The following is a 72,089-nucleotide window of genomic DNA, read 5'->3' on the forward strand; positions in this document are numbered from 1 at the left end:
ACCTGACCTCCTGCTGAGCGGCTGAGCCTACGCTGTCAAATTGTATGGCAGCCAGGCAGTGAGCGGTGTCTGACTCTGCCCCTGAGCTGAGACGGAGCTGGACTGAGACTCCGCCTTCTATATACTCACAGCCCAGCCACTCACGGACTGTGGCTACCTGACACCGACGACTGTGCTGGGCACAGCACCAGTCCTTCCCCTCCCACTAATCCGGGCCGCATGCATCGCACCGCCAGGGAAAGGCAACCATGGACACGCTCCCAGATGACAGCAGCAGCAGCTGGAACTGAAGGGCTGCTCAGGAGGCTGCAGCAAGTGTGCAGGGCCAGGCAGATATGGGACAGCAGCAGGTTAGTGCTTCTGAACACAAGTGTTTGCCCATTCTCCAGCCAAGTGTTCCCCACCATTACTGTTCCCCCATCCCAGTGTCTCCAATACTGCAAGCCCAGTATCTCCCTCCTTCCCTCCTCAAACAGTCCACTGCCGCTACCTAGAACCCCCAGCCAGTTACCCCCGTCATTCAGTCTAGTGTTTCCACCTCCCACCCCTATATCACTGCCCCTCCCCATCCTACCCAGTCTCCCTATCCTCATAGTGACCCCCACTCAGCCCAGTGTTCCCCACTATCTGACTGACCCCTCACCACAGTGACTCCCACCCTGCCAGCCTAGTGTCTCCTCCCTTCACCCCCCAATCAACCCACTGTCCCATCTAACTGCCCCTCAGCAAGAACACCCAGACAGTCTTTTCGGTGTCCCCTCATTCAGCGCAGTGTACCCCCTTTTCCAGCCTAGTGTTCCCCTGGTGTCGCCCACTGCCTCTCCCTGGTGTCACCCACTGCCTCTACCCATCACTCTCTCCTGACACCCTCTGCATCTTCCTGTCACCCACTACCTCACTGCCTCCCATTATCTTTTCCTATCATCCACTGCCTCACCCTCGGTCTCTCCTTGGAGCCACTATCTCCCCATCACACTGCCCACTGCCTTTCACCTTCTACTGACATCACCCACTGCCTCTCTGTCACTCCCTCTCACCCACTGCCTGTCACCCTCTGCGTTACCCACTACCTGTCACCCTCTCTCTCTCACTGCCTCTCCCCATCATCCTGTCACCCAATGCCTCTCCCAGTCTGCCACTTCCTGTCCCCAGCATTGACCACTGCCTCTCCGCAGTGTCACCCACTGCCTGTCACCTATTTACTGTCACCCACTGCCTCTCCCCAGTGTCACCCATTGCCACTCCTCAGCATCACCCACTGCCTCTCCATAGTGGTATCCACTGACTGTCCCCAGTGTCAACCACTGCCACTCCTCAGCATCACCCACTGCCTATCCGTAGTGTCACCCGCTTCGTATCCCCTACTGCCTCTGCCCAGTGTCACCCACTGCCTCTCCGATTTGAAGGAGGGCGCACATTTATAGTTTGCAGGGGGTGCCAAACACACTAGCATCGGCCCTGATGTCATGTTTTCAGAAGAGTTCTGTGAGTATGTATTTGTGGAGCATATCAGTGGGGGGATCTGGTGCACATGTGGGGCTGGGGTGAGCCTTTGTGCGGCAAATTATTATTTGGGGGGGTCTTGGCATGCCTGTCACCTTTTCAGAACAGTGCTGTCAGTCTGTCTTTGTGAGGTATATCAGTGGGGTTGGGGGAAAGGGTCTGGTGCACATGATGGGCCTGGGGGGGAGCCTTTGTAATTAATAGAGAAGGGAGGAGTCGGTATTAATTCTTAAACCGCCACCCCCCCCTAAAAGTAAAGTCTAGATCCGCCACTGCTTGGCACACTGTCTGCATATTCTGCCTACTCTCTCCCATGCTGCTGCTAGCATGGACTGGCGGCACACAGTGCTCTGTAGCCCTACCCCCTCCTTGGTCTCCACCTTCTCTGTCCTTTTCAATTTCTACATCTTGGGGTGCACTTTTGCACTGGAGCTGTAATCAAAGCTGGGGAGTCTCCAGAGAGAGGGGAGCCTGGGGAAACTTGCCCAGCTCCTTAATCTGGCTCTGCATGCACACTCTGTACTATAATTTCTCATGAACGCTCTTTTATATACTTGCTTATGCACTCACAACACACACTTGAGAGTTTATTTACTAGCTTTTCAAAGTCACCAATTATTTGCATTTTGAATTTGAATTTAAAAACAACAAAACTAATAACTGTAAAAGACACCTGATTTTATACTTAATAGTATTACTATTGATAAACTGTAGTTTTGAAAATCTGCCATTTAGACACGTATATGGATAAGAAAAATTTATCAAGATTACACAAGTACATACACCAGAGAACCCCTGGTGTTATATACACAAGAAATAATTGATCGAGTCGGCACTAGGGTTAGCTTGGCAACAGAATTAGGCAACACATTACTGGGAAACTCAATTATGAGAATGGCAAAACTGTATTTTGCCTGGTGAACTATACTTGGATTTGTTTGTTTTTTTTTCATATAGTATTATTAACATCAATAACATTTATTTCCAGTCAATTTTGGCCCCCTCACAGCACCTGAAATCACGAGGAAGAGACTTAAATGCAATCCAAAATACACAAGATCGGGTTTTTAGCTCAGAGTTCGGGACTCAGGGCCTCATTCAGAGGCGGTCGTAGGATGCAAGTGGTCGTTCTGAAACAGGGCAGCCGCTTGCATCCTGAACGGCCGCCTCCATGTCGGTCGTTAGGCTGTGGGTTAACACCCACAGCTCTAACGACCACTAAGGGTGATGGTCGCGATGGTCAAGACCATCGCAACCATCGGGGCTAACAACGAGACCCTAAGGTAGGGTCTCGTCAACCTTAAGCCCCAGGGGAGCTTCCTGCTCTGTTTGAGCAGGAAGCTCCCCACTGACATCACTGATCATGTCAGTGGGGCCGCCCCCAAACGGCAAGCGTTCCGACAGGAACGCCTCCGTTTGGCCGGGCACGCCCCCGGGCCCGCCCAGCAAACGGAGCGAGCTGTCACTCAACATCGACAGCTCGCCCCGTCTGCTACGAGACCCCTAACGACGGATCACCCGTCGTTAGTCAGGTCTCGCGCATGTGCACTGGAGCAACATCGACCCGGTTGCGAGCTCTTAGAGCTAACGACCGGGTCTGAATAAGCTCCTCTGTTCTATTCGGAATCCCAGATCTGAGCTGGGACTTGGTTCGACTTGGAATCTCAAAGTTTTTGTGTTTTTGTTTTTCAGCAAAACTGAACCACTCATCTCTAGTAAAGATATACAGATATAAAAAAGGTTATTGTCATACTCACTGCAATAAACTGAGCATAAACTTTTACTACAAAAATACAGTTCTAAATTCAAGTCATTGGGTCTGTGAATGAAATATAAGCTTATGTGTTGCACACAATAATTACGCTATAGGTGCTTTATGACCATATAGATAATAAGACAGGTCTCTGGATAGCAGTACATTAAATATATTTAGAGTATATGAAATCCTCACAACTGTGAACCAGTAAAAAAATAAATAAATAAATTACTATTTTATTTGTACATAAAAAGTCTGTCACACACATCTACAAATGTATTATAATCCACCTGCCATGCATTCCTGCTAATAGAGTGGACCTAACTGTAGACAATGATAGTCACCATATTGTGTCACACATTCATATGTTACTCCAGAGGAATCGGTATGGAATCCCGGCTGCCGCACGGCCGGCGGTTCGATTCCCAGCAGCGCCTGGCCGACAGATGAGCAGAACTCGGCAGCGGAATCCCAACAGCGCTGGAAATCCCGATCGTCGCTAAGGTAAGTATAAACTAACCTAACAACCTACCTTTCCTTAGGGGTGCCTAACCCTGACCTCCCCCCCCCCCCCCAAGTGCCTAACCCTAACCCCCCCCTTCCCCGCTGCCTCAACCTAAGTCCCCCGGGGGGGTGCCTAACCCTAAGTCCCCCCCGGGGGTGCGTAACCCTAACCCTCCCTCCCCCTAACCTAACCCTCCCGGGGCGTTGCCTAACCCTAAGTCCCCCCCGGACATCTAGACGACCGGCATTTCACCCTCGCTGGGATATGACAGAAGGGGAGCCGGCTGTCGGCTGTCCAGATGCCTCCAAAATAGCAATTGAAGGATCAGCACTCTCAATTTAAAAACACATGGATATGTGACCTATTATAGGGACTCTCATTGTTTACAATTAAGAGTACCTTGAAGGGAATCAGTATGTAATGCCGGTGGCTGGATCAAATACCAACAGCAGAACCCCGACGGACCTAATTCACAACTGGGGCTGGTAACTTAACTCTCCCCTCTCCCCCCCCAACCCTCCCTTAATGGTGCCTAACCCTAACCTCCCCTCCTAGTGCCTAACCCTAACCTCCCCCCTAAGTTCCTAAACCTAACCCTCCCAGGGGGGAAATCTAACCCCAACTCCCCTAGTGGTGCCTAACCCTCCCTTTCCCTAACTCTCCCGGGGGGAGGGGGGGCCTAACCACAAGTCCCCCCAGGGGTCCCTAAGCCTAACCCTCCCCCCACGGCTAGACGCCCGGCTTACCTATGTTCGGCATACCGTGGTGTCTGTATTTTGTAGTGGGGTTAATGATAAGTGTCAGGATTTCGATCTATAGTCCCGTCGGGCTGCCAGTGTCAGGATATTGGCAGGCAGGATAGCGCCTGTCGGTATCTAGACTGTATCCCCCTTGAAGTGGTGGGTGGCTTATCTTATATTTGCAAATGTATGCAACAGAGATTCCAGAACAAACAGATTTTGTTTTACGGTTTCCAGCAGAGCCCCATCCTGTCACGCACCTGCTCTGAACGTATAAATTGATTGAGCAATTTCCATTTATGTAATATATAGATTAGGTGCCCAATAAATATATTAATTACGTGCCAGATAAATAAGATGCTCTGAAAAAATCCCCCCGCTCTTTATTTTATTTTTTTAAGAACTACATCTAAATCACCAACTAGATGAGAGTATTAGGGTTTAGACTAAATGAGAACAAATGTGTGTTATAATTTAAATGTTCAATTCTATAAAAGTTACATGACTAGTCCATATTTACAGAAGAGCAAAACTGAACATATTCACGCGAGAGTTAAGGCTTATTTGTTTAATTCAATTTGTATTCCATCACAAAATCAGAACAAAACGTCCAGCCCTCAAATCTCACACTTTACCACAAAACATTAATGAATCTATACATTAAAAAGGGGAGGATTGTTATATACCTCCACCATACACTACAAAGATTTGTCACTCTACAGTACTCACAAGGCAGTAAGTAGCACAGTTTTGTTAATAAACCAATGCACATGTTTACCCAAGTCTTCCTTTATTAAAGGGGGTTGTACACTTTTGGACAACGTCTCAAAAAAGAAAATAAATGCCCCAAGTTTATGAATAGTCAGGGTACATATCACCAGAAATCCACTATTACCTGGATTATCTCCCCCATCCCTATTCGTTTTACTGTATGGGTTATGTTTTTTTATTTTTTTAAAGAAATAATCCAAAAGTGGACAGCCTGTTTAAGACATGCAACACTAAATATCATAACAGTGCCTACGTTCCAAGAGGTAGTGGGTTATTTTATTTGTTCTTTAAAACCGGTATGAATTAGTAACCTAATGAGCAAATCAGGAGCATTCAGTAGATTTCACATCAGATAAAACCATTACAGGTCACAAAAAAAAAAAAAAAAAGCGTTTACACATTGCATGATCACAGTTGTCTGTTCCTGTCATTAATCACATGACAGCGAGATATAGGCCAGTTGGAGTCGCAGTGTAAAATTGTTTTAACATGAGAACCGTCCAAAGAGCTTTGATAGATGTATAAGAAAGTATAAATATTACACAGATGAAAAAAGGTGAAAGATTAAAAGTGGCAATTCTCCAAAGTAGCAGAACAAAAAGAGTTTGTATAAATGACAATAATGCTAATAAAAGTTTGATAGATACTTATATTTTTATACAGTAAAAGACTGTGGAAGAATGGGTACAACCAGATACATATATGAAATCTATTGTCTGAAGTTCTGAATAGCAGAATGAAAACAGGAAACATTTGCTGCTACTCTGATAATTTCATACATGATCACCAAGGTGCTTTTTAATCAGTAATTTAATGATTATGGAACATTGAGGACAACATAAAAGGTGTTCATTATGAAATGTAATTTTCTGTACTTCAGACAGAATGTGGTCAGAATGCCTTCTGCTGGGATTCCGGCGGTCAGAATCCCGACACTTGTAAAAATATAGGCGCCGGCATCACGACCGCCTGAATCCAGAAGCTGCAGGCCCGATTCAGACCCGCTCGCTAGATGCGTTCACCAAAGTATGCAAATCCTGCGATCGCACAGCAAGGCATTAGCACGCCCACTATGTCTTGATCGTGGTGTGCAATTAGACGCCCACTAGCCTGTCTTAAGATGCCCACTTTCCCTTGATGTTACCGATTTGTTGCATACACTTCCAGGAGATGACATTTAACACTGAGTACCATCGAAAGCGTGCGCAGCACTTGTGGCTGACCATACCCTACCGCAAGCACTGCGAGTGCTTCAGTGTGTAATTCAACCATGTGACGTGTACTATGATGCGGTGTCTTAATTATGCACGCCTCTGAAACGGCGTTAAGACGCTCAGACACGCCTGCGTTCGCACCACCACTCCCCCGTTTCCATCAACCAACCCGTCACCACCCACAAACGGCTCGTCTTGTCACTCAATCTAGCGAAGCGTCTATGTACAAGGGGCGATCGCTTCGCGATCACATAGACTGGTCCACGCACGCGAACTGCAATGCATACGCATGCGCACTTTGCAAATATAGCAGGCTACTTGCGAACACAGCCTAGCGAACGGGTCTGAATCAGGCCCTAAGTACTGGGATTAGGGGGAGAGTTAGGCACTAGGGGGAGGGGAGGTTAGGGGCAAGGGTAGGAGGTAGGTTAGGCTTACTTACCTAGGGGCGGTGGCATTCTAACCTGGTTGGGATTCTGACCCCAACCCATTTCAGACATGGTGCTTCAAATTATAGGGAAAACCCTTTTACAGAAAACACCAAATCTTAAAGGATAATAGATCTCATATCTGAGAATGACTAACAATTAAATAATTTTATGCATAGATTAGACTTCAATATAAAGAATGTTATTTTTAAGTATTTGTAGAGTGTACATGTACTTTGCAGATTTGGTTGGTTATATATTTTATGTTTAAAAATATGAGTCTATTAGTTTGTAAATTCATTGACTAATATCCAATCAACAAATAAATTACAACCAGCTATTCATAAATAAGTAATTTCTTCATATCATGTTTGTTTCTTATTTTTTTTTTCTACATGACTCAAATAAGTATTTGACACAAAAAAAAAAATTAAACGTTACATTTTTTGTTTTATCACTTTGGAGAATACCCCTCAGTTTGTGCAGTTATGTTGGCTGCAGCTTCATAGACTAAGGGGAATATTTACTAAGGGTCGATTTTACGTTTCAAGGTCTAAATCATACATTTACTAACAGATGATTTTTGACATAATTTTTTTTAAACAATGTAAAAAATCATCTGTTAGTAAATGTGTGATTTAGGGGTAAATTTACTGAAATCCATTTTTTTGTTCGATGTTGGGACGATTTTTGGTTGATTTTGTGTTTCAGGGTCTAAAATCACACACTCACTTAGAGATGATTTTTTGACATTGTTTAAAAAAAATAAATAAAAAAAAAGATGTAAAAAATCATGTTAGTGTCTGATTTAGACCCTGAAACACAAAATCGAAAAAAAATATCAACCCAAAAAAATGGACCCAACATCGACTTTTAGTAAATATACTCCTAGGTATCTGTTTATTAGTAAAAATTAACATTCAGTATAAGTAATAGATGGAAATGAAGACAGCATGGCTATGTGCAAAAGGTATTAGGGAGGCAAAACATTTCTGTGATACCACATTAGAGGATCTGAAGGAAATGGACTGGAAACTAAGTAGAGGAAGTCATGGCACAGATACCGGTATATGGGAAAAATTAAGGTGCAGCAAACATCTAACTGAATGTGTCCAGGTCATCATGAAAAATCACAACATGCACAATCCATCTCTGTACAACACATCAGAGGCCCAATTGAGTTCAGCACTTTGATTGTGGCTCTGTCTGCTGGAATTTGCTTCTCTATATAGAAGAAAGGAGAGAAAGGGCAAGTATGGAGTCCATAGGGTGAGTAGGTCATCTGACATCAGGTAGTGCACTTTGGCTGGGCAGTGGGATGGCTCCATTGTTAGGGTGGCAGGTCTGCTTCAGACTTTGGAAATAGGATGCCTGCACTGGTTTGTAACCTTGCAAAGCACGGACCGCTTCCTCAATGCTGAACCAGCGCCGCTTCCGTCCTATGAAGGAGTGACTGGAATTATGTCACATTACAGCTACAGTTTTCTGTATACCAAGCTACTCTGAAACAATCATACACTATTCATTCTTATTGCATACTTCAAGTGTTGTAAAGTTAGAATTTTCAAAACATACACACTAATGATGGGCATACACTGCCAGACAAAATGTCTGTCAGACCGACAGACATTTTATCTGGCCGGCTGCCAGCCGCAGATGTCCGCGGCATACACGGTGAGAGAAATCTCACAGTGTATAGCCCGACATCCGCGCTCCGTAGGAAGGAACACAGGAAATGTCTGTCTGTCGGCTGCGCTGGGCATACACTGTCCGATGCGGCCGACAGTTTACCGGGTAATATCGCATCGGACGGGCATGCTGGACAATCCAGCATGCCCGACCGAGCATTATTTAACCCTCGGTCGCCCCCCCCACGCTACAATTATCGCGGCGATCCGCCGATATCGGGCGGATCGTCCCGATAATTGCAGCGTGTATGGCCAGCATTAGTAGCATGATTTTTACACGAGTGATGGTCATACCAATATTGACTGAATCCTCCCAATCTTCCAGGATCTCCGTTACAGTCAAAACATAAACAAAGGTTCTGTGCTTGCGTTCAAAATTCTGCAGAAGAGAGATTGTGAAAAAAGCAATAACTGAATAAACAACACATTGCCCACACACATTTACCGCTTTACATTTTCACCACAAAAACAGGGACTTTAAACAAGTGATTTACTGTCATATATAGCTTGTACTCTCTTTAGATCTAGAGATAGTCTGCCGCCTACCTCACTCACCTTTCAGGTAACAGGCTCCAGCATAAAAAAGGTGGCCTTCAAAGCCACATAGCCAAAATCAACTCCATGATGGCAAACATGAAACAGAAAGGCACTGATTTGTAAAAGACTTGTTCTTGCTGCCAAGAACCTGAACAGACCTGGAATATGGGGTGTCTTTTTACAGTAACCAGACCCCTGGCTGATCAAAGCTGGACTCCCAGACCATTAAAGTACTCTTCATAGTAAATCTAATACATGATGATAAAACAACAGATGCCGACCCACAAACTGTGAGGGGTATTCTACACTATTCCTAGATTAGTTTTATTTACAAAAAGAGGTCCATTAGACCCCTTTGACTTCTACACAGTAGACACAGTACCAGTCAAACTGGTGTTTCTACCATCATTTTTGGGCAAACCACCATATTACGTTCCTTTAACTACAGCCCCCAGCAACTGCAGTAAAACAAATTCATACTGTTGTTAGTAACAGAGCAATTGACAATATTGGGGCAAAGGTGCACACATTTGCAGATGGATCTTACGATTTTAGCACTGTTACCAGTCACCAGTGTACAGATCTATGGGGGATTCTGAGCGTATGAATCTCATTTGCAACTCCACTTTCGGCTGCTTAGGCGTAGCTGGCCAGTAATGGAACATTCGCACATGGGCTAGGTTGAGCGAGAGAGGGCTATGCAGAATTGCGTGCTATGCTGAGTTGTGCAAATGCAAAGGTGTCTGATTTCAGACAGATTTTCTCCTTACCTGTAGGAAATGTATTTGGATTGGTACTGTGGGCCTGATTCAGACCAGCTCGCGAGCGCTGAGCGCTCGCAAGCGGGTCGCTGGTGCCCAAGTGCGCATGTGCACGACGGAGGTGGCTCCATCGTGCGCATGCACGAGACCCGAATAACGAAGGCCAAGCCGTCGTTATGGGTCTCGCACCAAAGGGGGCGTGCTATCGATGGTGATTGACAGCACGCCCCCTTTGGTGGGAGTGCCGGGGGCGTGGCTGCCCAGACTGAGGCGTTCCCATGGGAACGCCTGCCGTCTGGGGCCGGCCCCACTGACATCACTAGTGATGTCAGTGGGAGTGCTTTTGGCTCTGATAGAGCCAAAAGCACTCCAGGGCTTGTGGCAGCGAGACCCTACCGCAGGGTCTCGTCGCAAACCCGATGGTCACCTACAGCTATGCGAGCGGCCAGGAGGCCGCTCCACAAAGGAGAATGGACGGCCCTGATTCAGAGCGAGCGCTCTGTCAGAGCGTCCGGCTCTGAATCAGGGCCTGTATTTTCACAACCAACAATAAAAGTTATGTTCATCAAGTCAAATGTGCAAGAGGTTGTCACCTCCTTGCTATTATGTGTCACTACATGGAACGGGATGGGTACAGGATGCCGTCGCTCGGGAACCTGGCGGTCAGAATCCCGATGCAGGCATCCCGACAGGGTTAGACACCTGTTGGTAGGTATCCTAACCCTCCCTCCTCGGTGTCTGAACCTAACCTCCCCCTCTCCACATCTTAAAAACGTAATCCTCCCCCTAGTGCCTAACCCTAATGCTAACCCTCCCCCTAACCCCACTACTTAATCTTCGGGATGCCGGCGTTCAGGGTGCCAGCGCCAGGATTCTGATAGGTGTCGGGATTCCAATGCGGTATTCTGACCGTTGGAATGCCCGTGGTCGGGATATTGACCGCATCCCCAGAAAATACAAATTATACCAGAAAATACTCCTACCCCCTTCAAATACATAAAATATCTAAAAATATATTCTTTATTTAAAAAAACAAAAAAAACTACTGTTAAAACTAACTGAACAGAATGGATTCCCCTGAAAAAATTTCCATTTGTTTTGCTTATCACTCATTATTTAACAGTTACTAACACTTATCTAGTTCAACTTGCCTCTACTGATGGCTGCTGTCATTATTTTTCTTTTGTTTTTTGTAAAGAATTAACACTTTAAATACTGCAATCTAAAATTAAATTTAGCAGTAAACTAAGATTACTTACCTCAAACACACCAAGATGACGACCTAACGTCCCTTTAACTCCAGCCTATTAGAGAGAACATAGGTTAATATACAACTGTCATTATTATCTATAAAGCATAACATGCATAGTAACATACAATACGGATTAAAGCAAACAAATGAAAACATAAATAAAAGAGAAATATAGTAATCTGAGAAGTAAAATATAAAGGAAATGTGGAAAACAAAACAAGAGGAACACAGAAGGAGCGCTCCTCTAAAGTAGATGTTGGAAAAAGGAATTACAGGATACGGCTAATAATGTTAAAAGAAATTAGAGCTGGGTCACACGAGCACTTTGAGCTCTAGTCCTTTTACAACTAGAACAGCTACAATCTTCATACTGCTCAGTCACTCCGATGCAGACAGATTAAAAATTAAAGGGGACTACCACAGGAATGATTACACTCTGAGTAGTCTGTGTGCAACACTTACCAAGCTTAATAGCTCTACTTTGACAGTGGAGAAGAATTCTTCCTTGACTTCAACCAGTTATCATGGGAGCAATTGAGCACTACAGCATTTTAGCTTGAAAATTGTTAGTGTATAAAGCATTTATGCCAGCACCCTTAATTGTAAAAACATTTCTACAAAAGATTTATTTTTTACAAACTTATAACATCATGTGTTTATCACATTTTACATACAGACTGATAATGGATGCATAATGTATGCTGCTGTCAGTGAGAGGTGTATACCAGCATTAAAGCATTATAGCACTGTGTGGCATTTTATTTAACCCTGGAACACTAACCATGGGTCTGTCAGAACCCAACATTTTTCACATTTGTAAATAAAACAAAAACAATTTTTAAAAAAATCTGATATCAGTACCTTACTATAATATTAGATCTATATTAGCCATAATACAAACATTTTGGGAATGTTGATAGTTTAGCTGTTATAGAGAATGTGGGTCTCTCAGACCCATGGTTAGCTATAGTGAGGTAACATTTTAAGAAATAGTTTCAGCATCACTTTACGTTGTCTAGCTATCTACAAGACACTCTGGAAAAGACATCACTCCTACAACTGAGAACCATATACACCAACACCAAAGGAGGAGTAGACACATTCCACTGCCCTATGCAGTCGAAAAACCAAACGATGGCCCTTATGTGTATTTTATGGTGTACTCAATACTGTAGGAATAAATGCCTGTGCTCTACAGTGAGAACAGACAAAACAAAACTGTATTGGCCAGGCATCTGTTTCTTCAGCTAGCTTACAGTCTGATGGTTTCTGTGGTTGGAGCGACCAACTTTACCACGTGAAACCTGGGCATTATTGCAGAGAGCCCTTCAAGTAAACCCAGTTCCAGCACAACCTACCCAAGGACTGCAACCTCGCCAAAGATGTGGTATTTGTCCCTCCAAGGACCTGAAGACGTTCAAGTGTACACAATGTTGTGTTCGGACTGTGTGTGATTTCTTTTACTATTACCTCTCTGTGGAAAATTCCCTTGAGTTCTAAAACATGTGTACGCTATTAGAATAAATATTCATTGATTAGTATCTGAACAGTGTGGGTCTAAATAGTTTTGTTTTTTTAAGGTTAGTATTCCAGGGTTAAGCTAAACAGTAAAATCTGGTGATTCTTAAGTTAAATAATAGGTGGACCACTCCAATTGTATGCACATGCATCATAACTTGAGATACATAATAAAATCTGGAAACAAATTCTCATTTACACCATCCAAAATAAAATTGTACTATGGGTATGCACAATGAGTGATGTCTATCAATAGTGCACGTGTAAGGATAGATTAGATTATCTACTGAACAACAATATGCGATATGAATCGGAATGCTCTTCTTCAGTCAGCAACCTGTTCAATTCCTTCCCTGACCTTCTGACACCATCTCTTTATTTGATCCCACAAATGAAGATGAAATATCATCTCTCGTTATGTTTCTACTGTACTACCTCTCCTCTTTATCCTATAGCCTCACAAACCAGTAGAGCCCTGTCTATTTTGCTCATCCCGAACTTAACTATAATCACTCTCTCCCTTTCAATCATTATTCAAGCCTGAAGTGATTACCGCTATCCTGAGACCAACACAATTTTCTTTCATATTACCATCCCATCTCGTAGCTCCCTTGCCCCTCCAAGCTGCTTGAGAGACTTGCCTACAGCAGCCTCACACAATTTATTACACCCACTTCAGTCCAGCTGTCATTTCCAACACTCCACAGAGACTGCAATGACCACAGAGGTCAATGATCACTTCTAAGTCTAAAGGCCATTACGCACTACTAATTCTCCTGGATCTCTCTGCTGCATTTGATACAGTTGATCACGGGTGGCATGGGATCCTGGCAGTCAGCGGTCAGAAATGACAGCGGCATCCTAACAGTCAGAATCCCAACTCAATTAGGTAAATGTCCTAACCCTAACCCCCCCCGCAGCCTAGCTCTAAACCCCCCGACAGCCTAACCCTAATCTCTATCCTTCCCCTAGTGCCTAACCCTCCCCATAACCTTAATACTTACCATCGGGATTCCCGCGCTGGTATTCTGAGCTCCATCATCCTGACTGTCGGGATTGTAACTACATCCCGTTGATCACTCTCTCCTCATACAAACACTACAATCCCTAGGTCTGCATGACACGGTCCTGTCCTAGTTCTCATCCTACTTATCAAATTACTATTTCAGTGTTATTCCCTGGATCCACATCCTCTCGGGTTCTTCTATCAGTTGGAGTACCACAAGGATCAGTCCTAGGTCCTCTGCTTTTCACTATGTATTCCATCTTGGTAAACTCATCAGCTCTTTAGATTTCAGCATCATCTGTATGTGGATTATACCCAAATTTACATATCCACTACAGATCTTTCACCATCTGTGTTGGCACGTTACTGAATGTCTTGCTGCCATATTGTGAATGTCATATCGCCACTTCAAACTCAATATTTCCAAAACATTATACCCATCGACCAATAGTAGTTACTGACCTGACATCTCTTATTCTGTTGATAACATGACAACACTACCCGTCAAGCTCGCTGCCTAGGTGTCATCCTTAATTCTGCATTGTCCTTGGTTTCCCTCATTAGATCTATATCCAAAATGTTCCTCATCAGTCACTCAATTCCTACATTAGTTACTTGTCTTTAACCAGATTTAATATAAAATACTTCTACTTACACATTAGGATGTTATCCAAACTACACCAACGTAAATGTCTTTGCTTTTCTCAAAACATATAATTGCTGATCTGCTCAGATTGCACAAGATCTGCGTCTCTCATCCACATTCATTACCTGCTCCCATTCTGGCACAAGACTAGCCTCCAAACCTACAAGCGTTCCCTTTAGACTCACCTCTTCAGCCAAGCTTATTTTCTTGAATTACCCGCATACCCTCCATAAGCTATTTAACTACCTTCCTTCTACACAACTTCAGAAATGTCCTTTCAACGCTCACACAAGCTGCTAACACAAGCTAGCATTGCTGTGTGACTGCAATCTGGCTGGAACAATTTGCAATACTGTATGTAGCAGTTATCCTCATGTATCAAATTCCAGTTTCTCTATAGATTGTAAGCTTGCGAGCAGGGCCCTCTTACCTCTTTATCTGTCTATTATTAACAAGCCTCTTTTTATTTATGAAAACTAAAACAATTCTTTAACCTTGTGCCTCCTGTCAGCAGCTATTAACCTCTAAATGGGCACACCCTAGTCCCAAATAACAAATGTAAAATACTGGCAAGAAGACGTATTAAGCGCTAGCCCAATTGGACACAAACAAATATATTAAAATCACTATGCGTAGCCAATCCAATCCTGTGTTGTTCTATTCTCCCGAACAACTGGATTTAAACTCACATTCAAGTTCTGACCTGAGTGTATAGAAAGGTATCTTTTGGGTATCTTTCTGGTATGTTCTATAGTCACAAGTGTCAGGACCCCATGGAAAGAGGAAACTTACATTTGAATCCTATCTCGCATTCACATCACGGTTTATTTAAACTCCAAAAGATGCAGGAAATATCCTCATATAAAAATGTATTCATATACAGAACAATATAAAAAACTAAGCTTTTACGGAGTAACTAGTGCACAGTCTTAAGTTTGCAAACATAAGATGGGGCACTAGTTACTCCCTAAAAGCTGCGCTGGGGCAGCACTGAATTAGAGTGCGAGGGGACCCCACTAAAAATGCATTTTAAGGGTGGCGGACAACCTGGAGGATAGTGCCGAACCTAGGAGGTTCATCCGCAAAGCTGTATGCACCGTCACCGCAGTCTGCAGCATGGAGTATTGGTGCCGGCTACCATCTTTTCCCCCAGCAGGCACACGGTACTTTTTCCTCCAGGAGGACAGAAAGACTTTGTCCGTATTCTGATGTCCATTTTGCCGGTTTTTATTTTTCCTACTTAGTTTTTTTATATTGTTCTGTATATGAATACATTTTTCTATGAGGATATTGCCCGCATCTTTTGGAGTTTAAAGAAACCATGATGTGAATGCGAGATAGTGTAAGTTTCCTCTTTCCATGGGGTCCTGACACTTGTGAATATAGAACATACCAGAAAGAAATTTTCTTTTTATTTAGGTTTTATTTCCAATTATAGTACGATGGTACAATACAAGTAAATGCTAATAAAATATGAGATATGGTAAGAACTTTCCCTTGTTATCTCTATTTCTACAAAGTCCATAGGCTACCTTGGGGAATAGGCGATGGCGGCAGACATCGGGCACCTCAGAGTTAAAGTTTTCAGCCTCCCAGGATGCCCTGGGGTCCCTGTGCTATACCCCCGCCCCTGAGCCAAGGCATCTCAGTTATGTAACAAGCCATAGCCGGAGGAGGAGAAGAAAGAGAGAGAGAAGAAAGTCTGGAACACACAAGAATCACATTCTCACCAGAAGGAGACGGAAAAACCGGTTACCAGCTCAAAGCCCATCTGCAGTACAGGTGCAACAGGGCGGGAGTCCTGTGGAACCCTATGGACTTCGTAGAAAGAGAGATAACAAGGGCAAGTTCTTACCATATCTCATATTTTCTACTTCAGGGTAGATAGGGTATCCACAGGATACCTTGGGGATGTCCCAAAGCAGTATACTTTAAGGGTGGGGAAGTCCATGTGCTGAAAGGAGAATCCGCCACCCAAAGGTATCAAATGCATAATACCTTACAAAGGTATGGACAGAAGACCACGTGGCTGCCTTGCAAAGCTGAACAGCAGAGGCACCACGGCGAGCTGCCCACGAAGGACCCACAGACTGAGTAGAATGAGCCTTAACAGAGGATGGTACAGGAAGGCCCTCCTGAATGTAAGACTCAGAAATCGCCATGCGAATCCATTCTGCCAAAGTCTGCTTAGTGGCAGGCCAACCCTTCTTACGGAAACCATAAAAAGGACAAACAAGTAGTCCGGCTTCCGAAATTAATTGGCACGGTCAACATAAATCCTTATGGCACGTACCACATCCAAGGAGGCTTCACCAGCAGAGAGGTCTGGGGAATCAAGGGCCGGTACTATAATTTCCTCATTGATGTGAAAACTAGATACCACCTTAGGTAGGAAACCAGGGCGAGTGCGAAGCACCGCCCTGTCCCTATGAAAAATCAGAAAGGGAGGGCGACATGAGAGAGCCCCCAAGTCTGACACCCTTCTGGCCGAAGCAATGGCCAGAAGAAACACAGTCTTAGCTGTAAGCCATTTTAAATCCACTGAGCCCAGTGGTTCAAATGGCGGTCCTTGGATAGCCCTCAGGACCACAGCCAAATTCCGAAGGAGCAACTGGTGGAACAAAGGGAGGCTGAATGCAAAGAACACCTTGCATAAAGGTGCAGACATAAGGAAGAGTGGCAATTCTAAGGTGAAACCACACTGATAAAAGGCAGAAACCTGCACCTTCAGTGAAGCAAGGCAAAGACCGTGATCTAAGCCTGCCTGTAGGAAAGCCAAAACCCTGGATATCCTAAACACCTGAGTATCATAGCCTCTAGGGCGACACCAGTCAAAGAAAGTATGCCACACTCTGTGGTAAATTCTTGCAGAAGCAGGCTTCCGAGCTCTGAGCATGGTGTTAACTACAGAGCTGGAAAAGCCCCTGGACTTTAACAGGGCTGTCTAAACAGCCACGCCGTCAAAGACAGAGGACTCAGGTCCGGGTAATGGCAAGGACCTTGAGACAACAGGTCCGGACGTTGAGGCAACAGCATTGGAGTGTCTATGGAGAGACTCCAAAGATCTGAGTACCAGTGACGTCTGGGCCACTCTGGCGCTATCAACAGGTGCGTGCCTCCTTCTTGCTTGAATTTTCAAATTACTCGAGGAAGAAGGGAGAATGGAGGGAATAGGTACGCAAACCTGAAAGTCCACCGGACCGACAGAGCGTTTCCCAGAAGAGCTTCCGCGTCTCTTGTTCTTGACCCGTACACAGGCAGCTTGTTGTTGTGTCGCGAGGCCATGAGGTCTATCTCCGGAGGGCCCCACTTGTTCACCAGTAGTTGAAAACACCTCCTGGTGAAGAGACCATTCCCCTGGATGCATGTCTTGATGGCTGAGAAAGTCTGCTTCCCAGCTGAGGACAACTGGTATAAACACTGTCGAGATGGCAGGGAGATTGTCCTCCGCCCAAGCTAGAATGCGGGACACCTCTGTCAGTGCCGCCTGACTTCAGGTTCCTCCTTTGTGGTTTATGTAAGCCACTGTGGCGGCGTTGTCCGACTGTACCTGGACGGGTTTTCCGTGAAGAACAGGTCCTGCTTGCTGGAGAGCTTTAAATACTGCCCGAAGTTCCAAGATGTTTATTGGAAGTGCAGATTCTGCTGGTGTCCACCTGTCCTCGAACAAGTGTGGACCAGTCACTGCTCCCCAGCCTCAGAGACTGGCGTCCGTTGTCAGAAGGACCCAGTTCGCCATCCAAAAGGAGCGTCTCCTGTTCAGGTGAGCAGTTTGTAGCCATCAGGCCAGAGACAGACGCACCTCCGGAGAAAGCACCATGGTCTGTGGCTTTATCCGATGGGGCAACCGATTCTATCTGGAGAGGATAAACTTCTGCAGAGGTCTGGAGTGAAACTGGGCATATTCCACCAATCGAACATTGACACCATGGAGCCCAGTAACCTCATCGCTGTGTGAATAGACACTCGGCAGCTCTGAAGGCAACTGCGTACCTTTGCCTGTAATGCAGAGATCTTTTCCTCCATCACAAAGATCCTCTGTTGTTGGGAGTCCAACAGGGCTCAGAGATGGAGCATCCTCTGTGAGGGAACCAGGGAGGACTTCCTCCAGTTTATCAACCAGCCGTAATTCTGCAACACAGATATTGTCAGTTGCAGATGGTGCTGAAGGATCTCTGGAGACCCTGCTAACAACAGAAGGTCATCCAGATAGGGCAACAAGCGGACCCCCTGCATCCGCAGGTGGGCTGCCATGACTTTGGTAAATACTCGAGGCACAGTGGCCAGACCAAACGGCAGTGCCTGGAACTGGAAATGATTGTTTAGCACTTCAAACCTGAGAAATTGTTGGTGTGCCAAGATAATAGGGACATGCAGGTAGGCGTCCTGAATGTCCAACGACACCATGAAATCCCTAGGCTCCATTGCCAATATAATGGAATGCAGAATCTCCATCCTGAACAGAGGAACCCTCAAGGAACTGTTGAGGGATTTGAGGTTGAGGATGGGCCGGTAAGACCCATTGGGTTCCTGCACCAAAAAGAGATTGGAATAGAATCCCACGCCCCTCTGTGGTAACGGAACAGGCACTATAACTCCAGCCTGGAGCATAGAGTGCAACACTTTCCGGAGTTCCCGGGCCTTGTCGTGATCTAACTGAAGGCCTGTGGTGAAAAACCGGCAGGGAGAGGGCATACCCCCGAGAGACAACTTCTCTTACACAAGTGTCCGCGGTAGTCAGGTACCAGCACTGGGCGAACTGATGAAGTCGGCCTCCGACTTTGGGGTCCCTCAAGGGGAGGCTTGTCCAGTCAGGCTGAAGGCCTATCGTCTGACTTGGGAGTAGGACGTCTTGTACTCCAAGCCTGCTTCTTTGGCTTGGCAGATATCCTGGTCCCTGATTGTCTTGGAAAAAGACAGTATCTTGGATTTACCCTGGGCCCTATAGGGCCGAAGTACCAGAGCCTTATAGGACTGCAGCCGATGGCAAGCATGCAGATTTAGCTGCTGCCCGCGTGGCCACAATTTTGTCTAGATCAGGACCAAACAGGACCTGTCCATTGAAGAGCAAGCATTCCAATCCCTTCTTGGAATCAGCATCCGCTTTCGAAGAGCGCAAACACAGGGAGCGGCGAGCAGCTGATGCCGAGGAGATTCTTGAAGTGAGGAGACCTATATCTAGGGTTGCCTCATTAATGTATGTGGCTGAGTCTCTGAGATTGCCCACTAACTCCACCTGCTCAGACGAAGAGTCAGTGTCCAGAGACGCCTCCAAGTATTCTGCCCAGCGCTCCATGGCTCTGACCACCCAGCACATGGCCATAGCCGGTCTGGAAGCCCCCCTGCAAGGGAATAAATGGATTTTAGGCATTTTTCCTCCTTGCGATCTGTAACATCCTTCAAGGAGGACATGGAGGGAATGGGCAATGTTGCACTCCTCACTAGGCGTGTGACACCTGTGGAGGGGTTTCCCATTTGGAAAAATAATTAACCGCAAATGGGTATGCAAAGGCCAAGCGTTTTTGAGGCTGGAACCGCTTACATGGATTTTTCCACGCCTCCTCTAAATGATCCACTAACTGACCAGATAGAGGAAATACAGTGGCATCTCCCTTAATATCCTTAAAGAAGGCGTATTTGGGATTTGGCCACTGGGGGATCCTCATCCTCAATAACCAAGGCCGCACAGACTGCCCGTATAAGGCCAGGTATAAAGACTTTAGACCTAGACTCAGCCTCCTTAGCACGAAGGGACTCTTGGTCTGAAAAGTCAATAATCTCACCGTCATCAGACGTCATGTCATCATCATCATGCTGAGTCATCTGAGACACTAAAGGCCGCAATGGTGACTCCCCTTGTAAAACGTCCGTCAGGTGCTGTACCATATTGGACAGTTAATTTACCCACACACAGGTCCTGCGAGACCTGGGTTTAAACCGGGAGACACTGAGGTACCATCAACTGCCTGGGGAACCCCTGCATGGGTGACGAGACTACCGCCTGCTGCGATAAACCCCATCTGGGGAAACGCAGGCGGCGTCGCCAACTGGCACACAAGGGTTGTAAGTGCCTTAGCAAAACAAGCCCAGGGCGGTTCCTGTACAGGCGCAGTGACAGAAATCGGGCATGATATGAGATAACATGCCCTACATAATCCCTCATCGTTCCCATCTCCCTCCGTTAACTGTACATTGCATGTGGTACATTTTAGCTGAAGAGGATATTCACGTTCACTCCCAGACATGATGAGTGTAAACAGAGTATGTGACTCCCCACACAGAAAAATACTTTTACAGTGAGGAATGAACACCCTGCAAAACCGCACCGAAAGGGCTTTAGCAGAGGAAGAACAGGGATAGTAAAATGGCTGACAGTGAGAAGTGAAAGTACAGGTAGACAGTGCTAGCATATAGTCACATTCAATGCAGAAATAAATCACCTGCACTACAAGCACTATGATCAACTATGCATACCTCTCTGACCTTATCGGAGGAGAGGTATGCGGGGGGACCCGAATCGCGATGCCACCTGTATCAGAACTCCAGCAGCGTTTGTACACTTCCCTGAAAATGGCCACCAAGGAGCTGAGAGGAGGCGGGCCCGGGGGAGGAGCGCTGACACAGCCCGTCAGACCGCTGTGGAAAGGTACTGTGCAGCGGGGGAGGCGCCGGCTGTGAGACAAGGAAGGCGTGCTCCCCTGGCATGCTATTAACCCCTGGGACGCTGGAGCATTTCCACACTGCTGCAGCTCGCTGTCCCTGGTGGTCTAGTGGAAAGTGCAGGATCAGTACCTGGCTCCACGCACAGCCTGTCCCCAGGGAGCCCCCTGCTTGAGGGCCAAAGAGACTGTGAATTGGCGGGTACCCACCGCAGGACACGGCGCTTACCTGAACCCCTTGAATCCGGTCACAGTCAGGGATATTCCGGAGTCACCACTAGCTGCGACCCCAGACACCCACCAGCATCCCCAGATCAGTTCCGGCGTTCTGGTCCGGCGGGGTGAAGGAGCGACAGCATAGACGTCTGTTGACTGTCTATGCTGTGCAGCTCATTTTGTGCAGCAAAGCTGCCCTGAAATAACTTCAGGGGCTGTTAACAGCCCCCCTCTGAATATGGTGATCTGACTCAGAGCCGGGCACCTACGAAACGGAGATGCCTTGGCTCGGAGGCGGGGTATAGGAGAGAGGGACCTCAGGGCATCCTGGGAGGCTGAAAACTTTAACTCTGAGGTGCCCGATGTCTGCCGCCATCGCCTATACCCCAAGGTATCCTGTGGATACCCTATGGACCCTGAAGTAGAATACTACATTTGTTTTTCAATGAGGCTGAGGTACAAATTTACATTGCCCAATTAAACTGAGGAAGTATTTGTTAACTGACATAAGCAGGTAATGCAGTGTTGTGCTACTCTGCTTTGAACTGGAGACTTTGGTGCTACGTAGTCTTCTTTAACAAAAAGGCAGAGATACAAACCTAGGCTAGTAACTGGGTGCACTATTGGTTACTCCTCAGTAGACACAGGTGCACACATATATTCGGGTGTCACATATCAAATTAATCAGCGCAGTCTGTTGGTGCATCATAGTTGCCTGGCGGCTCACTCAGGCCAGGCAAGTTGCACTGGGTGGCGTATTGAGGCTACATGTATGACGACACTTCTGCACATGGTCTTAAGATGCTATACTATTCTGTTTTGTTGTGTTTGTCATCCTGCATCATAGCATTTATTGGCTTTTCTAGCTTTATTACAGTTTTCATATCCGTTTACTATCTGTATGTTATTCAGTACTGACACTTCCCCTCCTGACCTTTTTCTGTATATCTGACAGAATGTGGGCATGATTTAGAGATGTACGCAAACCATTGGGTTTCTGATCAACATCAGATTGTTGTGGGTCTGCGCATGTGCAGAACAGGTTCTGTGTCCTCACACGCTGTGCTAAGCTACAGTATGATTGACATGCTGCAGCTGTTTGGGGAGTGGAGCGAGAGCATGTTTGCCCTGCATTTCCAGAAATGAGGGCATCACCCCCATTTTCTGGAAGTGCCGAGGCTATGGTCTGTGTCTTCTGACGCAGACTTCCTGACCCTGGCTGAGCAGGTACGGTGTATATTCTGAGTAAGCTTTAGCTTACTGCGGCCGATGGTGATCTGATGCTGCAAGTTAGGACGCAGCACTGGGATCACAGATGCTGACAGGTGTCTTTCCTTCATACGCCTCCTGCTGTGAATATTAGTTGGACAGTATTACACAGTTGCTTCCATGCAGTTGTGCAATACCAGACCTGTATTGTTTGTCTGCTGATCTAAATAGCAAAAAATTTATAGTGATGAAATAAATGTATAATTGACAAGTAATAACTCTGTCTTATTTGTCAAGTATTGAAACTTTTAGTAAATGTGTAAGGAAAGAATAATGTGAAGTAAGCAAGCTACTCGTCTGTCACCTAAATGTACGTTCCTTGTATCTTGCATGATTTTGTACTGTAAATGCTCAAAATCCCTTCTACACTTTTGCCTGTGTGGTGGAACTGGATAGTGACAGGATGTAGGAGAAGTTCAGTGAGGGAGGCCATGTACACCAGCAAAAATGAGCCTGGTTGGAGCCGTATCTTTTAAATCTAGTATAGGGCAAGTGCAACTGCACACTGATGATAGTGATTAATGGCCAATCAAGTGCATATGCTACAATCACATATGGTAGCATCTTTAGATGTGTACAACTCTGTATATAGCCAAACATACACTTTTTTTGTGTATGACACTTTAGAGCAATGTATGCTCAATTTACTGTAGGGAATCTCTTCAACCAAACATTTAGGGCCCAATTCAAAGATCTATGTGCAAATCCTGTTCTGCGAGATCGCTCACAGTGCCCCCTAAGCCGCAGCATAACGGACATGGTGTGAGGCAGTTTGGGCGGCGACAGACAGGGGTGTGTCGGCCCAGTTTTCGAGGCATGCCGAGGCATGTGTAACCTGATGCTTACTCATATAATCCATGTTCATAAAGAGTGATCCGATGCGGTCTTTGGACTCAGCCCTCGGATCTGTGATGCTGGCATTGTGCCCCTTTTTACACTAGACGCCCATTGCGGCATTAGCATAATTACGCACAGCTACTTCGTACAATGATGCAGCAGCTGTTTTTAGAAGTGTACATCACTGAATCGGGCCTTTAATCCTCTGGTTTCCCAATATTCTAGCGTCATTTTTCAGTCTTTTGAGAAGCCCCTACCTCTTCATAAACTTCACGGACGGCTGCTGCGCTGGGTTCCTCTTCAGGTTCCAGACCTCCACCTGGAACAATCCAACGGTCTGGATAACGGCTGCTGCTCACTAACAGCACCTGGAGTAACAAGACAGTATTTGCAGATTATAAATGTATACGCATGTCAATCTACTGTTTTCACATTCTAAGTTAATCAATTTCACTACTTTTTTCTTTATGGATTCCATTCTTGACTCAAAATCAAACTTTATACAAAAGTGAGAGTTATGGTAAGAACTTACCTTTGTTAACTTTTTCTTCGAAGTCCATAGGGTCCACAGGGAGACCTTGGGGTATAGCTGGATCTGGATCCCGGGCACCACACAGTTAAAAGCTTTGCTCCCAGGATGCACTGGTCCGTCCTCCCTATAGCCCGCTCCAGAGCCAGAGGTACCTCAATTGGTAAGCAGCCAAAGGAGGAAAAAGAGAGAAGGAAGACTGGAACACTCGAGAATCACACTCAGAGAAGGAGACAGAAAACCAGTGACCAGCCACATAGCCCATATGAAGACAGGTTCGTCAGGGCGGGTGCCCTGTGGACCCTATGGACTTCGAAGAAAGAGTTAACAAAGGTAAGTTCTTACAATAACTCATTATCTTCTTCAGGGTCAATAGGCTCCACAGGGAGACCTTGAGGATGTCTCAAAGCAGTCCTTTTAAGGGTGGGGACGATCCTGCGCTGAGAGGAGAATCCACCGCCCAAAGGGAGTACCCTGAGAGGCGAAGGTATCAAATGCCGGAATGAGAGCGTACCCGAGAGACCACTTATTTTACCCACGCATCCTTGGTGGTTTGACACCTTCACTGGGCGAACTGAAGAAGTCGGCCTCCCACTCTGGGATCCCCCAGGGGGAGGCCTGTCCCATCAGGCCGAGGGCTTATCCTCAGACTTGGAAGCAGGGCATCTTGCGTTCCAGGCCTGTTTCTTAGGCTTGGTGGTAGATTTTGCAACGGATACCTCTTACCAGGTGCTTGCCAAGCCTCCACCATATGGTCTACCAGCTGGTCAGAGTGAGGAAAAACTGCCGGTCACCTTTACCTGTTTAAACTGCGGGTATTTGGATTTAGGGGCAGGAATGTCATCCTCTAGATCTAGTATGGAATGGACCGCCCGCACCAAAGCTGGCATATATATTTGATTTAGGCTCCACCTCCTGTGAAGGGGAATCAGATGCATCAGCCACTTCCCCTTTCATCCGATGACACGTCTATGTAGACTGCGATGATAATTCAAGGTGTTTAGATGCCTTCTTAGATCTTTCATTCAGCAACTTGGTCTGAAAGGCTGTAGATGAAGTTGCCAAAACCTGAACTGAACTAGATAAAACATCAACCTAGGATGGTTGTAAAGCTTACATTAGTCCCTGGAAGGGAATGACAGACTGTTGTGGTACAGACTGTCATGGGGAATGCATATATTGCAGTAACCCTTGGTAGGGAGAGACAGACTGTGGTACAGGAGAAGGGACTGCAAACAATGCGGGATACCCTGAGAGGGAAGGATGGTTTGTTGAGGTAACCCCATGTGGGGTAAAACAGCCGGGACCGCCAGGTGACCCGCAAAAGAGGCCAGGACCTGAGGAAAAAAAAACGCCCAAGGGAGATCCTGTTCAGTTGTTGGGGGATTTGAGGGGCCAGGCAACTGAAAGCACCTCACACATAATCCATCCTTAGCTAAATCCTCCTTACTCGCCTCTGCAGCACAGAGCCTGCAGGAGAGCAGAGTGGGTGCAGCATTGTGCTCAACTTCCTTGTCAGACATGTCTGACTGACACACACACACACACACACACACACACACACACACACACACACCAGGAAGAGTTATACTGGGCACTCACAATGTATGCAAGTCACTGGAGAACAAAATGGCACCGTGCAGCACACAACCGTATGTGACTGACCTACCATATATAGATTCAAGTATTTGTGAGCTCTAAGAACCACCCTAATTACACCTGTTAGGGCTGGTTGTAAAGGAAAGGGATAGATATAAACTGACAGATCAGAAAAAAAAAAAAGACACACAGTCAGTGCTAGCATAAGTCACATACAATGCGACTTATGCTCTTACCTGTCCCCATACGTCCAGCAGCAGTCTGGGATGTCCCGCGGGGCCCGGCTAGCACTTTCCCTGGGGTCCCGCCGAGATCCCCAGATCTGTACTGGCTTTGCGGCACCGGCGGGGTGATGGAGCGGCAGCAAAGACATCCTATGGACAGTCTGCTGCTGCCCGCTTTGAAGATTATCAAAAACTATTAAATCATAAAATAAAACCAGCTTTGGGGCTGCTAATCAGCCCCCCTGCATTAAACAGTGACCCGGCTTCGGACGGGCACCAACTTAAACGGAGGTGCCTCTGGCTCGGGGGCGGGGTATAGGGAGGATGGACCAGGTCACTCTGGGAGCAAAGCTTTTAACTGCGTGTAGCCCGGGATCCAGATCCAGCTATACCTAAAGGTCTCCCTGTGGAGCCTATGGACCCTGAAGAAGAAAGTAAAATAAAACAACTGCCACATATAAGTATATTTTCAGTGAGACAATTACTTCTGTATTGATACCTGCGTCCCATTACTGTGATAATACATGTTCCTTTCAATTTAGATGGCCTGAAAAAAAAAAAAGTGTTTAAATGTGTATAAAGTAATGGTAACATTTCCCATTATAGCACATCACAGGTACTGCATTGAATCAAATTATTGTCATTGTGCTTCATCAGATTTGTATCTGCAGCTTTTCCTAGACTTTTAAAAGGTGTTTCAGGATTAATGATAATCTGAATAATAACTATTAAAAGTGACAGACTACTCCCTTATTAATACCCCTTTTACACCAAACAAATAACCCGGGTTATTGCCAGGTCGATCCGGGTTGAGGCTCTGTGTGAACGGCTCCCAAAAAATAACCCGGGTCGATTTACCAGGCAATCTTACTCGGGTTGAGAGCAGGGTTGAACACGGGTTGTTCCCGTGTCATGAGGCAATGTAAACGGGTGCTACCCTGATTATTTGATCCGACTAGCTCCGAAAGATGCTGATTGGAGCTTCTGGGACACTGGCAGATGATGTAATTTGTCAGTGCCCTGCATAGAGACACTCACATGAAGCCATCGCTTGCCTGCTAACCTCCTGCACCACAGCAGCCTGACCAGCAGTCACAAAAGCAGGCAGGCACACAGCCTGCCACAGCCAGAACTGCAGCCTGACAAGCAGCCACAAATGCAGACTGATACACAGCCTGCCACAGCCAGAACTGCAGCCTGCACCACAGCCTGACCAGCAGCCACAAACGCAGGCTGATACACAGCCTGCCACAGCCTGACCAGCAGCCACAAACGCAGGCTGATACACAGCCTGCCACAGCCAGAACTGCAGCCTGCACCACAGCCTGACCAGCAGCCACAAATGCAGGCTGATACACAGCCTGCCACAGCCTGACCAGCAGCCACAAACGCAGGCTGATACACAGCCTGCCACAGCCAGAACAGCAGCCTGCACCACAGCCTGACCAGCAGCCACAAATGCAGGCTGATACACAGCCTGCCACAGCCAGAACAGCAGCCTGTAGCAATGCTGGAAACAGTCCCCACCCCTCTCTTTTGCTGCCTTTTGTGACCATCTTTGTCAGACCTTAAAGCAGACCATTTTTAATGGCTTCTATAGAGAAAAGCAGGGATTACCAGGGTTCAGTGTAAACGGAGCAAACCCGGGAATAACCCGGGTCGAGTTGCAGTATAAACGGGGTCTGAAGCAGAGTTCAACCCGGGAATGACCAGTGTTCAAATTCCAGGGTCGGACCCGGGATTATGGTGTAAAAGGGGTATAAGTTACTATCCTCCTCTGATTCCATACCTTTTAATCATTGTCTAAAGGTGCATACACACGGGACGATGTGCTGTATGAACGATATTGGTGAAAGATTTCCCTTGAACTTTCTGTAGTGCAGGACAAACGAAATTGGGTGTACACAGATAGATATCTTTCAGTGAAGTCATCGTGCCACATCTCTTAACAGGCAATTCTTGACAATATCGCCAGATTGGTCTGCATATACGGACAACAAAAGATATCATTATCGCCTCAGCGGGAGCGTACATCATTGGTCTTCACTGCAACAATATATATTGTTGAACGATATCGTTATCGTCCATAAAAATCATCCCGTGTGTATGCACCTTTACACGGTTATAATTGTAAAGGCTTACACATGCAGGAATATCATAGATGGGCCTCCTCACTTAAGATGGCTATAGTTGTTCAATATGGAGTCTATAGTGGATGGATGGGTACTTGTGTACTTTACAGACTCATTGCAGAGAGAATGTTTTAAATGGTACTTGTGTACTTTACGTACACAAGTACCGAAAGTTGTCCCCACCTAAAGAAGCAAGTTGTACGCTCACCACAAGGCTATATTCCCCCTCTATGACCACTTGGATGGTAGGGAATGACGCTGGACACTGGCTGATGACGTCAGGGTCCTCTCCATGAAGGGGATTTAGTCATTACCATGACTGATATTATTATTATTATTATTAATAATAATAATATTGAGTGTAGGACACTTCAGTTCTCTCTGCAATGAGTCCGTAAAGTGGGTTCCGATGGATGGTATATGCTGTTACATGGGGTGTCATTAGTGTCCCCTGTCTCTGGTAATAGAATGCCCACCCCCAAATTTACCACATGGGGACATATAAGCATTTTTGTTATTTGTTTACATATTACTTTTAGTACTTTGAAAATAAAGTCTGATCTCAGAAAAATCTCTGAGATCTAAAGTTTAGGTAAACTGATGAGTTTTCCATTTTCTTCATGGAACTGCTCTTCTCTCTCCTCATGAAAAAAGACCAGTTCAGCAGGCAAGCTCTCCTTATTCCTGCCAATTCAGCATGTCGGCCGCCAACAATACACAGCCAGCAGGCGCATAACCCTGGACATATACAAGACGCTGCAGGGGACTTTCAAGATCATGTGAAAGATGGACCCCAGGTAAGTAATGTTTTGGGATCAGGTTTTCTGTATGATATTCACCTAAAACTGAAGAAGTCCTATTTTCAATGTTGATGGAACCACAGTTAAGAGCTTTTCTCAACATTACACTATCCAACATACTATTGGCCTATTCAGTTTTTGTATAACGTAATCATTTTCGGTGATATTTATTGCCACTATAAAATGAGTATAAATACATATACATTATGTGCATGCAGAAAGCAATAAGCAGTCATAAATGATATCCAGTTATCAGGCAGTTTCACTGTTGACAAAAGGCCTGATTCAGAGTTGTGTGCTAATGCTCCCGCAGCTACGATTTTTGCAGCTGCACCTGTGGATGTGTGAAAATATGCTAATGCAACAGCGACCGTGGTACTGAGATGCCCACCTGAGCCATCACAGCTCTCCACAACTGTTTACACATAAGCATCAGACACAGTTCATGCATCCACTCCTTCAGTCTATGGTCACCCAGAATGGCCGCCCTAAGAGACGCCAGAGCAGTGTTTCATGCATAAAAAAATCTCAGATGCAGGATGTGATACTCCCCAAAAAAGGTCAATACACGTCTGCGTTTTTAGCCAACACTCCCCATTGCCTCCCCCAAACGCTCCTTGCCTGTCAATCAAAACTTGCAGCATGCGACTACCTTGTACCTTAACGCATGTGCATTGCAACTCAGACGCATTTACAGGGGGAAAAAATAAATTTAAAAAAATCACTCCACTTGCAAAAATATAAGCATTGCATTCAACTCTGTATTAGGCCCATGTTCGTGAGATTCTATACTTCTGAGCCAACATACACATTTCTCAAGAAGGATCATGATGATCTTTATGCTTGCAGTAGATATTAGAGTAACAATTATTTTGATATTCTAATGTGAATATACTGGTGTGCAATGGACCTTTTTACTGTTTGAGAGTGCTCACATTTCCCACCCTCATCCCCTATGACTGAAAAATGCAATGCATTTATATGGTTAGTAGCTGCAGTAGCAGAAATATTGGGGAAGCATCCACAGCATTGGCTACTATACAACAGACCACACACAAGCTTACGTATTATGGGGCAGATTCAGAGGTTGATGGTAAAGGCACTGCCGCTGAGTCTTTGCACGCAGCGACTGTGCTAAAATATTACGTAAGTCGCCTTCTGCGGCATTTGCATAATACGACCACTGCAGACTTCTCTGATCTGCTGCTGCCTCAGAAGTCGCAGCAGCGGATCAACTCCGTGAAAATTGCCAGGCCATTGGATATCCGAGTAACCCTCGGGTTACTCAGGATGTCCAGCAAAACTATCCTGCCGTGGCTAGTGACACTGCATCCAAGGACACAGTAACTGGCTTCGGCACGCCCCCATTTTCGGGAACGCTCCATATTGCCGTGCCCAAACGCAGTGGCATATCAATCATACTGCGTTTTTTGGGGCACTGCGACTGACATTGCAGGACCAGATCTGCACACGTGCAGTGCGGCTCCTGAGCATATCTACAAAAACAGAACCTGAGATTAGCGTGAACATCAAGTCAATGGAAATCTCTGAATCACCCTCAATGTACATAATGAAAAACCCTTAAAAATGGCCATTTGATTTGTGGATTTTTTTACTTTTAAAATTATTATTGCTAAACTACAACATTAAACGATGTAGGGTTCCTAACACAGAGAAGGAGAGTAATATGCTACATTGAGATTTAGCATTATACACCTCGGCCATGGTAACTACTGGGAATCTTGAATAGTAAATGGAATACAAATTAAGATGGTGCGGTATGAAAGTTAACAGTCATAATGTTGACACCAAGATGTCAACATTCAGAACAGTCTGAAAGTTGACAAGGGTGTTAGGTCGACAGAAAAAAATTGCAATATTCACAATTATCGACATGATCATAAAGTCAACATAACATTTTTTGCATATTTTAGCCTAATCCTAAACTTAAAAATGACACTTTCTTGTGGTATAATCGGGACTTTACCGCAATTTTTTGGGGGAGCTTTTCAATTACCCTCAGTTTTGTACAGCATTAAAAATTTCCTGCTTTCGGGTGAAAACACATTGGATCTGGGATAAGTTTCCAGATCCATGCGTTTTCGCGATCATGGCCGTGAAGAAAAACAAAACAAAAAAAACAGAACTATTGTAGGTTTCCCAGAGGCAGGTTAAAAATAAATCCCCGTTGGTGCGGGCTTCCCGTCAGCAGCCCCCCTCCTCTTTTCTTCTAAAGAGGGATTGGCCAGGCCTCCCGCGGTTAGGTCACACATCCAGACAACTTCCGAGTCCTTTAAAGTACCGCAGCTAATTGAATTCCCCCCTAAAATTTACTGTTGACATTCTGGTGCTGACATGTTAAATTTTGACATATTATTATTGCGTAGCAGCACTCTGTGCCAGGTGGCAGTTGGAAAGAAGAGTCAATACACATTATGCAATCAGTTTTAACTTAATGTACATCACTAGTTGGACAACATAATAAATAGTTCTTTTTATAATAAATGATCAGAGGGTTCAGAGGTGACGGATGGTTAAATGTAGCTTTATTTAGTTCATTAGAGGTTGTCTAATATTTATAAAAAAATCATGTAAAGATTTTTGTAACAAACTTTGTTTTTGTACCCTTTGCCACGCAGAGCACAAGTGGACATCTGAACTAAAAATAGTTTGTTTCACCAACAGCGTAGGAGGAGGTTCTTTTGAAATATGTACCAGTACCAAAGATCATACTAAAAATAAGTAACAAAAAACAAAATAAATAAAAACATTGAATGGCAGGAAAGAGATATGGAACCGTGAGGACCAATTTCAAGCAATTAAAAGGTTGCGGCTTATGATAGAGAATATAAAATTGTCTTACTAAAGACCTGGTTTGTGCTTTAGATTAGAGCTGTTTCCCAACCTCTGGGCCTTATTCAGACCCGGTCGCAAGCGCTGAGCGCTCGCAACCGGGTCGATGTTTGCCCACTAGGCATGCGCACGTTGGAGCCAGCTCCGGCATGCGCGAGACCTGGCTAGCGATGGGCGCTCCGTCGCTACGGGTGTCGCACCAAAGGGGGCGAGCTGTCGATGGTGATTGACAGCTCGTCCCGTTTGGGAGGCGGGCGGGGGGGGGTGGCCGGCCAAACGGAGGCGTTCCCGACGGAACGCTTGCCGTTTGGGGGCGGCCCCACTGACATCAGCAATGATCTCAGTGGGGAGCTTCCTGCTCGATCACAGCAGGAAGCTCCCTGGGGCTTGCACTTGCCGAGACCCAACCTTAGGGTCTTGTCGCAAGCCCCGATGGTCGCGATGGTCCTGACCATCGCGACCATCAACTTGGTCGCTTGCTAGAGCTGTGAGTGGTAACCCACAGCTTAGCTAGCAACCAGGAGGCCGCGCTTCACACCACAAGGGCTGCCCTCACTCAGAGCGACCGCTTGTATCTAGCGATCGACTCTGAATGAGGGCCTCTGTCCTCAAGGCACACCAACAGTCCAGGTTTTAGTGATATCCATGCTTGATCACAGATGGTTAAATAACTGAGGTACTAATTAAAACACCTGTTCTCAACTATGGCTATCCTTAAAACCTGGGCTGTTAGTGTGCCTCGAAGACCGTGGTTGGGAACCCCTGGATTAGAGTTTACAGTTTTCTAGTGTACTTTCGCAAATGTTATTCATGCAGTAAATTAAGCATTGATCTATTTAAATCTGACATTGCTTTAGTGTGGTTTCCCTGGTTTACAAGCCTATAAAGCAGCTTGTAGAATAGAGAGCAGTGGGATTCAAGAAATTGAGATTCACAAATATAGCAATAAACGTGGCAAGCTACAAAATTTAGTGAAAGTAGAAATAATCAAAACTACTGTTAATCATATCTTTGCTTTATGTTTGACTGTGCAAGATGTACTGTAAAATGATTTAATAAAAATTTGAATGAACATGGAAATCTTCGTCTCAGAGGTGGAAATACCTTTATCGTTTATAGACGACATCTGTGGTAAAGAAAAAGACAACATTTCTGATACAGCATTACTTTGCTCTATATCACTGACATGCAATTAGAAAGTTTCAATAAAATAACAATCAAAGAGGATATTGGGGCTGATTCAGCAGAGGATGCAGATGGTGATACTCACAGATTCCCAATTATCAGGAATCTGCAGAATGGGTCCTGAGAGATCACGCGCAGGCCCACCTATGGCTCTGCCTGATTGACAGGAAGGGGCAGTTTGCGGGTGGGCCTACGTTCCCGGAAACACGTCGCCCCAGTTTTCCGGGAGTGCCGAGGTTATGGTCTGCATCCATGGATGCAGACTTGCCAGCCTCGCTAGCCGGTCAGCCTGCGTAAGTCAGCCCATGGTCATGCCAGGCAGCGACCTAGGTTGCACCGCTGGGATCGCAGATGCTGACAAGAAAAATCTCTTCACTTTAGACGCCTCCTGCAGCATTTGAATTCTAGCAGGATGGAGTTGCAAAGCCGCTTGTATGTGTGGCTTTGCAATTCTGTCCACTGCAGAATCAACCCCATAGTTAATGTTTTTAAATTTTAACATTTGCAGGACTAAATGGGTTTATAGGTGAATTTGATCAAATACTGAAATATAAAATAACTTCATCATTTAGACTTGTATTATGCCATGTTACATTAGTAGCAACCACTGGCAAAGTTCAATGCCACTTTTATTACACTATTGCAGAGGTTCCAAAACACAGTCCTCAAGGCGCACAATAGTTCAGGTTTTAGAGATATCCATGGTTGAGAACAGGTGATTAAATCAAATTGACTGAGGTTCAAATTAAATCACCTGTGCTCAACCATGGATATCTCTAATGGTGCATACACACGGTCAGATATTGTCAGATGAACAATGAAACGTTTTGAACGTTTGAACGATTTTAGACTGTATTAAAATGAATGGAATTGTCCAAATCTGACTGCAAACACATCAGATGTCAGATATAGTTATCTGACAAACGTTCATCGTTGCAGGTTCACATGTCAGATTTTCTTTCAGATGTGAACGATTTTTAAAAAATAGTTATCGTTCAGATCTAACAAAAAATCTGACCGTGTGTATGCACCATAAAACCTGAACTGGTGCCTTGATAAGAGTTTGGGAACCTGCACTATTGCCAAAACAAGGAAGAGCTCTCGAAGATCCTACATCATGCTCATCTTGGTTTTATTAAATAAAATAATCTCTATCAAATAATAAATGAACTGTCATTTTTTTTTAAGTAACTATTTGACCAATCTATATAATAAGCAAGAAAGGGTGTCTGCCTGTTTGCCCTTTATGCATGACCAAGCTCCACTTAATTTGGCATGGTGCAGTTTTCGCAAATACGCGCTATAGTGTGTATTTTACCCACAAATGAAGCTCGGGGACTCACTTTTTCAGAGTGGGTGGGTCCCCGGGGACGCGCTCCGCTGCTGGCCAATCCCCTTGCTCCTGGTATATGATTGATGTCTCAGGGAGCTCTACTAATGGAGCCACTACGCGCCGTACCCGGGAACAGGGGTGTAACTCTGCGGGAGACAGATAGCAGTCTGTACCTCACACATCCCACCCTCGAAGGGAACACCTGGACACCTGCTTGGAACACTCTCTTACCTCGCTGTTGTTGGTCCTCAGCCTCTTATGGGTGTCATACAGACACGTCCCATAGTTCTCCTCCGTACCGGCCACCTCTGGAGTAGCTGCAGCGTCCACCCCCGTGAAAGGGGTGCTGTTGGTGTAGGGCCTAGCATCGAACAGGTTGCCCTTCTGGCGGTCTATCAGCCCCTCGCCGTCCTGCTCTCCTTTATCCAGTTCGGAGATGTCGCACCCCGCCATAGCCGTCTTGCTCTCCCTCCGGCGCTGGCTGCAGGTGGTGGCAATGGTGAAGATGGCCGCTAGGAGCAGGTTGCAGCTGCCGGCCAGGAAGACGATGACGATCAGGGGATAGCACGAGGAGTAGTGTGCCCGACCCCACGGCCCGAAGACTGGTCCCGGCGCCCTCCCCCCCCCGACCCGAAGACTGTGCCTGGTCCTGGAGGCCCATCTGGCTCGAAGACTGCGCCCCGTCCCGGCGAGAACACTCCGGCCCCCCCAGGTTGAAGGTATTTGTAAAGAGGGGTAGCGCAGCGGGTGGGGGTTGGTGCGGCTGCGGGAATTACTGTCAGACTTCATTATGTCAATGTTCATGCTCTTAGCAGGTCCCTGGAACAGTAGGAGTGGAGGTGCTGTCTTGCTCGGCGGCATGCAGCAGCGTAACTGCTCCTCCGCTCCTACTGTTCCAGGAACCTGCTAAGAGCATGAGCATCACGCTCCGACAGCGGGTATGTAATGGAGCCTGGGTTGCTGGGGCCGGGCGCACTTCTCATGTCCCTCCCTAGCTGTATTCACCGCTCTGGTCTCCTCCTCTGAAAAAAACAGAGCAACGGGGGGTATATGTTATTGAAGCAGGGAGTAGTGGAGGGAGGGGTATAATTGATGCAGGGAGTAGTGGAGGGGGGGTTGTTATTGATGCAGGGAGTAGTGGGGGGGGTTTAATGATGCTGGAAGTAGTGGGGGGTTGTTATTGGTGCAGGGAATAGTAGGGGGGTTGTTAGTGATACTGGGAGTAGTGGGGGGTTGTTGGTGCAGGGAGTAGTGGGGGGGTGTTGGTGATGCTGGGAGTAGTGGGGGGGTTGTTAGTGATGCTGGGAGTAGTGGGGGGGGTTGTTAGTGATGCTGGGAGTAGTGGGGGGGGTTGTTAGTGATGCTGGGAGTAGTGTAGAAGGGGGTGTTAGTGATGCTGGGAGTAGTGGGGGGGTTGTTAGTGATGCTGGGAGTAGTGGGGGGGTTGTTAGTGATGCTGGGAGTAGTGGGGGGGGTTGTTAGTGATGCTGGGAGTAGTGGGGGGGGTTGTTAGTGATGCTGGGAGTAGTGGGGGGGGTTGTTAGTGATGCTGGGAGTAGTGTAGAAGGGGGTGTTAGTGATGCTGGGAGTAGTGGGAGGGTTGTTAGTGATGCTGGGAGTAGTGGACAAAGGTGGGTTGTTAGTGGTGCTGGCAGTAGTGGGGGGAAGTGCCAGGAGTTGTCCCCATTGATGTGCAGCCTCTGCTTCCTATAGACGGGTTTTTTGTACATTATGGGCCTGCATGATAAGCCTGCTGATGGTGAAATAAATATTATTAATGGCATTAGCTAAAGGGGCCAGTGTTGGGAATGCATCACATTCCGGATATTGATAAATCTGGCAGCATTGCATCCCCCATAAAAACCTATGGGGGATGCGACTGCCAGCGGGAATGGAGAGATCACAGCAGGTATCGGAGATACCTGTTGAGGTCCCTCCTTGATACATCTGGGGGAAACTTAATATTTGAGGTAAACCTCTGAAAACGGATGTATTTTTTTGTGGATTTTACCTCAAATATTCAATAATAAATGGGCCCCTAAAACTTTAGTTGGTTAACACTGGCAATTCTAATGTTGATTACTAGCACCTGACTCTATTATGGAAAAATGTCTCATGGTGCACTAAAGATTAAAAACTTTAATTCCAATGGGACCCAGAAAAGGTCAGGTAGGTCCCCAATTTAGGAAAGTGAGGGGTCCCAGGGACCCAAAATTTTTTTGGCCTACCGCAATCACTGATGGTGGTGTAGAATGACCAGGATTAGGTTTATGTTTGAAGTTCATCAGGGCCATGGAGGTCTACATGGTAGGCCGTTGAGTCTCTGATATGAAATTTTTGCTTAAATAAGTTTGCTCAGGAGGTCTTCCAGTGCCTAAAACTACAATGATCTTAAGGCACAGGCTTTTATGTACCAGTAGGGGGGCAGGCAGAGCTCCAACAGAAGAGCAGTCAGTTGGAGGATCAACTGCACCTGCAATGACAGTTACTAATTTCCTCCAAGCACATATAAATTGATAGATAGGTCCTGTTCTGTCTTTGTTTAGTATGACCCCTCCCATTCATGCACCTTAAGAGTATTGCCAGATTGATTTGAGCAGCTCCCACTTTGTTACGTTTGCTGTTTTGAGAGGAATATATGGAACCAGCATTTGGAGGGCATGCTGGTTCCTATAGTGCCAATTGGATGTCAAAGGGGTGGCTCCCAGGTAAGATGGCTCTTAATATGGATGTATTTTAGTATGTGTCTTTATCATGAGGCCTTACAATAGACAATTACATGGCCCAGAGTAGGTACTGTTATCATGCACCATGAACTGAGGCAGATCAACCAAAGCAATCCAGGGTAACCCACGCCCCAAAAAAGGAACCAAAGCTGCACTACACAGTCTGAATATGTGCAGGACTTACCTATATTGTGCCTCTGACTGGTGTGCATATTACAATGCCAGACTCCATGCTCTAAACCAGGGATGGGGAACCTCAGGCCCGGGGGCCGTATAAGGCCCCCGGAGTCATGTGGTCTGGCCCCCGGAGCTTTTTTATGCTAGCCTCATTTGGCTATCAGGGTGCCAAGAATGGCACCCTGCAGCCAAAATCTTTGCAGCAGAGGTGTCTGGAGCGTCCTTAGGAAGATGCAGACGGTCACACCGCTGCCCTTAAAGCTCCCCGGAGGATCATGAGGATGCTTCGGGCATTGTAATTGTGGCCCTGCTCCTGTGTGACATCACACAGAGGGGGCGTGGCCTGCACCAGGCCTGCGAATAATGTTATATATATCAAAATGGCCCTCAGCAGAAAAAAGGTTCCCCACCCCTGCTCTAAACCAATGTAGTAGGGGTGAAGTAAAATTACGTCTGGTTAAGTGCGCACAGTGCTCCCAAACAACGATGAGAATAAATAAATATATCAATACTTCCCCACAACTTCAATCAGGATTCAGTATATGATTTTCAGACCGTAATGATGGAGTTTCCATATATATGAAAAATATAAAAATCGGCCAGACATAGTGTAATACCATAAAAACTGCAATTTATTACACTCAATAAAAAATAAACATGAAGATTATATAAAAAATAAACATGAAGATTATATAAAAAATATGGATATAGACACAGGGCATATGGTCGTCAATGCCTCTCACAATAATTCCACAAATGCTATATATTGTATAATAGCTTTCTACATGAGGATAAATCCTCCTCCATACAATAAAATTGGAGAATTACCAGAAGTCCCCTTTTTAAGGGCCCGTAGTTATTAAAGATGGAGGCTTCCGGATTAACCTCTATCTCAGGGTCCTTATCCAAAGGGTGATCTTATGTGGTTCCTCCTTTCTGGATGATCCTGTCACCATGTAACTGTACCAACGCGTTTCAGGAGTCAACTGCTCCCTTCTGTATCTCCTCCAGTTTGTGTCTAGTCCCAGCGTGTACTTGCATCTGCCTACCAGTTCAACTATATCAAGTATTGGTTGTGCTACAAATTCCAAACCTTCATCTGCCTGCCAGTTCAACCCTTTCAAGTACTGATTCTGTTACAAGCTTCAACCTGCATTCACCTGTCAGTTCAACTATATCAAGTACTCGTTCCTTGATATTGTTGAACTGACAGGTGAATGCAGGTTGAAGCTTGTAAAAGAATCAGTACTTGAAAGGGTTGAACTGGCAGGCAGATGAAGGTTTGGAATTTGTAGCACAACCAATACTTGATATAGTTGAACTGGTAGGCAGATGCAAGTACACGCTGGGACTAGACACAAACTGGAGGAAATACAGAAGGGAGCAGTTGACTCCTGAAACGCGTTGGTACAGGTACATGGTGACAGGATCATCCAGAAAGGAGGAACCACATAAGATCACCCCTTGGATAAGGACCCTGAGATAGAGGTTAATCCGGAAGCCTCCATCTTTAATAACTACGGGCCCTTAAAAAGGGGACTTCTGGTAATTCTCCAATTTTATTGTATGGATGAGGATTTATCCTCATGTAGGAAGCTATTATACAATATATAGCATTTGTGGAATTATTGTGAGAGGCATTGACGACCATATGCCCTGTGTCTATATACATATTTTTTATATAATCTTCATGTTTATTTTTTATTGAGTGTAATAAATTGCAGTTTTTATGGTATTACACTATGTCTGACCGATTTTATATTTTTCATATATATGGAAACTCCATTATTACGGTCTGAAAATCATATACTAAATCCTGATTGAAGTTGTGGGGAAGTATTGATATATTTATTCTCATCGTTGTTTGGGAGCACGGTGCGCACTTAACCAGACGTAATTTTACTTCACATATTGATTTTGGTACTGAAGGGTGGTACTAGTCACGACTAGTTATCTGCAGCAATTTAGGTGCTGGGCGCCTGTATAACACCATTCACTACATATCTCCAATGTAGTAGGGGTGCTAGTCTGAATGGAAAGTGTCTCAGGCTTTCCAGGTGTGCAAAGCAATGCACTGATTGAGTTTATATGGGAAATGGGCCTCAGACTGCACACCCTGAACATACATATATATTTGGAGGTGCTACCTGTGGAGACAATTGATATACACACAAAAAGAAGTACAGATGCTCAACTCCAAATTAACTGATTGTATATAAACAAATACATTTTTGCACTGAATAGAGGTTTTCGGCATAATCTCGGCCAAGGTTATGGCCTACCCACCACATCCAGGTAACCTCTGTTGGGTAGGTCCCTAACATACTAGGGTTCAAATCCAAAGCGCAGGACACCCCCAAACTAGCCCAGCTAAGCCACCCCAAGACACCGCTCTAATAAGAAAGGTGAAGTGTAAAAGAAATAGTTAAGAGCAGCTGCATATAAAGAATACCAGTGTCCAATGTAAGGTACCAGTGTCTCAGCACCGGCGGGGTGGCAGCACGGACGTCCGCTGGACTGGACACCTACGAAACTTAAGGTGCCTTGCCCGGGGGGCGGGGTATAGGAGGGGGCCCATGATGCATCCTGGGAGGCAAAGAATTTAACTATGTGGTGCCCGACAGCAGAGCCAGCGCCTATAGCCCAAGGTCTCCTGTGGAGCCCTATGGACCCTGCAGTTGTAATAAAACACAGTAAACGCTAGAAAATATGTTCTTAATTACGATGGTCCATGTTTTTTTTTTTACTACATACATAAGACCATAAATTTAAAACGGTCTAAAAACAATACACTTCCATCAGTATTTGCATCTATTATTAAATAAGTGGTCCCGGTTTTAGAATACACTGACACTAATGCAGTATTTGTATTAACAAATATTGCTAATATTCTCGAAAACAAACCAACAAAAAAAAAAAAAAAAACAGGCTACATTATGATTGGGGAAATATGGGGGTCTATGTAGCAATGGACATCAGAAGCTGACTGTAAACAGTCATCAATGTTCTTGATGCGATGGAAGTACTTTTTCCATCGAATTCCGGGTTTTCAATGGTTGCTAGCCTTCAGTTGCAGTTTTCTGATGCCTATCCGATTGCGGACACTGGTGTCAGTAGCTCGGATAATGTGCTCGTGCACAAAGCTCTGATGGCTTCAGTGCATGCGCACAGTGTAACCATCAATAGTTACACCATTCAATGGCTTTGGATGGTTAGTAGCCATCGCATCACTTTATGTTGGGACCGATGACAATTCTATGCCGGGCTTCCGTTGTCAATTGCTAGGCCCATGTATAAATAGTCACAGTATGCTGGCAATTTTTTCTTTTTTCAGTCCATGTTTATTCATCTTGCAGTGCCATTTACATAATTAATCAAACTTGAAGTCTCGCATTTACAAATAGCAATTCCTGAGTAAGAAATAATAAATTTATATTACATATATTTATTACACACACAATTGAACGGCGGGAAAAAACAAAACAAAACAAAAAAACACACAATTAGCTAAAAATACAGATTGAATAAGCAAAAGTAATGAAAGAATTTGTGAAAAATTCTACAGATTCCACACATTTGCAGAGTTCAATGGACTCTGTGTTCTCCACAGAAAATGTTGCCAGTCGGGTGGCATTAGGAAGTAGCCGGGTGAAGAGAGGAGACCCATTTACACGCACAATCATGCGCTGGAGTGGCACAGAAATAAAGTAGGACTCCCGAGTCCGGCTCTAGATGACATCCCTGCCAAAGAAAAGTAGCCCAGTAGTGGAGATGGCTCCTGATAGTGTGGGATCTGCGCGACTTGTGAGGACACAGAAAGGACACAGGCTGCAATTGGATGGTAGATGCTGAAAGATCACTATTGGCTTCTGCTTACTCAGACCGGTCCTACTGGCCACAGAGCGCCCGGCAAGATCCATTTTCCAAACAGAGTACCTATCTGTCTATAGCACGTAAATATGATCCCTGATAGGCAATATGTAAAAAAAAACAAAAACCTGGATGGAGCACACAGGAAATTGATCCTGTTGAGAACACTGTGGACCCTTCAAGCCTATATAAACTAATAATATACCCCCTTTCACATAGCAAACCCAGCTCTGACCCGGGATTTTGAACACGGGTCCAACCCGGCTGCGACCCAGGTTCAGACCCCTTTCACACTGCACCTTCGACCTGGGTTATTCCCGGGTTGACCCCATTCACACTGAACCCGGGTCAGCCCTGTAAAATCCCATGGATATCTAAAAAAAAAAAAAAAAAAAAATATCCTTTTTCAGGCTCACAAATATAAGATCACAAAGGGAATACAAGGGAGGGGTAGGGACTGCTCACAGCAATGCAAGAATCATGGCTGATGGATTACCACTGTGTAGCCCTGAATTCATGAGTGTTTGTGCATTACTGCCATTTGATTCAGCCAGTGAGAGCATGATGCAGCTACTGGCAGCCTAGTGTACAGTTCACTTCATCACTCCAATTAGCCATCACGGTAATGACAGTAGTGGTATTAACCCCTTTCAGACTGCCGCAATGCTGCCTCTCCTATTGTCTCCAGTATGCTGCCTGTGTGTCTGGCTGTGTGTCTGGCTGCTGTCATAATCAAGTGAGACCCAGGAACATCCAATCAGCAGTGTCTGCTGAGTCCCGGGTTGGATAACCTGGGTCGGGCCTGGTTCAGACTGCACTTCAAACCTGCTCGATTGCAGGGTTGAAATGCCAGTTTGCTCGACCCAGGATTTTTTTTGGGTGGCACGTTCACACTGCACATCGACCCGGGTCAACCCAGCAATATCCCGGGTTATTTGTGCGATGTGAAGCTGATTGAGAGAATGCCAAGAGTGTGTAAAGCAGTCATCCAAGCAAAAGGGGTGCTACTTTGAGGAATCTAAAATATAAAACATATTTTGATTTGTTTAACACTTTTTTGTTTACAACATAATTCCTTATGTGTTCTTTCATAGTTTTGATGTCTTCAGTATTAATCTACTATGTTGAAAATAATTTAAATAAACAAAAACCACTGAATGAGAAGGTGTCCAAACTTTTGACTGGTACTGTAGCAAGGCTACATTAATCTGAGAAAAACGTGAAAACTCTTATTTCTGCATGTTTTAAAGAGTCTGCTAACTTTCATACACATGGGCATATTTACAAAGAATCACTTTTTAGCCCCAATACTTATATTGCTGCAATAAGTAACTTATTGGGGCCATTACAATTTTCATGTAGTAACATGGGCTCCTAGGAGCCCATGGCTGCAGAGATGAAGTAAAGTGATTGCTTAAATGATCACTTTACTTCAAGGATTAGACTCAACTGAGCTGTGCTATTAAGGCCCCAAAAGTGTGCCCCTAAGCCTGTGCCGCCACCACCACAGCACTAGGAGCATACGGCTGTGCCTCCAGAGACATAGGAATCACCTGGCACAATACAACATCCAGCAAAACCTTATCACTCCAGGCTGCATCCAGCACTAAAACTGCCTTGTACCTGTTTAACCATGTGTCCAAGCCACCTGTTAAACTACCTGGTTAAAAAACTTAAGACCTTGTAAAGTTGCCTCCTGTGTGGACCAACCGCCACTCACACACCTGTAACCCAGCACGTAACACTAGTACTGCCTAGGCCCAGAGTACTATGGTCACACTCCAGTAAACTATGTTAACAGTTTAGTGGCTATTTCACACCTGCCGGTTGTCACCAGGCGGCAAAAATCCAGGCGGTTTTTTGTCCAGTGGATATATTCCTTTCACAAACAACGGTTTTGTGCCACGTGTGCTGCTTTTGCCATGTTTTTTCCCAATCTTTAACATTGAAACTATAGATGGCAGCCGTCCATTTCAGTGGATATTCCTGGCCACCGTGCCATCTGAAAGTACCCATCTGCTTTCATGCTTATTAAGAGTGATCTACGACAAAAAAAAAGCCCCGATTTTTGCCGGTTGGAGAAAACCATCAGGTGTGGAATAGCCCTATGGGTCCAGACTGCTATACCAGCCAACTGCTAATACACATATGGCACAGTTTCTTAAACTCGGTCCTCAGGACCCCAAACAGTGCATGTTTTCCAGATCACCTCACAGAATCACAAGTGAAATAATTAGCTCCACCTGTGAATCTTTTACAATGTGTCAGTGAGTAACAAATACAGCTGTGCACCTGCTAGGTGACCTGTGTGGGGTCCTGGAGACCGATATTGAGAACCACTGATTTACTCAAAATCTAACCTATAGGCTACATTGGGCTAATTCCATGTAAATTCCATATTACAGGACTGTTAAAAAGACCCCAATGAGAGCTATGTTAACTGCTTTTGCAATCATTAACAGAGGAATGGAGAGGATATATCTGATTCTTAAAAATGTGGCTCCAGAGACCCTTATACATTTCTATAATAACCAAAGGTTTTCATCCCATTGGAGAAAATGTGCAGCATCTGTACGATCACCGTGCTCTATAGAAGACAAAATACATGCGAATCACAGCAGCCAACCAGACACATAGCACACAGGATCGGTCACTTGGCCTTCGGTAATATAAGCCAGTAGGCGTGTAGTAGCTCCCCACTGTGGTATCAGCACACGTCCGGCAAGGAGATGCTGCACTCTCCCCGCGTAACAATGCGCCAAGGGACTACATTTGCCTCTATACACGTATTTCTCCGCCCTGTCCTACACACAGACTGTACACGGCTCATATACACCCGTTCCTCACACGCAGGGAAGAATGTAAAATACACACTTCATCCTCGGCCCCGCTCCGGAAGCACACACACGCAGCCCGCTTCTTGTACCCGTCCCGGTCATACGTCCGGGTCTGCCCGCTCTTCAGTTTCATCATTCTAGTCCTCCTCCGTCACTTCCGCTCCCGGTACCGCTAGCTGTGGCCACTGACCGGCGCCGGGGCTGGTTACGAGAGTAACGCAGACTGCGTCTGTGAATACGGACGGACGCGCGCTGATCATCACTAACCCTACGCACGTTTCTGTTACGCCTCTGCCGGAGCTACTACGGTCCCGGGTGATGCGCTGCGGCGGCGGCTATATACGCGGGATGTTTAATTGCGAATACGATTACCGAATACGCCCTGCCTTGTGCGGTAGCCTCCTATGTCTAGTGTACTCTAAACGCAATATTATTTTGTGTCCCGAGGACCGAGCCTCTGTTCCTACTACAACAAAAGCATAATGTCCGCTGTATACTCGAGTCACTGGTGTTCTGCCATTGTCAATGGAGGATGATCGGGAAGTACAGCTGTTGCACTAATTGCATGCAGATGGCTAACTTAACAATGGGATGGATGCGACTACAGCTCCAGGCCTCTTCATAAAAATAGTCCCTTCACCTTCACAGCATGATGAAGAACAGCTGCCAAATATTACAATTGTATTTCTAATTTCTTTACAGTTTTTTTAATGTAGTTCTGGCAACAAAGGGGATGATAGTGTAGGGGGTGTACACACCCATATGGCTCTGGCAACACCCACACCAGCCTTGCCTACCCTCCGGCCACCTCCGCTGCAGATTTTCGGGAGGGTAGGCAAGCCTGGTGTGGGTGTTGCCAGAGCCATATGGTAGTGTACACCCCCTACACTATCATTTTGGCCCCGCCCCCTGCTCCACAATGACTTTTTCTACTTCAGGGTCCATAGGGTATCCACAGGATACCTTGGGGTATAGGTGTGACGTCAGTAGCTGGGCACCATAGAGTTAAGCTTTTCAGCCTCCCAGGATGCACTAGGGTCCCCCTCCTATACCCCGCCCCCGAGCCAAGGCACCTCAGTTTAGTTTGGTGCCCGGCCGGAGTTGGGTGCACCTGTCGGAGTGGGGGCTAGAAGAGCCCCTGAAGCTTTCTTCAATGCAGCTGTGGCTGCACATCTGGATGTACAGCATGGACAGTCAGTCCTGACGTCCATGCTGTCTTCCCTACACCCCCACCGGTACCGATCCGGGGATGCTGGTGAGCATCTGGGGTCACAGCTAGCGGTGACCCCAGATGTTCCGGACCATGGCCGGATCCAAGGGGGACAAAGGTAAGCAGCGGGGTCCCGCGGTGGATCCCCGCTGGTCACATGGTCCTAAGTCCCCAGGCAGGGGACTCCCTGGGGACTGGCTGCAGCGTGGAGCCAGGCGACCAACCTGCGCTTTCCACTACCCCCTGGGACAGCGAACCGCAGCAGAGCGGTAGCGCTGCGGCGTCCCAGGGGTTAAATGCATGCCAGGGAAGCGCGCCTTCCCTGTCTCACAGCCAGCGCCTCCCCCGCTGCACACAGCCCTCTCTGCACGCTGCCGACTGGTCCTGTGGCAGCGCTCCTCCCCCAGGCCAGCCTCCTCTCTGCTCCTCGGCGGCCATCTTCTCCAGAACGCATGGTGAACGCTGCTGGAAGCCTGGAAGGAAGCATCGTGGTCTGGGTCCCCCCGCATACCTCTCCTCCGCTGTGGTCAGGTCTGTGTATGCAGCGCTGTGTCCTACCAGGCCCTGTGTCTGCGTAGTTGAGTGATCAGCGCTGTTAGTGCAGGAATTGATTTTCTTTGCATTGTATGTGACTGTGCTAGCGCTGCTGCCTGTAACTTTTCTCTAAACTGTCAGCTTTATTACTGTCCCTGTTCTTTCTGCTAAGCCCTTGCGGTGCTGCAGGGTGGTCTATTTAAGATATAATTGGTGAGAGAGGTCACATACGTGGTGCCATCATGTCCGAAAGTGATTTTCCCCTCCGCCTACAGTGTACTACGTGTAAAGTACCGTTAGCGGAGGGGGAGGGTAGTGCGGAGGGCCTTTGCCGGCAGTGTTTGTCCATGGCGCGGCCTCTTACGGTTACAGCACCGGTACAGGAGCCGCCCTGGGTTTGTTTCGCTCAGGCGCTTACAGCCTTAGTGGGCCAGTTAGCTCCGCAGCCCGCGTTTACATCGATGGGTTTATCCCAGCAGTCAGTGGTGTCGTCACCCATGCAGGGCTTCCCACGACAATTGGTGGTACCCCACAGTCTCCCTATTTCCCCGCTCCCAGTTTCTCAGGAGCCAGCGTGGGTTAACTCCCTGACGAGTTCTGTACAGCACTTGTCGGATGTGTTGCAAGGGGAGTCTGTGATGCGGCCGCATAAACGGCCGGTGGCGTCTCTGTCGGCTCCTTATGAGGATGACGAGGGGACGTCTGATGATTGGGAGATTCTGGATCCTTACGATCAGGAACCTCTCCATACTAAGGACGCTGATGCTAAGTCCAAAGTATATATTCCTGGACTTATTCGGGCAGTCCGCACAGCCTTGGTGATTGAGGACTAAGTTCCCCCAGCGGCTAAATCTAAGTATGCCTTTTTCAAAGATGTGAAGGGCGATGCCACAGTCTTTCCTCTTTCGGTTCAGTTGGTGGACCATTTAGAGGAGGCGTGGAAACAGCCTGGCAAAAGATACCAGCCGCAGAGACGCCTGGCGGTGGCTTATCCGTTCACGGATAATTATTTTGCAAAGTGGGAATCCCCTCCACAGGTGGATTCTCACGTGACCCGTCTTGTCCGTAGTGCCACATTGCCGATGCCATCTATGTCCTCCCTCAAGGATGCTACGGACCGCAAGGTGGAGATCTGCTTGAAGTCCGCTTATTCCCTTGCGGGGGGGGCAGCACGGCCGGCTATGGCCATTTGCTGGGTTGCCAGAGCGATGGAGCGCTGGGCGGATTCATTAGAGGCTTCTTTTGATTCCGACTGTCCGGCCAAACAGGCGGAGTTGATTGGTAATCTCCGTGATTCGGCCACTTATATCAACGAGGCGGCCCTAGACATTAGTACTCTGGTGTCTAGAATTTCTTCAGCAGTGGTGGCAGCTCGTCGCACCTTGTGGCTGCGATCCTGGAAGGCGGACGCAGATTCCAAAAAGGGTCTGGAGGCGTTGCCGTTTACCGGAGAAGTTCTCTTCGGTCCGGATCTGGATAAGATTGTGGCCACGCTGGCGGCAGCCAAATCGGCTTGTCTCCCGTCGGCCGCTGCTCCTTCTGGTTCTGGACCATCGTCCTTTCGGTCATCTAGGGCCCAGGACAGGCCCAAACCACAGTCGTTTCCTCGACAGGCTGGCCCTAAGAAATCGGCCAAGCCCCGGAAGCAGGCATGGAGTACCAGACGTCCGGCCCCCAAGCCAGATGACAGCCTGCGGCCTGACCGTCCGGGCCTCCCTTTGGGGGATCCCAGGGTGGGAGGCCGCCTGCTGCAGTTCGCCCAGTGTTGGTCGACCACTACGACAGACACTTGGGTTCTGGAGGTGGTTTCCCACGGATACGCCCTCTCCTTCCGGCACAGACCCCCGGCTCGATTCTTCACCACGGGTCTACCATCAGACCGGAACAAGGCTACGGAGCTGCGGAAGGTATTGCACACTATGCTCCAGGCTGGAATTATAGTGCCTGTTCCATTCTCCCAGAGGGGCCAGGGTTTCTATTCAAATCTTTTTTTGGTACAGAAACCCAATGGGTCGTATCGTCCGATTCTCAACCTCAAAGCACTCAACAAGTCTTTGCGGGTTCCGAAGTTTCGGATGGAGACCCTACAGTCCATCATTCTGGCGCTGGAACCTGGGGACTACATGGTGTCATTGGACATACAGGACGCTTACCTGCATGTCCCTATTCTTTTGCGCCATCAACAGTTCCTCAGGTTTGCAATCTGCAGCGACCACTTCCAGTTTCGGGCGTTACCTTTTGGCCTGGCGACAGCACCACGTGTTTTCACCAAGGTGATGGCGGCTTCTCTGCGGCTGCAGGGAGTCCGCATGTTGCCGTACTTGGACGACCTGTTATTGGTGGCAGGATCTCCAGAGCTCCTGTTACGCCACTTGGACCTGACCATTGCACTGCTGCAACGGCACGGCTGGCAAATCAACTGGCAGTAGTCCACTCTAATCCCGTCTCGTAGGATTCTGCATCTTGGAGCCTTATTGGACTCGGGACAGCAAAGGATCTTCGTGACGGAGGACAAAATCTCTGCTTTACAGTCAAGGGTGCGCAGTTGTCTGCACAGCCGCCAGGTGTCCCTACACTCGGCGATGAGGTTACTGGGCTCCATGGTGTCGGTGTTCGAAATGGTGGAATACGCCCAGTTTCACTCCAGACCTCTGCAGCACCTGATCCTGTCCAAGTGGAACGGGCTGCCTCAGTCTCTGAAGTCCCAGACGATTGTGATCACCCCGGAGGTTCGCCTGTCCCTTGCGTGGTGGTTACAGACGACCCACCTCAACAAGGGACGTCCGTTTTGGGTTCCAAATTGGGTCCTGTTGACAACGGACGCCAGTCTTCGGGGTTGGGGAGCAGTTTCGGGTCCACACTTGTTCCAGGGCAGGTGGACGCCGACAGAAGCGGAGCTTCCAATAAATATCTTGGAACTCCGAGCGGTCTTCAATGCTCTCCAGCAGGCACATCGGTTTCTCAAGGGTCACCCGGTGCAGGTCCAGTCGGACAACGCTACCACCGTGGCCTACATAAACAGGCAAGGAGGAACCCGCAGTCGGGCGGCTCTCGTAGAGGTCTCTCGGATCCTGGTTTGGGCGGAGCGCAATCTTCCGGCCATATCAGCGGTCTTCATCCCGGGAGTGCTAAATTGGGAGGCGGACTTTCTAAGTCGCCAGGACGTTCATCCGGGGGAATGGTCCCTGCACCCGGACGTTTTTCAACTGCTGGTGGACAGGTGGGGTCTTCCAGAGATCGACCTCATGGCGTCCCGGCACAACAACAAGTTGCCGGTGTACGGGTCTCGCACAAGAGACGAAGGGGCGTCTCTGGTGGATGCTCTGTCCGTCCGGTGGACGTTCCAGTTCGCATACCTGTTCCCTCCGGTCTCCCTTCTTCCACGGGTAATCCGGAAATTCAAACAGGAAGGAGGGACGCTCCTGTTGATAGCTCCCGCGTGGCCCAGACGGCACTGGTTCTCAGACCTTCAGGGTCTGTCTGTGGACAGTCCTCTGCGGTTGCCGCTACGACCGGACCTTCTGTCTCAGGGTCCTTGTCTTCACCCGGACCTGACTCGGCTGTCTTTGACGGCGTGGCTGTTGAGACGGCCATGCTGAGGTCCCGGGGGTTTTCCAGCTCTGTGGTGCGTACCATGTTGCGAGCACGGAAACCGTCTTCCACGAGGATATAACATCGCATGTGGCATACGTTCTTCCAGTGGTGTCGACCGAGAGGTTATGCACCGCGGGAGTTTCGTCTGTCTCGGATTCTCGCCTTCCTGCAAGCGGGACTAGATCATGGGCTTCGCCTTGCTTCCTTGAAGGTACAGGTTTCGGCCCTGCCTGTCTGGATTCACCGTAGGATTGCTACAATCCCGGATGTGCGCACCTTTATGCAAGGTGTTGTCCGCATTCAGCTGCCCTTTGTTCCACCTGTGGCGCCTTGGGATCTGGCTGTGGTCCTGAGGGCTCTCCAAGGACCGCCGTTTGAACCACTGGGCTCATTGGATCTTAAATGGCTGACAGCTAAGACTGTTTTCCTTCTGGCTATTGCTTCGGCCAGACGTGTTTCTGAGTTAGGGGCTCTTTCTTGTAGACCCCCTTTCTTGGTTTTTCATGGGAACAGGGCAGTGCTCCGCACTCGGCCCGAGTTTCTTCCCAAAGTTGTTTCCCAGTTTCATGTTAACGAGGAAATCGTTGTTCCGGCCTTTAACTCACCGGGTCTTTCCATGGGTGAGGCCTCTTTGGATGTTGTGTGGGCCTTAAGGACTTATGTTGACCGCACTTCTTCGTTTAGGAAGTCGGACGCTTTGTTTGTCCTCTATGGCTTCCGTAAAAAGGGTTGGCCTGCTTCAAAGTAGACTTTGGCAGGCTGGATTCGTATGGCAATTTCAGAAGCTTATCTTCATGAAGGTCTTCCAGTTTCCTCCTTGGTGAGAGCTCATTCCACTAGGTCTGTGGGTCCTTCGTGGGCAGCTAGACGTGGTGCCTCTGCAGTTCAGATCTGCAAGGCTGCTACGTAGTCTTCTGTCCATACCTTTGTGAGGTATATTACGCTTTTGACACCTTTGCCTCTCAGGATGCTTCCTTCGGGCGGCGGATTCTCCTTTCTGCACAGGAGCGTCCCCACCCTTAAAGGATACTGCTTTGGGACATCCCCAAGGTATCCTGTGGATACCCTATGGACCCTGAAGTAGAAAATATGAGATATGGTAAGAACTTACCCTTGTTATCTCTATTTCTACGAAGTCCATAGGGTTCCACAGGACTCCCGCCCTGTCGCACCTGTGCTGCAGATGGGCTTTGCTCTGGTCACCGGTTTCCCCTCTTCCTCTGGTGAGAATGTGATTCTTGTATGTGTCCAGATCTTTTTTCTCTCTCTTCCTTCTCCTCCTCCGGCCTATGGCTTGATAACTAACTGAGGTGCCTTGGCTCGGGGGCGGGGTATAGGAGGGGGACCCTAGTGCATCCTGGGAGGCTGAAAAGCTTAACTCTATGGTGCCCAGCGACTGACGTCACACCTATACCCCAAGGTATCCTGTGGAACCCTATGGACTTCATAGAAATAGAGATAACAAGGGTAAGTTCTTACCATATCTCATATTATTATCCTCCGGGCCCGCTCTCGCTCTGTACTATGGGATGGGAGAGACGTCTCTCCCATCACCCGCTGCGGAGGGAGCTGTAATACGGAGCTCATGAGTGAGCTCCAGCCGCCTCCCTCCGTGGACGACGCGGCAGCCAATGAGAGTCTGTCTGACTCATTGGCTGACTGCTATAACAAACACACAGCTGTCGCTGGTGGCTTTGTGTTTGTAACTGTGTAGGGCAGACCGCTCTCATTGCTGCACCACCGCTAGTCTTGGCCTGATTCACCCCTTGGCTGCTGGTGGCACTGCCGGATGGCGCCCCCCTTTGGCTGGCGCCCCTGGCGAGTGCCATCCTGGCCAATGGGTAGATACGCCCCTGACCAGCAGGAACTTTTACACTGACTAGCGGGACGCCGCAGTCAGCACCCTTATTCAACTATTGACTGAGCATTTATGGTCCCTCATCCCCTGGTCACATACTCCCACGATACCTGCATGATTACCATCCTACACATATGTGCATAGTGTGATCCACACTATATTGTGAGTCATCCTACTCCATTGAGTGAACTGTGACTTGCAGTCTACTGCAACTTTTTCTCTCTTCCCCATTGACTTTCTATCGCCATTGTCATATTTTTGAGCTCTATCCTAGGGCTTACTGTTTAACCCACTGCACATTTTTTAGTTTTATGCTGTCAATAAACCACTCGTGGATTTATATTACTGTCACTGAATTAACATTCACTCAACACGAAGGGGGTTAACTGAGCACATTTACTATCCTCAAGCCATTTAATACTAACGGAAGGCCAGACAGCACTCTGGCTCAATAGTTATAGTCCAGTGCGCAATTTCACCTCGTACTTATATCTATGACTATGTATAACTGCGGTAATTGGCACCAGTGACGCACTTGGTCAGCACCTAATACTTTTAAGACACTAAGAATGCAGTATTCTAAGTAATATATAACCATGCTGATCTCCTGGTGCAGGAATCTGACAGTAAACTTACTCTGTTGGTACTGGCATGCAGTCCCGGCTGTCTAATCCCGGCAGGGGTCTATTGACAGGCGTCGTAATCCCGACGCCTGTCATTTTACCTACGGCGGGAGCCCGACGCCCGGCATACCGATCAAAGGTAAGCCGGGTGGCGGGAGCGGACAGCCGCAGGGGGGAGGGTTAGGTTAGGGGCTCCCGGGACGGGACTTATGGTTAGGCACCCCCCAGGGAGGGTTAGGCTAGGGGAAGGGGGGTTAGGCACCCCCGTGGGGAGGTTAGGTTTAGGCACTTGGGGGGGGGAGTTAGGGTTAGGCACCCCTAAGGGAGGCTTAGGGGGGGTTAGGTTAGTAAATAGTTTAAATACTTACCTGTCGGGATATTCACTGCCAGTCTTCCAGCGTCGGGATTTGCGTCCGGCGGTATTTCATACCAATCCCATTGGTACTACCTCTTCGTTTCAAAGAGATTCAGTTCTCATGCAACGATGTATATGTATGTAGGTAAGTGTGTGTGTGTATATATATATATGTATATATATATATTTATTTAATTTTTCCCATTCTTCGTATGAATTTCATAAGAATTGGAAAAACCTGTTTAAAACCCTCACCGGAGTTAGGAATACAGGTATATTCCTTTACTTGGGATATCTTAACACATTCTATATCTGATGTACAGGTAGCCTTCTCAGTATGAATTTCGGTGCTCCATGCTATTGTTTTGTCACATGACTAAACAAGGTTATCTTAACAGGATAGGTCTCTCAAGTGATGGCCCCTATGTGGATTTCTATCAGACTACAGGTTCTATCCATCTCAAGGCTAAATTGGTTAAATTACAGCAGATTGCATTTACAATAACTGTGCCTGAGGGCCACCCGTTAGAAAGTTAGGCCGAGTCTGGCCTGGGTTATATTATATTAGGGGGTATTAAGTAAATCTTCATCCTGCAGATAATTTTTTATTGTTTCCATATCCCTATATTTGTGATCACTTTAAATGTCAAGGGTCACTGGTAGGGATCCATTGATGTTTCTATGTGTACCTTGACCAGTTCAGGGTCTTAGTTAATATCTTACCTGTGATTCTACCTCTCTAACTAATACGCACTGCACCATTATAAGTGTTGATGTAATGTTACTTACACTAGCAGACCATTTTTTGAGGTATTTGGATATACTCGATCTAGATACACATCCCTAATCGAACAACCTCACGTAAAGTCATACCATGCGGTCCTGTTGTTTGACCTTAACAACTCTGCTAGTTTTTTCTACAGTGTTTTCTACTGCAACATCTCCAGGCTGAAGTCCGAGTTGTAGGGCAGTGGGTATTCAGCACCGATGCAAATTTTTATACCTGACAAAGCGGGTTGCTGTGCAATGGGAAAGGTCAGTGACATTCTATGTGGCATCCGGAGGGCCTCTGGTCGCTCACAGATAAGCGGGCTTACTCCTCCTATACCTTGAAAAATGCTCCTGATAGGGATACCTGATATTACACACCTGTTTTTCTCCCTTTCGCACCCTAGCTGCTGTTCTAGAAGTCATTCGTCCTTATGAGGTACCTGGTCACGTTAGTTGGCGCTACTCCTTGGAGCTTTGCTAGCGTGTGGGTTCATTGTTCCAGCGTAGTGATTAGTGACACTACTATACTAGAATCTGTTGGTATGCTATATTTGGGACTGGGGTGCATCTATGGGCTGACACAGGTTTACAAAGAATCGCACTGTAACAGTCTTCTTATTATCAGTTTTTTCATGAACCAAATGAAGTGTTATTAAATGCAAAAGTTGCAAGCAGGTGAGTGGATGAGCAGGTGGTATTCACATGTGATTGTAGAACAAGCAGATACAACCGAAACAGTGGTTTGTTGTATCTGGGCAAAAAAAGAGAGATTAAATAATTAAAAGACAGATTCTACCTTTGGATAACAGAATTGGAAAGAGCGCAGGTCCTGGAAGTACCGCAATACCAGATCAATGTGTGGATTGGAGAGAGCAAGCTCTTTTTCCATTTACCTGTTCTAAAAATCAATTTAAGATATGGTCCCCAGATAGGGGGCAAATCAGATATAAAAATGATAAGAACAGATTTTTTTTCTTTAAAACCAGTCAGGTTAAAAAAAAACTTCATTCCAACAGTCCAAAAGAACCGATTCTCTTCAATATGCCCAAATTATAACATTTTTTCCAGTCATCCCCGTGATTTTTAGTGATCCAAAAAACCCACTTCCCTTATTTATAATTAGTATTAATACACACTGAAAATAACACCCGCTGCTCACCATGCTGCACTTTTTTTTTATACACTTCATCTGAAAAAGAAAAAGTTCCACACAATAAAAGAACTCTACCATTTCTTCATATAAATTCTCCCAAAAACCAAACCCACCACCCTTGTCACTCCACCCTCACCATCTAAGACAAATTAACAAGATACTTCCATATCTCATACTTCCAACCGCCATGTCTTCACCACCTTTCACACTTTTATCCCACATGTAAATAGTTTCTCTAATATCATTCTCATACAATAATTCACTTAATTTTTCTCTTTTTTTAAAAACATATTGTCAGGATCCTGACTAATTCACGCATTTGCTATTAGGTTGCCTCTGTGGATCAGGATATTCTGATTTGCCTGGAAAGTCTGCGCAGCATGCAGGCTGCAACACCTCCAGTGTGAGCATTAGACTGAGCTATTCCTTCCAGACAGGGCCGTCGACAGCTGCGCCAGGCCCAGGTGACAGGGGGCGTGGCCTAATCATGGGAGGCATGGCCATGCCCCCTTAGAAAAAATACTTTTTTTAGGGACACACAACGCTGGGGAGGGGGATGCTGTGTCCCCCTCAGCCCGGTGCACAGCCAATGGGGGGCATGATCAGCATGATTGCTCCCCCCATTAGGCATAGGAGACTGCTCCGGCTATTTCTTTAGCAGCCACGAGCAGTCTCTCAATGCAGCCCAGCACACAGCAGCGTGTGCCGGGCTGCTGTGACGTAAGAGGGAGGGGGAGCAGTGCCGGACCCCCTGCCGGTCCCCTCCAACAAGCCCAGGCCCAGGTAATTAGTACCTGCTCCTCCCCCTCAGGTAATTAGTACCTGTGCCCCTGCTTCCAGGTTTATTATTCACCTGAGTTTTCTTCTGTCTGTGAAACTGCAGATTCTTGATTAGAACAATATGTGTAGTCCAAATAGTAGTGCTGGTCTTGAACTTTGAAGATGCATTTGCTCTCTGTGCCCGCTGTTCTCGCTACACTTCCACAACGTTAAAGCACTCAGGCTGCACGCCATAGTTCCCTTCAAAACACAGTATGGGTGCAGCCATGTTGGACTCCTCCACCACTGAGAGCGCTGCTTCCAGACCACCTGACCGCATCAGCCAATCACCGCGAGACCCAAGGTATAAATATCTTCCACTGAAGGCATTCAGGACCTCATTCAGAGCCGGTCGCACAGAGCGTGCGGTCGGTCTGAATGAGGGGAGGACCTCTTGAATTTTCAAGACGTCCTCCTTTGCGGTGGTAAGGCTGTGGGTTAACACCCACAGCCTTACGACCGCCTAAGGTGATGGTCGCGATGGTCAAGACCATCGCGACCATCGGGGCTTACGACGAGACCCTAGGGTAGGGTCTCCCTTGTCGTAAGCCCTGGAGAGCTTTCGGCTCTGTCTGAGCCGGAAGCTCTCCACTGACATCACTAGTGATGTCAGTGGGGCCGCCCCCAAACGGTAGGCGTTCCCATGGGAATGCCCCCGTTTGGTCTGCCACCCCCCCGGCCCGCCTTCCAAACGGGGCGAGCTGTCAATCAACATCGACAGCTCGCCCCCTTTGGATCGAGACCCGATACGACCGACGTTGTCGTAGCGGAGCATGCGCCATCGCCGTCGTGCGCATGCTCTGTGGGGGCCATCGACCCGATCCGAGCGCATCGGCGCTAACGACCGGGTCTGAATGACCCCCTCAGTGCCTGAGCTTTGTCGCTGTTAGATGTCCAAGGCTCTAGCTTCCTAGCTTGTTGTTTCTGGTTCACTTGTCTACTACAGATGTGATTCCACTCCGGCTCCAGTTGCTAAGTCTGGTCCCACTCTGACTCCAGTTGCTAAGTACGGATTCAATCCGGCTCCAGCTTGTGCTACAGTTCGGTCCCATTCCTGCTCCAGCTAGTGCTACAGTCCGGTCCCGATTCCGGCTCCAGCTTGTTCTACAGTCTGGTCCAGCTCCAGCTTGTGCTACAGTCCTGTCCCAATCCGGCTCCAGCTTGTGCTATAGGGCCTAATTCAGCAATGCACGCAAGAGCACTGCTGAACGCAGTTCCCGTGTTTGGGAATATGCGCAGGTTGTTCTGCGCATGTGCAAAATGGGTCTGCGAGCCTGCACAGAGACTGGCAGCAGACTGTCAGTGATTGACAGTCTGCTGCCATTTGGGGGCGGAGAGGGTGCAGCGATGCCCTAGTTTCCTGAAACATAGGCGTGTCCCTGCCATTGGGGGGAAGGGAAGAGGCCAGGTATTTCGTCGGCTGACAGAGATTTCTTGGCCTCTTACAGTAATCTGTGGCAGCTGGCTGTGGGACCCCATGGGTCACGCAGCTGGCCAATGGTCTGCAGAGTATCCGATGCTGCATTACCATCATTGCAAAAATTGCAATTGCAAAGCTGCCTGCGTGCGGTCCTTGCTGAATCAGTCCCCAGATTGTGCCACTTACATTGCCAAACGCTGTAGTCCAAATCTGCATGAGTGATCTGTGTTTTAATTAAATGATTCGATCATGTCTAACAATGAAGCCATATCGAAGCGCGTGAAATTTATAAAACGCAGATGCAGAAAAATCTTTGGAGGTTCATCTATGAGGCAGGGAGGGAGGGCTCATGAAATTGGTGTGGAGGAACAGGGAAGTGAAGTAATTTAAAGCTGAATATGGGTACTGTTTAATTGGGTGGAGATATTTATTAGTGGGGTAATTTTTTTGATGGTGGAGACAATTTATCTTAATATTGAGGTAATGGTTTTTCTTGAATTTAAGGCTATTTGCTGTTTTTTTGCAGTGTGCTGAGGGAAACTTTTTTTTTCTGTAGTCAAGAGTAAACCCCTCCCTTTGCAACCAGTATGAATGACTGCCGGACTACAGCCCAGCGGTTCAAGTCCCTACGCCGGCAGCCTGATGGTTCAAAATCCCAACAGCACAGGTAAGTATACTATCCCTACCCTCTCCTCCCCCTAACCTTCACTTAGGGGTGCCTAACCCTTACCTCCCCCCCTAGTGCCTAACCCTAACCTCCCCCCGTTAGTGCCTAAACCTAACCCCCTCCCCGTACCCTAAACCTAACCCTCCCAGGGGGGTTGCCTAACCCTAACCTCCCCCCCAGTGCTTAAACCTATCCCTAACCTTCCTCGGGGGGTGCCTAACCCTACGTCTCCCCGGGGGTCCCTAAACCTAACCCCCCCCATCCCCAGCTAAGTGTATACTTGCACCCGGCTGAGGACGATCGGTCCGGTGTCGGGATTTCAACGCCTATGGTAAATCCCTTGCCGGGATTCCTGTGTCGGGTTTGAGACCAGTGGCCGCATCATAACTACATCCCCCTGTGAAAAACCATTACATTGATATGAGCAACCACTATTTTGTAATAAGTTCTCCCTACCTGCAACAAACCCAAGAGTTCACATTAAATAAAAAAGCCTATCTCCCTCCAAACAGCCTTGACTTTCAGTACTCAATGTTAAGACAGAAACCGATTTCCAACCAAACTGCTCTGACATTAAATACTTGGTATTTACATTTATTAAATACCATCCTCAGCCCCACATCAAAAAATTGACCCAAAGCACCAAGCTATAAAGTCCCGTCCCCCAGCCTTAAATTCAAGCAAAACTTTTACGTCAATATTAAAATAAATTGCCTCCACCATCAAAAAAATTACCCCACTAATAAATATCTCCACCCAATTAAACAGTACCCATATTCAGCTTTAAATTACTTCTCTGTTCCTCCACACCAATTTCATGAGCAGGCTTGGACTGGGCTGCTGGGGAATCGGGTATTTCCCAGTTGGGCCCAACTGCATTGTGGCTACGCACCTTTCTATGTGAGGGCGGGGCTTAGCGGGTCGTGAAGGGGGAGGTATGCTGCCGTCTAAAGCTGGCCACACACTAGACCAACTTACATCCAACCAGCCAACTTGTTGATTGGTTGGAATGAAAATCTGGTAAGGAATGGGAGTAAATGATGATCAGCAATTTGCTCCTAAATGCCAGAAAACAGATGAAAATGGTTGTCAGACAAGTTTGTTAAATGTTTGATCTAAACAATTTGTTCAAACAACAGTTTTTGTTCATTTTCCGGCATTTGGGAGCAAATTGTTGATTGTCATTTGCTTTTATACCTTACCAGATTTTCATTCCAACCAATCAACAAGTTGGCTGGTTGGATGTAAGTTGGTCTAGTGTGTGGCCAGCTTTAGGCAGAGCCAGAGGGAGCCAGAGCTACACGGGACTGTCACTATAGAGATTTGGAAGTGCTGCTGTCAGAGGGTGAGGAAAAGTTGCTGCAAATCCAGGACTGACCCTTCCAGAGACCGAACTCTGCTGCTTGTCAAAGTAAAAGAACATGGAGAGAAACGTGTGTCTGTGTTTGCATGTGTGCTTCTATTTGTGCCTGCTCGTGAAGAATGTGTGTGTGTAAGGGGGTGGTGGAGGTTGAAGTAGTGAGAGAAAATGGCATACTGAGAACTGTCTAGGGCATGAGAGGGCCCTGAGGCAGGGATGTATCTACCCCTTTGCCAAGATGGCACTCGCCAGGGATACTGGTCGAGGGGGGCAATCACTGATATGTGTGTTCCCTACATCACAACACTGCCTGCCCCAAACATTGTGCTGTGTGAAGAAAGCACAGGGAGCTAGGACTCAGAGGGGAGACTGATTGTTGCCTGGGAAGGCATGACGTCACTACATGCCCAGCCGCTGCAGCCAGTGACCTATATAGGGGAGATCACCACCAGACAGGCAGCGAATGGAGCTGGGAAGTGGCTATGTAAATGCGTGTTAAGGTGAAGAGGCGGCAGATTCCGCCGTGCATGGTGTTCTATTGGACCATGGTAGACAGCGATGGCTGGACGTGCTTTTGGGAAGGTGTGGAGGAGGTTGGCAGCGCTATCACGGTGCCCAGTCTCATACTGTAGCTCTTTTCTTCCTACACAGACCACAAGATGCCAGTAGCAGACATACCACTAGCACGTGGTGCTGAAAAATTACTGAATTTCCTGCTGATCCCTCCTGTGTGCTGCGATAGAAGGTAATCCTCCTCATCACTGTGTGAGAGGTGTGTGTCACTAATTCAAGCAGCAAGTTACTATGGAGAAGGTTATTCCTTCTCCAGCGTCACCCCCGCTTCGTGAATGAATCGCATAACCATACTTTTGTATGGTGAATGCAATTCATAAAGGAACGGAAAGCTCAGCTTTCCGTTCCTCCCCTGCGGTACAGATTCACTACCTGAGGATGGCGTCTTCTGTACTGCAAGCCGAAGAGAGCATGGAAGTTGCATACTTCCCTGCTGTCTGCCCGGTACAAAGCACAGGCTCCGCCCCTTTTTGCCAAGCGTGATTTGAAGCAGGTCTGACCTGACCTGCTGCTCTCAGACGCCGACGCATCCACAGTGAGAAGCAGGCATATCAGGCTCACTGCTTCCAGGTATCGCGAGGGGCTGGACAGTGCCCGAACATGCCGGGGAGGTAAGTATACATGAATGGCTACTAAACTTCACTATATATCGTATCAATGTGATGCGATATATAGTGATTTTTTTAAGTAGCCATTTCATGTTCTTTACGAATAGAGATTGTATATATATATATATATATATATATATATATATATGTCAGGTCCATAAATATTGGGACATTTACAGAATTTTCAGATTTAGGCCTCTATTCACCACCACAATGGTTTTGAAATGAAATCAAACAAGATGTGCTTTAACTGCAGACTTTCAGATTTAATTTGAGGGCAATTACATCCAAATCGGGTGAACGGTGTAGGAATTACAACAGTTTCAATATGTGCCTCCCACTTTTTAAGGGGCCAAAAGTAATGGGATTATCAACTCAAAAGCTGTTTCATGGACAGCTGTGGCTGCCAATGGAACTGGTTCCATTGTATTTATTGATGATGTGACTGCTGACAAAAGCAGCAGAATGAATTCTGAAGTGTTTCGGGCAATATTATATTCTCATATTCAGTCAAATGCTTCAGAACTCATTGGACAGCGCTTCACAGTGCAGATGGACAATGACACGAAGCATACTGCAAAAGCAACCAAAGAGTTTTGTAAGGCTAAAAAGTGGAGTGTTATGCAATGACCAAGTCAATCCCCTGACCTGAATCCGATTGAGCATGCATTTCACTTGATGAAGACAAAACTGAAGGGAAAATGCCCCAAGAACAAGCAAGAACTGAAGACATTTGCAGTAGAGGCCTGGCAGAGCATCACCAGGGATGAAACCCAGCGTCTGGTGATGTCTATGCGTTCCAGACTTCAGGCTATAATTGTCTGCAAAGGATTTGCAACAAAGTATTAAAAAGTGAAAGTTAGGTTTAGGATTGTTTAGTTTGTCCCATTACTTTTGGCCCCTTAAAAAGTGGGAGGCACATATAGAAACCGTTGTAATTCCTACACCGCTCACCTGATTTGGATGTAATTACCCTCAAATTAAGTCTGAAAGTCTCCAGTTAAATCACATCTTGTTTGTTTCATTTCAAAGCCATTGTGGTGGTGAATAGAGGACAAAATCTGAAAATTCTGTCAATGTCCCAATATTTATGGACCTGACTGTATATATATATATATATATATATATATATATATATCTCAGGGATCGCAAAATACACGTTACAGGCTGTTGGGGATCCAATTTTACAAACAGCCAATGTGTGCTGTCAATCGTTGCCGGCGACATCCTCACAACCAATAGCCGCCAGTGGAGTTTCCCCATCTAGTCACCACCCCTCACCCATTCTCCAGGCAACTCCGACCAGCTCCACCCACTCCCCGGAAAAAGCAGCAGCAGCGCCTCCAGCCAATCTCTGGCTTCATCTCTTCAGCCAATCGCAGCCTGCAGTGTCTTCCTTCCCCTCTCTGTGCCTGCCAGCGCAGCGCGTTGATCTGCTGATCTCTTTCTTCCAGCTCATGTCAGTCTCCAGCGGTGCCTCTGCATCCACTACAGGGCGCACTGACCCCATTAGCCGCCGCCATCAGCATGTACCTACAGTATGCCTCAGAGACTGGCCTGACTCACCAAGTGCAGTGCAGCCACCCTCCTCCTACGTTAAGATAAGCGCTGCTCTCTGTCACTGCATCATGATGCGTCCCCCCCCCCCCCCATGCCTGCCTACACTCCCCTGCCTTGCATCTGTGCCCGGAGAGACGGTTAAGGCTTATTGCTGTGACCCTGTATAGTAGGGATGTGTGTATCCCCTGCAATAGTGTGTGTCCCCTGTGCCTGCAGTGCCTTAGAGCAGTGGTTCTCAAACTCGGTCCTCAGGACCCCACACAGTACACATTTTCCAGGTTACCCAGCAGGTGCACAGGTCATTACTCACTGACACATTTTAAAAGATCCACAAGTGGAGCTAATTATTTCACTTGTGATTGTGAGGAGACCTGGAAAACATCTACTGTGTGGTGTCCTGAGGACCGAGTTTGAGAACCTGTGCCTTAGAGCCTTCCCCCAGTACTGCTTGTCCCTAAGCATCTGCTTGCCCCAGCTACTATCTATCTTTACCCCCTCCCCCCAGTACGGCCCCAGCTGCTATCTACCCTTACCCCTTCCCTACTCCTAACCTAACCCCGTCCTTGCCCTCCAGTCCTGCCCCAGCTGCTATATATCCTTGCCCCCTTCCTACCCCCAGTACTGCCTGCCCCTGATGCTATACTTGCCCCAGTATTGTCCTAGCTGCTATCTACCACCTCCCTACCCCCACAGCACTATCCCCAGTACTGCCTGCCCCTAATCCCCTCCTTGCTCCAATGCTTCCCCAGCTGATTTCTACCCTTACCCCCCTACACCTAGCACTGTCTGCCCCTAGCTCCGTCCTTACCCCCCAGCACTTTCCCAACTGCTGTCTGCACTTACCTCCTCCCTGCCCCCAGCACTGCCGGTCCTTACCTCCCACTTCTCCCTGCCTCTATCTCCAGGTCTACACCAGCTACTGCTTACCCTTAACCCCCTCTACCCCAACTGCTACCTGCCCCCTGCATTGTACCATAATATGTAATGGGACCCAGAAACAAAGGAATAGGGCCCCAGTTATTTAAAGTGGGGGTCCCTGGGACCCACTAATTATTTTGCTCAGCGCGATCACTATATATATTATATATAATCCCAAAAGCGCCACTCAGCGGTCTGGTTTAAATAATTCAAGATGGCACAACAGGTGCTGCAAAGTTTCGGGCTTTATTTGCCCGTCGTCAGGCTATATAAATGAACAAATATAGCCTGACGATGGGCAAATAAAGCACGAAACGTTGCAGCACCTGTTGTTCCATCTTGAATCATGTAAACCAGACCGCTGAGTGGCGCTTTTGGTATTATACATTGTGCATTGGCAGCAGGCACTGCGGCATTTGAATTCACCGGGAAGGAGTGTGCTGGGTCCTTTGCACTATATATATATATATATATATATATATATATATATCACATAACAGTATATTGATAATTCAAATTAGATCCATCAGCAATTATACAAGTCATTTGTATAATTGCTGTAGGTGTCATCATGTATCATCATGTATGTGTGATGTGTTGTACATCAGTGTGTCATCCGGAAGACCGTGTTGACAACACCGAAACATTGATGGATCTAATTTGAATTATCAATATACTTTTATATGCTTTACAAAAATCCCCTGAGTGTCATCCTTATTTATGGAATTATTGTTGCGGATGGACTGTTTTGGAGTGGACATCGGGGTAATAAGGATGTACGGTAATTGCGTACCGGACCAACCATTGTGTGTGTGTGTATATATATATATATATATTTATATATATATATATAACATTTCCTTTGTTGGATGGTCACGCCCATTCAGTTGATGACAACACCAACAAAATAGCTGGTCAAGCCCCTTCAGCGGGCCCCTACCATTGCAATCCCCTGGCGGGCTCTTCATGCCCCAGTCCAACACTGTTCATGAGCCCTCCCTCCCTGCCTCATAAATGAACATCCAAACATTTTTCTGCATCTGCGCTTTATAAATTTCACGTGCTTCGATATGGCTTCATTGTTAGACGTGAACAAATCAAGTTAATACATTTTAATTAAAACATAGTTTACACATGCAGATTCAGGGCCTGATTCAGAGCCGCTCGTAAGCGGCCGCTCGTTCGCTCCGAGCGATGTTCGCACAACTGCGCATGCGTATGGGTCGTAATGCGCATGCACCAACCAGTCATTGCGGTCAGAAATCGAGCGTTCGCAAAATAGCGAGTGCCTGCTAATTTGAGTGACAGGATGAGGTGTTTGTGGGTGGTAACAGGGGAAGGTGCTTGAAAATGGGGAGTGGTGATCCGAACGCAGGCGTGCCAAACGGTCAAAACGGGCGTTTTAAGGGTGTGCATAATTAACAAAGCAGCGTCATCGACCACGTCACTTGGTTGTTTCTTAGCCTGAACTGTTCGCATGATTGCGGTAGGAAAATCCTACCACAAGCACTGCGAGCAGTTCAGACGCCTTTCGATGTACTCGATTAATCAAATAAATAACGGAGATGACGTAGGATGCGAGCGGCCAGGGGGCGTCTTTACAAAATAGCGAGCACATGTTTTGTTTGCTCGCTCAGACATAGAGGCATCAACAGACCACAAAGAGCGAGCGCTCAATTTAAATAGCCGGCCCCTTTTTCTGAACGAGCGAGCGCAAATAGCGTCCGGCTCTGAATCAGGCCCTCAGGCTCATATCTTAGGCTGGTAGAAGCAAATCAGGGGAATGAAAAGTGTGGGGCCCCCAATAATTCCTACTACCAGTGCAAGGCTATGTGTGAATGTGGATGTGAATTAATATGTGTAAAAATTTCCTTTAAATGGGTCGACATGGTGACACTAACAGAACTACAAGCATTAGCATCCCCAGGTGAAATAAAATAGTAGAAGACAACTGCAGAGGTCCATAGTCTGTCTTTAACATTTAACACTTCATCTTATTGCAAAGTTACAAGTCCATGATCATTGGAGATGAGCAGTTCAGTTTTGAGAAAACCGAGTACACCCGAACTTAAGGGTTCCAAATCCATCCGAGTCCCAGTTCGGAATCACTTTAAGGTTCCAAGTAGATAAGAATCCTGTCTCAGGGTCTTCTCGCAATTTGGAACTCTGATTTGAAAAACGGATTTGGATTGCATTTAAGTCCCTCCCTCATGACTTCAGGTGCTGTGAGGTGGTCAAAATTTACTGCAAATGAAAGTTATTGATGCTAATAATACTATAGGAACAAAACCAGGTCCAAGTTACATAGTTTTACCTGTTTTTATAAATTTTTAAAGAAAACCAAGACCGAGCCAAAACACTGGAGGGTGATTTTGTCAAAACCAAAACACAGGGGTCCCTCGGGGCGTGGCCTGACTGAGCTGCGGACAAGCCGCTCTTTTCTGACCTCTACATTCCAGGGTCAAATTGCGGCACAAAGACCACCCATCCCTGACCTTTTTTGTCCCCACACCATCTCTCTTATCTCTCCCCTACCCCCTGGAGACCGGCCTGCAGAGACCGCTCTGCAGTCAGCTGCCACCATCCAGTGAGGCCTCCTTCCCATCCTGCCGCCGCGAGCTAGATTTCCAGCTGGCGTGCTGCCCGTGAACGCCCGGCGCCTCCTCACCTCCTGGTGGCTGGGTCCGGACTGCTTTGACTCGCTCCCTCTGCTGCCCTTCTCTTCCAGTGGTAAAGCCGCGGACTAAAGTTAGTGCCTGATGGAGGGCGCGGCCATTTCCGGTGTTCACGCGGATGCAGCGGGAGCTCAGTGCTGTCTGCTTGTGGCCCTGGCCGCCCAGCACACACGCTCCCTACCTTTAGACATACATGCCAACATTCAGTTATCTCCTTCCGAGAGGGAGCTGAATGTATGTGCACAGCGGAGGGCGTTGCCTGGCGATGATGTGGTTTTAGGGTCGGAACCGGGGGCGGAGCCACGCGATCGCATCATTGTGGCTCTGCCTCCTCTTCACAATGCCAAAAATATTGCGCGAATCGCGTCATTGGGCCCCCCGCTGCGGGGGTTTCTTGTAATAGTTGGGGGGGTCAGGCAGCAGCCGGGAGGCTTGCCTGCTTTTCTGGGGGGTCGGGAGCGGCACCCGATATTCAGGAGGCTCCCGACCAAATCGGGAGGGTAGGCAAGCCTGCCTTTAGATGAGGTCTGTGGTACCTCTTGTACCTGCAAGAACTCTCCCATAACAGAGGACGCGGGCTTGATTTGCAGCCGACGGGAGCCGCAATAACTGCCCAGCCGCGGATGACGGTGAGCCAGGGTACACAGCCCCTCTCCCAAGTTATGCACAGGCTGCTTCCTGTCTGAGCATAAGTAGATATCCTGAGCCTGTGGGGTCCTCCATTCTGACAGTGTCTACTGTAGGGAAATCTGAGAGTCATATACACAGGCTGCAGACAGAGCTGCAGGGCAGGTTTTCTGGAAAGTCACCACTGGAACGACCCCAATCTCTATACACCTAGCACCTGTCTCCCGGTGAGTGATACCAGTTTTTCCATATACCGTGGAAGCGGATGACCTCCTACTAGATACATACCAGTGTCAATAATATGAGCCTTACTGTCTAAAGAATGATGTTCTTTTCCGGGTAATGCCTTACCCACTCATGCAGTAACCTCCACTCCCTGAGTCACTATCCCTACAACGTGTCGTGGCACGTCTCTCTGGTTCAATTCAAATTGGAATTTCTACTTCTACTCCTGACTATGCCGTCTAGGAAAACACTAACTGCCAACACCAATTCGCTTTCCGGCTGCCCCTATATCTACAGTGGGAAAGTTGCCTTCCCCAGCATAGGGATCGACCTCTATGTCCGCTACACGAGATATGGTCACACCGGCAGACCTGGGCCTTGACCTGGATGTTAATGCTCTGCTTACCACCCAAGCAATGTTTCAGGTTTTTGCTGCATTTCGGGCTGATATGCTAAAGGGTGTGGATACTTCTATACAATCTATCCGAGCTGATCTTGTGGGGCTAGGCAATTGCACAGACCATCTAGAGGGGCAGATGCAGGAACTGGTCTCATCTCATAACAATCTTCTCACAGCCCATGCAGACCTCCAATCTGAAGTATCATCCATGAGATATAAAATGGAGGATCGCTCACAAAGAAACAATCTGAAGATTCGTGGTATTCCAGATTCAGTGTCAAACGCAGAGTTGCCAGATTACGTTTCAAAGTTGTTTCTCAAGTTGGTTCCTACGGCTTCTCAACAAGACCTGACAATCGATAGGGTACACCGTCTCCCCAAACCGAGATCATGATAGGGAAATTTTCTGCGAGACACACTAATGCGTGTCCACTTTTTTCACTTCAAAGAGCAAATTCTGCATGCTGCGCGTCAGGCTGAAGGCACTGACACCATAGGGGGTCTGCAAATCTTTCCGGACCTGTCTGCTGCTACTCTGTCTAAACGATGTTCTTTCTAGTCCATTACCACAGCTCTAAGGGACAATGACATCACATATCGCTGGGGATTCCCCGGGAAGCTCCTGGTTAATTACGAGTCCTCCTCATATGTTATTTCCACTGTAGAGGCTGGAGTTAAGCTTTTGGCAGAATGGGACATCACAGTGCCTACTCGAGCCTCCAGTTCCAGCGGTCAAGTAAGCCAGGACTGGTCTAAAGCTAAGTGAGAATGCTCCATACATACAGCTACTGTGTTGATTATGTTGTATTCATTTCAGTGATGTTTCTTCTTTATAACCAGAGATTTTACATGAGATAGTTATCTCTTATGTATGTTTTACCTTGTGATCTTCCGCCAGATTGCATTATACTAGGTAAAAACAATCTGTTTATATGCATAACATGCTAGTTTAATGGACTTATTTACAATTAAGAAATGGGGGGAAGGTATTTCCAAGAGTTCTTTTCCCCTTACCGTTGCAAAAGTCTTAACCTGGGACCCCTCTCTGGAGCATTTTCATTTCTCTATCTACGTTTAGTGCTCACTGACTATGCTCTCTAGTGCAGTTCGGATTTCGAAGTTTACTGTAATATCATTATTTTTGTTGTTTTGTGGGTTTAGCGACTCCACGTGTATTTTTTTTTCTGAGTGTATGACTTTGTGTCACAGGCCACGTTCCACCATGTTTTTGGTTTTGCCGTTTTTCTACCCCCACGGCAAACATTGTAGTCCTAATTTTTGGGCTATTTCAGTTTCCCCAAGGTTTTCCCCTTTTCTTCATTTATAGTTTTATTTTTTTCCTTTGTGTCTCTCCTTTTTTGTTTTATTTTCATTTTGGGTGCCATTGTCCACATTACAATGCTTTCGCTAGATATTCACTAGGTATTCACTTCGAATTTGATGTCCTCTTTTATGGAACATAAAAGAGGACACCAAAAAGATCATGGTTCAATTGTTTTCCTTAAATGTTTACGGACTAAACTCCCCTAACAAACGTAGGCTAGCTTTGCCCACCTTCCATAGGCATAGAGCTTAAGTTGTAGCATTACAAGCGACCCATTTTTCATCTGTAGCCCCGCAGGTTTTGAGAGATGCGAGATATAATGTTGCATACTATGCTAATGGTTCACTTAAAAGGAATGGTGTGGCGATGTTACTTCATAATTCAGTGTCCTTCACTCTAACTAATAAGGTGGAAGACAAGAATGGCCGCTATTTGATATTAGTAGGCCAGTTGGATGGTAAATAGGTCACATTAGTCTCTATTTACACCCCTAATACACTCCAAATTCCGTTTCTTAGACGAGTGTTTGAGACTGTCCACCAGATCAGACGTGGTCACACGATTATAATGGGTGATTTTAGTTTAGTCCCTGATATACAGTTAGATAAGTCACCATCTCATGCTTCTGGAGCGAGTGGCGGTAACACTGATACATCAGCTTTATTGCGGAAGCTCATGTCAGAATTCGACTTATATGACGTGTGGCGGGTTTGTTCTCCTTCTGTGAAAGAATATACGTTTTTCTCACACGTACACAATACATACTCGTGTATTGATCTGATTTTACTAGGTAAACATTCACTCCAACACACTCGCCAATCTAAAATCATTCCTATAGTCTGGTCTGACCATGCCTCGGTAACGTGGACTTGGGATGGACACAACACTAAAATTCCACCTAGACCATGGCGCCTTCCCGAGCATTTACTATCTTCCCAGAAGGTGTTAGACCTTTAGCAGATGCCTTGGAATCGTATTTGGCAACTAATGACCCACAAGACACTTCCATCCCAACATACTGGTGTGCCCTTAAAGCTGTTCTACGTGGAGTGGCCATTCAAACAAGTTCTCGACTTAAGAGACAATATTTGCTCAGTCAATCTGAACTACAGTTGCGCTTAGCGCAGGTTGAATCCTTAAATAGAGCTCGTCCTTCTTGCCTCCTTAAAAGAGAACTAGTTTCTATTCGAAACCAGCTTCAGAAGCTGTTTATAGTTCGTATGAAATCCACTCTAGCTAAACTTCAGCAGAAGTTCTATAATTCAGGGAATAATGCAGGCAAGTTCCTAGAACGTAAATTATGTAAACGTCAGGCCAGAAATAGGCTTGATTATCTAATCACACCCAATAATAAGAAATTACTTAATCCCGCTGAGATCGCTAATGCCTTTGCTGAATACTACGCTGGACTATACAATCTTCATACTGACAGTACTACAACACTGCCATCTGGTGCCACTATTTCTTCTTTTCTACATGACATTTCTTTTCCTCAGTTAGGAGAGGAGGCTTTAGCTGCTTTAAACGCTCCTTGGACTGAACAGGAAACTCTGATAGTTATTAAGGCATTGCCTACGGGGATGTCCCTTGGTCCGGACGGGTTTACTAATTCATTCTATAAACACTTTGCGAATTCTATCTCCCTCATACTTCTTTATTTGATTTTGCTTCGGGCAGCTTTCCAGCAGAGATGCTGGAAGCTCAAATTATTACCTTACCTAAACCAGGAAAACCTCCTACTTCCTGCCCGAATTTTCACCCAATAGCCCTACTCAACTCCGATATTACAATTTATGCCAAAATATTAGCCACTCGTTTGGCCCCTTTAATCCCTCATATTATCCATCCGGACCAGGTGGGCTTCGTCGGCGGCAAACAAGCATCGGACAGCACATGCAGAGTCTTTGATTTGGCAGAGCTGATGTTGAGGCGACGCAAGGAGTTCATTCTTCTTTCCATAGACGCTGAGAAGGCGTTTGATCGCCTCGACTGGCAGTTTCTCTATGAATCATTAATGCATTTTGCTTTTCAAGGTGCTATATTGCAGTCTATTAAGGCACTTTACAGCAACCCCACAGCTAGGATCTTTAGCAACAGCTTTCTATCATCCCCGTTTAACATTAGGAATGGTACAAGACAGAGTTGCCCCCTATCTCCAATGATGTACATATTAGCTATCGAACCATTAGCATCAGCAATTAAAAATTCCCCATCATTTCCTGGGGTGAACGTTGACTCACCTTCTCACAAATTATGTCTGTTTGCAGACGATATTCTTTTGTTTGTAACCAGCCCAGCTTCTTCATTGCCAACCTTTCATGGATTACTAGATAAATATAGTGCAGCTTCTCTATATAAACTCAACACCAAGAAGACCGAGGCTCTGCCTTTTAACTTACCTGATCTGGTTTTGTCTCGCTTACAAGCCCAATACAGATACAACTGGAAAACGGACTATCTCCTCTATCTAGGTATTAACATACCAAATCGACTAGATGACTTCGCTAAGATAAATTTTGTTCCTAGTCTAAAACATATAGCAGAACTGTTACATAATTGGTTGGGTTTTGAGGTTTCCTGGCTTGGTCGCCTTGCGGCATTCAAAATGATGATTTTGCCAAAGTTAATGTACTTATTCCGCACCATTCCTTTTTTGGTCCCGAAACACTACCTAATTAAGGCCTGTAAATTAATAGTGTCTTACATCTGGAAGGGTAAAACACCATGGCTAGCTTACCAGCGCTTGACTAAACCTAAGAATCAGGGGGGGGGGGGGGGCGCTGCAAATTCCAGACCTAGTTTTGTACCAGTCAGCATACTTAGTATCACAAATTAGTGACTGGTTTCTTCCCCCCAACACTAAACCATGGGTTGACTTAGAAAGGGCATTATTAGACGACTACCCCTTAATGGATTTAATTTGGACACCCAAACAAATGCGCCCTTTACTGAGTAATACCCCTAGAGCTATTATTGACTCTCTTAAAAGGTGTGATGATATGGTACTTCAGTCTAAATGTATTAAACTACCGGCTAAAACTATATCTTTAGCTGCTATAGCCTGTTTAATCCCTGATTTACTGGTAGCGCTTTGGCATTCCAGAGGGATAGAATCTATCGCAGACATCTCGAGTTCTTCCTCACTCATCTCGTTTTCTCAAATAAATTCCCAATTTCAGTTGCCACCTGGAGAATTATTTACCTATCTCCGATTTCAACATTGGGTGGTTAGTACCATTAAAGTGTGCGGTCCCTTGGAATTACCCTCGGCAGATATTTTGGCTAAATTGACAAGAGGTAACTCTAAGGGTTCTATTGGTTTCTGGTATTCCATGTGTCTTGAGTCTAGCCCTCCAGTCAAAACCAAGTTCCAAGCTCAGTGGGAGTCGGATCTTCAGGAGTCCTATACTCTCCAGCAATGGGAATCTATTTACACTACTGCCCACAAACTGTCCAAATGTTATAACCACCTGGAGTTACAATATAAAATACTCCATAGGTTATACTTCACACAAGCCAAACTACATGTAATATGGCCTGCGCAATCAAAATATTGCTTGAGATGCAATGTGAATGTTGGAGACATATTCTATATTTTCTGGAGTTGTTCTCATATCCAGGCTTTATGGCAAGATTTATTTGATTTGATTTCCAAGGTTTTGAAAGTAAGTATACAGCCATCCCCTTCTTTGGCACTACTACACATTTACCCTTTAAGCATGTCCAAAAGTGACTGTTATATAGTGGGTCATATTTTAATAGCAGCTAAGACAGCAATAGCTCAATTATGGAAATCATCTACTCTTCCTACTATCCATAAGATCATTCATAAGGTACAATTTGCATTTCTAATGGAAACAGCAGATGTTGCTTACTCCACGTCTGCTTCTTCACCAATCAGGCTTTGGTGTAAGTGGCATGAATATGTAACTGATGGTGAGGGTGTAGACCCACTGCTTAAGGATATGCCCTCCGTATAAAGAATAATTTATATTATTAGACTTTATTCTGATTTTGGTATTTTTCTATATAATGCTATCAGTCTTATTAGTATATTAACAAATTTCTTTTTCTTGTTTTGATTACGATATAATGTAATTTATTTCTGTGTATTGTGGTACCTTCCCTCTATCCCCTCCGTTTTTTTTGTTATATACCTTCTCCCCTTGTTTTATTTTAATTTATTTTATTGTGATTATTACAATTATTAGTATTGTGATTTCCTTTATATTGTTACTGTATTTGTGTTTTCCTTTTTGAAAATTCAATAAAAATTTTTTGAAAAAAACAAACAAAAACACAGGGGTTTATGCACATCTCTAGTTCTCAGTGGGTATGCTGGCAGATTCTAGGACCTAATTATGCTTAAAAAAAAATACCACATAACCCTTGTTATCCAATATATTGCTCAACTTAGTTTGGGGTTCCAAGGAAGTGGTACCCTTCAGTTCATGTAGGCATTCACTGCAGGGCAAAATTAAAAAATCATAACAGTGACGACTTGCACTGTAAAGAGAATGAACTGATGCCAAATCACTCCCAATTTATACAGTAGGGCAGTGGTTCCCAAAATGTGAGCTCTGGCACCCTGGTGTGCCTTGGGATACTTGCAGGGGTGCCTCAGGTTGGTGTTCCAGCACCAAATCAAATTATTTCAGGTCATTGTAATGTAAATATGTGGACAAACAGAAGCATAACATGTCCACCACCACATAACTGAACCTAAGGAGGTAAGCACAATTTACTTCACTTTACTACTTTGCTAAATTTTTTATGAATCTCTCATTAATAAACTTAAACTTAGGGGTGCCGTGAAAACAATGCTGATACTCAAGGGTGCCGTGATCATAGGCAAACGCAGGGGGGTTTCCGGTTGCCTGGAAACCCCCCTCCCCCCAGTCCACACCATGACCACAATAGAAATAGTAATATAATACAATGTTACTAGTGCTGCATGTTCTTTTCAGTATCATAAATTAAATAATTAGCACCACGTGTGGATCTTTTAATGTGTCATTTAGTAATATACACACCTGTGCATCAACTAGGAGATCTGGAAAACATGCACTGTTAGGGGTGCACAGGTACAGAACATTAATAGGGTTAATTATTAATACACTATCCACTTCATAACGAGATCAATCTGTACATATATGCAGGGCCGTAGCTAGGGTAGTGCGGCCCGTGCTATCGCACAGGGCACCACAGGTCAGGGGGCGCTGTTTGGGCTTGTCACATTTCTGT

At 46.5% G+C, this 72,089-nt stretch overlaps 1 protein-coding gene and 1 non-coding gene across 4 annotated transcripts; both read right to left on the minus strand.

Moving 5' to 3' along the window:
* Window positions 1–7,691: 7,691 nt before the first annotated feature.
* Window positions 7,692–43,865, minus strand: NUDT3 (nudix hydrolase 3). 3 transcript variants are annotated; one of them, XM_088464184.1, is made up of 6 exons: window positions 43,609–43,650; window positions 26,158–26,205; window positions 23,564–23,674; window positions 11,163–11,207; window positions 8,900–8,984; window positions 7,692–8,356 (listed from the first exon to the last, which is right to left on the minus strand). In XM_088464184.1, exons 2-6 carry the CDS (start codon window positions 26,182–26,184, stop codon window positions 8,196–8,198), a joined length of 429 nt encoding a protein of 142 aa, XP_088320310.1. In that variant the 5' UTR covers window positions 26,185–26,205; window positions 43,609–43,650; the 3' UTR covers window positions 7,692–8,195. The 3 variants fall into 3 exon arrangements, with proteins under 3 accessions (XP_088320310.1, XP_088320311.1, XP_088320309.1); XM_088464185.1 differs by lacking the exon at window positions 43,609–43,650 and adding an exon at window positions 43,267–43,582; XM_088464183.1 differs by lacking the exon at window positions 26,158–26,205 and having other exon boundaries at window positions 43,609–43,865.
* A 9,464-nt stretch (window positions 43,866–53,329) lies between these two features.
* Window positions 53,330–53,519, minus strand: LOC148442131 (U2 spliceosomal RNA). The gene has a single exon (XR_015875911.1). It is a non-coding gene; the product is annotated as a U2 spliceosomal RNA (small nuclear RNA).
* Between the last annotated feature and the right edge of the window lie 18,570 nt (window positions 53,520–72,089).

This window comes from Taudactylus pleione, unplaced genomic scaffold, assembly GCF_031769625.1.
Source record: "Taudactylus pleione unplaced genomic scaffold, aTauple2 ptg001607l, whole genome shotgun sequence".
Classification (NCBI taxonomy): Eukaryota; Metazoa; Chordata; class Amphibia; order Anura; family Myobatrachidae; genus Taudactylus; species Taudactylus pleione.

Bases quoted from the DNA above. Each gene is read 5' to 3' on its own strand.
- NUDT3 (XM_088464183.1), bottom strand. From the start codon at position 43,707: ATGATGAAACTGAAGAGCGGGCAGACCCGGACGTATGACCGGGACGGG. The intron at 23,675-43,608 runs GTGTGTATTTTA...TTGTTACTCCAG, and splicing joins GGAGCGGGGCCGAGGATGAA to GTGCTGTTAGTGAGCAGCAG. The intron at 8,985-11,162 runs GTAAGTAATCTT...TCTCTTCTGCAG, and splicing joins GTCATCTTGGTGTGTTTGAG to AATTTTGAACGCAAGCACAG.